General features: G+C 44.3%; 3 long non-coding RNA genes and 1 pseudogene across 3 annotated transcripts; 1 reads left to right on the forward strand and 3 right to left on the reverse strand.

The window, feature by feature from the left end:
- Positions 1 to 12,500: 12,500 nt before the first annotated feature.
- LOC131395281 (uncharacterized) lies at positions 12,501 to 13,094 on the reverse strand. The gene is made up of 3 exons (XR_009216361.1): positions 12,982 to 13,094; positions 12,814 to 12,880; positions 12,501 to 12,654 (listed from the first exon to the last, which is right to left on the reverse strand). It is a non-coding gene; the product is annotated as an uncharacterized LOC131395281 (long non-coding RNA).
- Positions 13,095 to 13,960: 866 nt separating this feature from the next.
- LOC131395282 (uncharacterized) lies at positions 13,961 to 17,256 on the reverse strand. The gene is made up of 3 exons (XR_009216362.1): positions 17,144 to 17,256; positions 14,628 to 14,663; positions 13,961 to 14,257 (listed from the first exon to the last, which is right to left on the reverse strand). It is a non-coding gene; the product is annotated as an uncharacterized LOC131395282 (long non-coding RNA).
- A 5,845-nt stretch (positions 17,257 to 23,101) lies between these two features.
- LOC131395280 (uncharacterized) lies at positions 23,102 to 24,641 on the reverse strand. Its single transcript, XR_009216360.1, has 3 exons — positions 24,474 to 24,641; positions 23,721 to 23,792; positions 23,102 to 23,166 (listed from the first exon to the last, which is right to left on the reverse strand). It is a non-coding gene; the product is annotated as an uncharacterized LOC131395280 (long non-coding RNA).
- A 16,019-nt stretch (positions 24,642 to 40,660) lies between these two features.
- LOC131395476 (actin-like protein 9) lies at positions 40,661 to 58,675 on the forward strand (annotated as a pseudogene).
- Positions 58,676 to 72,089: the final 13,414 nt, after the last annotated feature.

Raw genomic sequence — 72,089 nt, forward strand, 5'->3', positions numbered from 1 at the left:
ATTCAAAACACTCGGGAGAAACGCAAAAACCCAGTCTATGCGCTGGCTTCGCAGAAGACAGAGGGCTCGGCGCACCTTAAACCTCACCTTAAACTTTTTTGATCTTTCATCTTGTTTCAACCTCAAACTAACTCACATGAACTCAGGATTGCATCTCACAATCCATGCTTCTAATTCTAAAACTTAACCAAAAGGAATGAAACACTGGGTTTTCAGATAAAAAAAAAAAAACAGCTTATGACAGGAAGGTGGCCCGGGAAGGTTAGCAAAACTTTAAAGGAACCACCACAGCATTGCTTAAATAAATAAATAGCATTGGCTTTTATGAAAAGAGAGAAAAAGAAATGTTTAACACTTAACACCTTTTCTCCACCGCAAGGAGAACTCCTACAAGTGATATATGACAACCCTTCTGGAACTCTTTAAACCTCTCCAGCCTCAGTTTAAACTTGAAATATTTCTTTTCCAGTGTATACACGTTGACTTTTGAACCCTTGGGCCCAGCTGACTAATCTGAGCTTCAGAGAATGAAGCAGAAAAGGGGAACCTGAGACTGCCAGGCCTTCAGTGGGGGAGGATTATGGAGGAACCGAGAGGGTTGTGATGGCTACACAGAGTCAAGGGGAGGGATGTTCCAAAGTTTCCTAAGAAGGGAAACCTTGCACTGAAGTGGGAATTCGATTTTACATGATGGCAATGTCTGTGCTGGTTTCACCAATTCTGGTGTCCCTGAGGGATGAACTGGTGTGACACCACAGGACAGAAGTTTCAGTCACTTTCAGGACTTAAGGAAGGTGAAACCTTTCAGCTTAGGCCCCTGTGAGCCAGTCAGGGCCCAAGTCTAGAAAGGCTCGGAGCCTGAATCCATCCAATGTGGTTGCGTTCTGTTCCAGCCAAGCTCCTCTGGACCCCAGCTGGGAAAAGGGGACCTCAGATCTAGTCAGATCTAGTCATCGCAGCTTCCATAGGTCGCCATGAGGCAGGTAATAGCCCAGGCGCCGTCACTGGACCTCATAGTTGCCCTCCTTCTTTCGCTGGCAGACAGTGACTTGTGAGGTGAGGAGAGTGCATCAGAATGGTCCAGTCAGTTGCCCAGTATGGGAGACTCCAGGGGAAGGAGATGCCAAAGCCACAGAGACCCGATGCCTCCTGTGTCTCCTTCTTCCTTTTGTCCATTTAATTTTCACCCTCAGTCCTTCTTTTCCTTCCCTTTTCCCTCTTTTGGCTCTCTCTCCCTCTCTTTCCCCTACATGTTCTAGCTTAATTGAGGTATTAATGACATACTGTAAACTGAATACATTTAAAGTGAACAATTTGATACATTTTGATTATAACTTATTCAACCAACACCACAATCAAGAAAAGAAATGCCCATCCTCCCCAAATTTCCTCATGCTCATTTTAATTCCTCCTTCCCTGCCGTCTGCAAACACATTCTCAGTCCCAGGCAACCAGTGATCCGGTATATGTCCCTATAGATTTTCCTGTATTTTCCAAGAACTTTTATAAATGGGATCATATACTATGTACTCATTTTTTACTGGCTTCTTTCACTCAGCATTATTATTCTGAGATTTATGCTTGTCATTGCATGTACTATGAATTCATTCCTATCCCCAACCCTTCCATGGCAGCACTGTGCACACACCCGAGCGCTTCCCAGGTTGGCGTGAGAGCCAATAGTACTGCTGCATCCCCAAAAGTAGGAATGCGCCTTGGTGCAACTCTGGGAGGTGTTGGCAGCAGCCCTGGACCCGCACATGAATGCTTTCCTGGATGGCTGGAAAGCCCACCATGCCACTGGAGTCCCAATGATCGGCCAATGCTCAGACCCGTGAAGAAGCCCCACCCACCAAGCACAGAGGCTGCCATGAGCATGAGAAAAGGCAGCAGCAGATACGCGCACATGCAGATGCTTTCCCAGATGCACACACACCCATAGTAGTGCTGCGCTCTCACAAGTGGGTACGTGCCTCCGTGTGGCGGGAGCTCTGAGCCCAGTGTGAATGCTTTCTCAGCGGGTGGGAACACCCACTGTACCCACACAACTTCCAGCATATGGGGGGGATCAGAAACACAGCTCATGCTTCCCCCACAGCAGTAGCAGGTGGAATCTGTGAGCTGATACTACCACAAATACAGAGGCAAAAGATTAGTTCATCAAACAACATAAGAAACTACAGTAAAAATTCAGAGCAGAAGGAAATGACAAGTCTCCAGAAACCAACCTTGAAGTCACAGAAATTTACAATCTAAATGACAGAGAATTCAAAATAACTGTCATAAAGAAACTCACCAAGTTTCAGGAATATTCAGACAGTTCGATGAACTCAGAAATAAAATTAATGAGGAAAAGGAATACTTCATCAAAGAGACTAAAACTATTAAAAAAAACAGTAATTCTGGATATGAAGAACATAATTAGTGAGATAAAAAAGAATCTAGAATCCTTAAAAAATAGATCTGATATTATGGATGAAAGAATTAGTGATTTAGAGGACAGAAATATAGAAATGCTTGCAGTGGACGAGGAGAGAGAAGTCAGATTTTTAAAAAATGAAGGAATTCTTGGAGAAATATATGACTCAATTATAAAAGCAACATAAGAATTATACTTATTCTGGAGGGAGAAAAGAGGGAGAAAGGAGCAGAGAGCTTGTTCAAAGAAATAATAGCTGAGAACTTCCCAAACCTGGGGAAGAACCAGACTTACAAATACATGAAGCCAACAGAATGCCTAATTACATCAATGCTAAAAGACCTTCTCCAAGGCATATAATAGTAAAATCGGCAAAAGCCAATGACAAAGAAAAAATATGAAGGGAAGCAAGACAGAAGAAAATAACCTACAAAGGAACCCCTATCAGGCTTTCAGCATATTTCTTGGCAGAAACTTTACAGGCAAGGAAAGAATGGAATGATATATTAAAAATACTGAAAGACAAAAACTTTCAGTCTAGAATACTCTATCCAGTGAAACGATCCTTATGATACAATGGAGAAATAAAAGTTTTCCCAGATAAACAAAGTCTGAGGGAGTTCATTGCCATTAGATCTCCCCTACAAGCAATGATGAAGAATGCCCTCATACCTGAAACAAAAAGAAGGCAAATGTCTACAAAGCTTTGAGCAAAGAGATAAATAGACAGACAAAATCAGAAAGGTACAGCTCTGTTTCACAACAGGATAGCAAATACTTAATTATAACTTAAAAGAAGAAGGGAAGGAAAGCATCAAAAGTAACTATAAACACTTCAGCTTAGTCACAAATGCACAACACAAAAATGAATAACTTGTGACAACAATAACTCAGAAAGAGAAGAGGAAGGGGATGGAACCTGCTTAGATTAATGGAGATAAGAGGTTATCAGAAGATGGACTATCTCATCTATGAGATCTTCATACAAACCTCACAGTAACCACCAAACAAAAAATCAGAGCAGAGCCATAGATCATAAAAAAAGAGAAAACCTCCACAGAAAACCCCCAAAATGAAATGGTAGTCAGAAACAGAAGGGAAGAGAAACAATGGAAATATAGATTAGGTGGGATTAAGTCCTCATGTATCAATAATCAGTCTAAATGTAAATCGACTGAATTCTCCAAACAGACACAGAGTGGTGGGGTGGATTAGAAAAGAAGACCCAACAATATGCTGCCACCAGGAAACACAAATCAGCTCTAAAAACAAACAGGCTCAGAATGAAGGGATGGGAGACAATACTCCAAGCAAATGGCAAATAAAAGAAAGTATGTGTTGCCATACTTATATCAGACAAAGCCGACTTCAAGATAAAAAAGACTATGAGATACAAAGAGGGGGGATATATAATGATAAAGGGGACTTTCCACCAAGAGGACATAACACTTATAAAGATATATGCACCTAACACAGCAGCACAAAAGAATATAAAGCAACTATTAATAGACCTAAAGGGAGAAATTAACAGCAACACAATAATAGCAGGGGACCTGAACAATCCACTTACATCCATGGATAAATCATGCAGAGAAAGACAACAAGTAAATAGTGGAATTAAATGAAACATATGATCAGATGAACTTAATCGATATATATAAAGCATACCCTCCCCAAACAGCAGAATACACATTCTTCTTAAGTGCACATGGAACATTCTCAAAGATAGACCATACGTTGTGAAACAAGGCAAGCCTGAATAAATTTAAGATGGAAATCATATCAAGCTTCTTTTCTGACCACAATGCTATGACACTAGAAATCAACTACAAGAACAAAGATGGGGAAGTCACAAATATGTGGAGACTAAAGAACACACGATTGAAGAACCATTGGATCAATGAACAAATCAAAGGAGAAATCAAAAAATACCTGAAGACAAATGAAAATGAAAAGACAACAAAACAACTCTTATGGGATGCAGCAAAAGCAGTTCTAAGAAGGAAATTCATAGCGATACAAGCGCACCTCAACAAACAAGAAAAATACCAAATAAGTAACCTTAAACTACACCTAATAGAACCAGAAAATGAAGAACAAATGAAGCCCAAAGTCAGCAGAATGAGGGAAATAATAAAAATTAGAGCAGAAATAAATGAAATAGCGACTAAAAAAACAGTAGAAAGGATCAATGAAACAAAGAGCTGGTTCTTTGAGAAGATTGAAACAAAATTGACAGACCCTTAGCCAGACTCACTAAGAAAAAAAGAGAGAAGGCTCAAAGACATAAAATTAGAAATGAAAGAGGAGAAATTACAACAGATACCACAGAAATCAAAAGGACAATCAGAGAATACACTGAACAACTTACATGCCACCAATTTCAATAACCTAAAAGAAATAGATAAATTCTTAGATTCATACAACCTCCCAAAACTGAATCAAGAAGAAATAGAGAAAATGAACAGACCAATCACAAGTAAAGAGATCAAAATGGTCATCAAAAACCTCCCAAAAAACAAAAGTCCAGGACCAGATGGCTTCTCTGGAGAATTCTACCAAATATTCAAACAAGATTTAATACCTATGCTTCTCAAACTATTCCAAACAGTTGAAGAAGATGGAACACTTCCTAATTCATTCTATGAGGCCAACATCACCCTGACAGCAAAAGCAGGCAAGGACAGCACAAAGAAGGAATATTACAGGCCAAAATCACTGATGAACACAGATGCAAAAATCCTCAACTAAATATCAGCAAATCGAACACAGCAATATATTAAAGGGATCATATACCATGATCAAGTGGAAATTATACCAGGGATGCCGGGATGGTTCAACATCCACAAATCAATCAATGTGATACACCACATTAAGAAAATGAGGAATAAAAGTCACATGATCCTCTCCACAGATGCAGAGAAAGGATTTGACAAGATCCAACATCCATTTATGATAAAAACTCTCAATAAAATGGGTATAGAAGGAACGTACCTCAACACAGTAAAGACCATATATTACAAACCCACAGCCAACATCATACTTAATGGTGAAAAAATTAAAGCCATTCCTCTGAGAACAGGAAGAAGACAAAGGTGCCCACTCTCGCCACTCGCATTCAACATAGTACTGGAGGTTTTGGCCAGAGCAATTAGGCTGGAAAAAGAAATAAAAGGAATCCAAATTGGAAAGGAAGAAATGAAACTCATGCTGCTTGCAGATGACATAATTGTAAATATAGAAAACCCTAAAGAATCCATCAGAAAACTATTAGAAATAATCAACAACTACAGCAAAGTTGCAGCGTACAAAATCAACTCACCCCAGTCAGTTGCAATTCTATACTCTAATAATGAACTAACAGATAGAGAACTCAAGAATACAGTCCCATTTACAACTGCAACAAAAGGAAAAAAGTGTCTAGGGATAAATTTAACCAAAGAGGTTAAAGACCTATACAGTGAAAACTATAAGACATTATTAAAAGAAATCAATGATGACCTGAAGTAATGGGAAGATATTCCATGCACATGGATTGGAAGAATAAACACAGTTAAAATGTCCATATTACCTAAAGTAATCTACAGATTCAATGCAATCCCAATCAGAATCCCAGTGACATTCTTCATAGAAATAGAACACAGAATCCTAAAATATGTATGGAATAACAAAAGATCTCGAATAGCCAAAGCAATCCTGAGAAGAAAGAACAAAGCTGGAGGCATCACAATCCTAACTTGAAAATATATTACATAGCTATAGTAATCAAAATGGCATGGTACTGGCACACAAGCAGACTCATAGATCAATGGAACAGAACTGAAAGCCCAGAAAGACAACCACACATCTGTGGTCAGTTAATCTCTGCCAAAGGAGCCAAGATCATACAATGGAGAAAGGAAAGTCTCTTCAATAAATGCTGTTGGGAAAACTGGACAGCCACATGCAAAAGAATAAAAGTAGATCATTATCTTCATCCATACGCCAAAATTAAAACGAACTGGATAAAAGACTTGAATCTAACACTTGAAACATAAAACTCCTAGAAGAAAATATACGCAGTACAGGCTTTGACATCGGTCTTAGCAGCAGCTTTTCCAATACCATGTCTACTCTGGCAAGGGAAAGAAAAGAAAAAATATACAAATGGGACTACATGAAACTAAAAGACTTCTGCAAGGCAAAGGAAACGATGAACAAAACGAAAAGATAGGGCCGGCCCAGTGGCTTAGTGATTAAGCGCGCGCGCTCTGCTACTGGCGGCCCAGGTTCGGTTCCCGGACGCGCATAGACGCACCTCTTGTCCAGCCATGCTGAGGCTGCGTCCCACATACAGCAACTAGAAGGATCTGCAACTATGATATACAACCACCAACTGGGACTTTGGGGAAAAGAAAAAGGAGGAGGATTGGCAATAGATGTTAGCTCAGAGCCGGTCTTCCTCAGAAAAAAAGAGGAGGATTAGCACAGATGTTAGCTCAGGGCTGATCTTCCTCACAAAAAAAAAAAAAATGAAAAGACAACCCACCAACTGGGAGAAAATATTTGCAAATCATATAGCTGACAAGGGGTTAATCTCCAAAATATATAAACAACTCAAACAACCCAACAACAAAAAAACAGATAATCCAATCTAAAAATGGGCACAGGATATGAACAGACATTTTTCCAAAGAAGATATACAGAAGGCCAGACACATGAAAAGATGTATAACATCACTAATTATTAGGGATATTCAAATCAAATCTACAATGAGAGATCACCTTACACCTGTCAGAATGGCTATAATTCCCAAGACAAAAAATAACAAATGTTGGAGAGGATAAGGAGAAAAGGGCACCCTCACACACTGCTGGTGGGGATGCAAACTGGTGCAGCCACCAGGGAAAACAGTATGGAGATTTCTCAAAAAATTAAAAATAGAAATACCATACCTTTCAGCTATCCGACTACTGGGTATTTATCCAGAGAAATTGAAATCAACAATTCAAAGAGATTTATGCACCCCTGTGTTCACTGCGGCGTTATTCACAACAGCCAAGACATGGAAGCAACCCAAATGCCCTGCTACAGATGAATGGATAAAGAAGATGTGCTATGTATTATATACAATGGAGTACTACTAAGCCAGAAACAAAAGACAAGATCATTCTGTTTGCAACAACCTGGATGGACCTTGAGGGTATGATGTTAAATGAAATAAGCCAGACAAAGACAAATATGCATGATTTCACTCATATGTAGTAGATAAACATACACAGGGATAAAGAGAACAGATTAGTGGTTACCAGAGGGGATGGGGGCTGGGGGTTGAGTGAAAGAGTTAAAGGGGCACATATGCATGGTGATGGATAAAATTTAGACTACTTGTGGTGAGCACGATGCAGTCTATACAAAAATTCACAAATAATAATGAACACCCGAAATTACACAATGTTAACACGCTTTAGAATTTCAATAAAATAATGAAAAAAAAATAATTCATTCTTTTTTATGGTTGAATAGTATTCTACTGTGGGGATAGACCACACTTTGTGTATCCGTTCACCCGTAGATGGACATTTGGGTTGTTTTCCGTTTTTGTCTACTATAAATTGGTTGTTATCAACATGTGTGTACAAGTCTGTGTATAGACATACGGGTTTATTTCCCTTGGATGGATTCCTAGGGGAGGAATGGCTGGGTAGACGTATGTAATAACTAAAGACACATCCAAGCTATTTTTCACCAGCACTCGATGAGAGTTTCAGTGAATTGACATCTTCAACAACACTTGCTATAGTCAGTCTTTTTAATTTTAGCCATTCTCAAGTATGGTGGAATCTCAGGATGACTGTCACTTACATTTCCCCAATGACTCATGTTGTGAAGGAGAAGGCAAGCCACACACAGACTGGGAGAAAACATCTGCAAAACATATCCCTAGAAAAGGACGTGTATTTATAATATATAAAGAGCTCTTACAACCCAATAGTAAGAAGACAAGCAACACGTCATGCCTTACCAGGAGACAGCAGATGAGGCCTGTGATGAGCACCAGGATTCCCGCCAAGCAGATGAGGATGAGAGCCCAGATGGGGTGGTCTGCGGAGACAAGTGCTGGGATGAGCCACCTCCTGTCATTGCCCCAGGGCTCCTGCTGACCCCACTGTGCCTCAACCATCCTTGACAAGGGTTGGCCAACTTTCCTCATCATCCAAGACCCTGTGCGCATGGTTCTCTTCGATGAGGCACAGCATCAAGATACTCGCCCCCTACCGTGGGCTGGGGCTTCCTGCAGGTTTACCAGGCTTCTCAGTCAAGGTGTCATCTCTGTTGGGAGAATATTCTGGAAGTGAATGAAATGGAGAATGCATGTGAGTGTGTTTCACTCTTTTTAATAAAACTTTTTAGACACAGAAAAATAAAGGGAGAGTCTCATAAACATCCATCATCTAATTTAACCATGTATATTCCATTCAATTAAAACAATATTTCATCAATGTATAAATTATTAACACTTGCCACCCTTGATTCATCCCATGTTTTCAATGAAATATTAAAGTCAAGTAGACATCATCATGTTTCACACCATTTTAGTTTCCATCTCTAAAAAGTGAGCACACTTTGCTACAAAATCCAAGACCATTATCACAGAACAAAAGTTTAATAAATTAAACCAAATTCATACCTCTGGGCACAGAGGACTGAATTTGAGATGGACTTTCTTAGGACGGCTTGGGGGAGAATGTGTCATCACAGTTGGCAAGCCTATGGGATCTCTCTAAATTTGTAAATTCCCACTCAAAAGTGTTCTTCCTTGCCTAGAAACACATTCATCCCCTTCTCCTTTATCTATTTGCTTAATATTCATTTTCTAGGATTAACCTACAATGTAATATCCTGCAGGAAGTCTTCTCTGATTTCCACCTGCAAGTATGAGTTTGTTCACATCAAATAATTGATAATTTTCAATTCTCTATTCTTGTTATTGCCAGCTACAACATAAACTCCAGGAGGGTAGGAAACGCAGCACCCAATGGGCATGGGGGGAAGGGTGCAGGTCCCCCTACTTGTACCTCTACCCAGACAACCTCTTAGAGGAGTGCTGTCTGATATGGAGCAGCAACAAGTCTCTTTTTGAATTAAAATTAATTTTAGTTAAACAAAATAAAAATTCTAACCTCAGTAACATTAAAAATCAGTAACAATAAAGACCAGTCACAATACCATCCTTCAAGCACTCAACAGCCACATGCGGCTATGCACTGGACAGCACAGATAGAGCATTCCACCACTGCAGAAAGTTCTAGCGCATTGGTGCTCATCTAGAGCGGGACTTGGCAAACTATAGCCTGTGGACCAGGAACCACAACCACCCCCAAACCTGTAAGTCTGCTTCACACACAGCTGGAGGCCCTCACTGACCATCTGGCCCAGTGGCTCTCAGTGCAGAGATAAGGAAACAAAAGTCCAGAGAGGGGAGGTGACTAGCTTGAGGTCACAGAGCTGTCTCGGAGAAGGTGAGGGCCTCCCATACTACACTGGTGTCCTTTTCTCTCTCTCAACGGTGGGTAAAGACTGGGGGACTATGCCACCTCCTGCCAGCCTGAGAAAGTTCAATGCTCTCTCAGCCCTAGGCCTCCAGAGTCCCCAGAATGGCCTCACTTCCTTTCCCAATGACCAGGGAGCCTTACCATCCCCAAGGACACTCTTCCTGTCCAGGGTCAAGTTCTGCAGCTGGGTACCATTCTGGGTCAGCCACAGGAATTCCTCATAGATGGCAACTCTGTCCAGTCTCTGTGCCAAGGCGGCAAGGTACACAGTGAGTCCACTCCAGTGTGGTTACTGTGGGGGACAGACCTGGAAGGACCCAAAGGATGATCAAGGGTGTCTGGAATTCTACCCTGATTCTAGATTCCCTGCTTCTGGGTCCTGTCCAAGAGAACTTTCTGCAATAATGTAAACATTTGTCTGCATTACCAAATACACTCATTATTAGCCCCATGTTGTTATCGAGCACTTAAAATGTGGCTAGTGTGTGTGAGTGAGGAACTGAATTTCTCATGTAATTTCATTTCAAGTAATTAATTTATAAATAAATAACTACAGGGAGAACATTTTTCAAACTTTGGAGTAAGGACTTCTGCAAATGCATAAAAACAATGAGAACACTGGTAAAAATGGTCGAAATCATCTTTTCAGAAGTCTAGAAATTAATCAAAGGCTTGTAAGAATCTGAGGAGGGTTTAGTGAAGACACACAGTGGAATCTTGATAAAGGGAGGAAACTTTGTGGCACTATAACTTGCACTATTCCCATCCTGCTCTCACAACATCCTCCATAACTGTGAAAACCGTCAGTCTCAGAACCATGGTGGCTGAGACAACCCGCAGCACAGCAGCCATAATGGGTGTGGAGCTCTGAAAAGACCCCTCCCCACCCAACTGCAACTAGCTGACCTGCCTGGCAGCTCCCCGAAAACGCCCCATGTTCAGGGCTTGTTGTTACTAGACTCAGAGCTTGCCCAAGGTGGAAAGTCTGTCCACAAGGCACTAGCTAAAAACAATCAGCGCTAATTGTTTTCTATTGTAGTTGCCTGAGGGAGTGACACCAGGAGAGGCAGGCAAGAGGTGAGCCGACAACTTAGAAGAAAAATTGGGGGAATGAGATCTCCACAGGGGGCTTTGAAAAGCTCCAGTTTATTTGTAGGCATCTGGAAGGCCACAAGGGCTCAGGGATGTGGCACGCCCAGAAAAGACTTGAAAACGTCTGAATCTCTCACCTCTAGTTGGAGCGGTGGCTTAATATCTGAAAACTAATTATGTAATACACCATATTAATAGAATAACGGCCAATACCACATAATCTCGACCATATACATAGAAAAGAATTTCACAAAATACAACGCCCTTCATGTCTAAAAAAGAAAACACTCAACAAATTAGGAATATAAAAAACTTTCCCAACCTATAAATAGCTTCAATGAAAAACCCACAGCTAACACCATATTCAATGCTGAAAGACTAAAAATTTCCCCCTAAGACCAGGGACAAGACCATGATGTCTTCCCTCATCTGATATGTTAATCACAGGTACTAGAGTTTCTAATGAGGGCAATTAGGCAAGAAAAAGGAATAAAAGAAACCCAGATTGGAACAGAAGAGGTAAAACTATTTGTTTTGCAGAGGAGAAGATATTGTATATAGAAAAACCTAAAAAATACAGCCCCCACACACACACAATATGTGAATCGCATCCCACCAGGTGTATAAAAAATTTCAATTGCCCCATGTGGTTAGCGGCTCCACTAGTGGAGAGCACAGTTAGACTGCTGATATTTGTTGAAAGTCTCCAGAAGAGGAGGAGGAGGATGATGCTGGAGGTTGGTGGCCCCAAATGTTAATGCTTTTCTCAACTCCCGAAAAACCTATGGAAGGAGATGGTAAGATTAGCTGATAGGGATGTGGGGGAGAATGGGCACCATGTCAGTGACTTCCAGATCAAGGATGTGTCACGGGAGCTCAGAGCCATCAGTCACCAGCTCAGCCAATGCTTCCAATCTCCTCAACCTACATCAAGTCGGTGACCAGGCAGGAGTGGAATATGTCTCATAGCTGGCTGCCTCCGTAGAGCTTGGTGACCTAGAACAAACGGGAGGGAGAGTGGGAGAGATGGAGGTCTCCTGGGGATGCGGGGCCCCACTGGAGCCAGTGAAAGATCACAGACCTTGGGGAAAGGGAGACCTGACTTCAAATCCTGGCTCTGCCCCTAACTCATTGTGTGACCTTAGACACAATACTCCCCTTTCTGAGCTTCAGTTTACCCACGTGAGAAATGGGGAAGGCAGCTAGGATATCACCTCTGGAAACTGAGAGAACCCAGACACGCAGGGAATGTGAAGGATTGAAACAACCATGTAACAGATGTAAGTCAGGCAGAGGAATGAGGGTGCCTTCAGGGCAAGGAGAGACGGGACAGGGGAGACCCCACCTGGTCCTGGGTGACTCTCAGCAGGGCGGTATACTCCGAGGATGTGGGCTCCGGGTTGCTGTGGTTCCAGCTGATGCTGCGGAAATGCAGCTGGTATTCTCTCCGCATGCATAAACTCCAGGGTGCAGAGCCTGGAGCCACCGAGAGGAAGAGCAGACAGGTGGAGACTCTCAGCTCCCAGCACAGAGGCATGGTGGCCCACGGGGTCACGGTGGTGGGTGCAGACAGCGTCCACACAGGTGGCTCCCCCATCCTTCACAGGCCTGGGGAGAGAGGTACATGCGGAATCTAGAGAGAGGTCCTGAAACCTCTGGGGTGGGGGCCAGAACAGGAAGGAGGAAATGGGAGGTCAGAGGGGAGACTGAGAGAGGGGTGGTAACAAAAGTGGTCATTAGGGGCAAATACTCAGGGGAGGGTCTCACCTGAGGGAGACCAGTCTGCAACTCAAGGAGAAGAGGCCCAGGCTGCTCTTCTTGAACAAGGATCCAGCTGGGGAGGAAGGAGGAGGAGGAGGAGCAGGAGGGACAGGGATTGGGGGAGGGGCTGGGTGGGATTTAACCCAACAGGAGCTGCTGGGACCAGGGTCTCACCAGGCTCTGCAGGACCCTCTCAGTGGAGTGGAACGTGGCTGAGCCATTGCTCCTGTCTGATGAATACTGGAGGGTGGAGATGGGGAAGGTGACTGTGAGGGTCTTCAGGTTGTGCCCCAGAGCTGCAAGACGAGAGGGAGAGCGATGGCCATCACTGAGAGCTGGCCTGAGACCACACCAGAGTCCTGCACTCATTATCATCTGTCGTCTTCTCTCTCAGGGGCACCACCACCCACCCGTGTGGTCACCCAAGTCAGAACCAGCACATCTGCTCAGCTCCTCCTCCCTCCCAGTAACACCCATTCACCTTGAACACTGGTCCTCACATACACTCCCTCTCCATCCCTGTCCCAGCTCAGGGGACTTAACTTCCTTCACCCGGACCAACACCCCAGCAGGCTCACTGGATGCTCTGTCTAAAGGATGTTCTGCATGGACTACTAGAAGGATCTTTCTGAAATGAATACCTCACTAGGGCCACCACTGCTCTAGTACCACCCGTGGCTCCCTATGGCCTTCAGTGTCTAGTTCAACCTTCTTGACCTGGCACTCAAGGCTCTACTCAATCTGGCTCCTGCTCACCTTTCAGTCTCATTTTATCCATGTACCGCGGGTTAAACTTCATGCTTCACGCAACCCAAATTCGTTTCAATTCTCCGCATATGGCATATTGTTTCTGGCGCAAGCCTTTGCTCATGGAATCCTCTCTGCCAGAAAAACTCTTCATCCTCTACCTGCCTGGGTCCCTCCTGCTCATTCTTAAAGACTCTATTCAGGTGAAACTTTCTCTAGCAAGCTCTTCCTCTGCAAACTATGCCAGTGCCTCTTCCCGAAACCTCCCACACAGTGTTATATTGGTGTGTTAATTTCACGAGGCTAGGGGCTCTCTGAGGGCTGGCCTCAGACTGAACCATTGGTATAATCTTTGTTATGAGCATGATTGCCCTAAAACCAGAATTTCACACCCTGGCTTCCCAGCTCCTGGATCACAACTGGCTGGTGGAGGTGTGGGGCTGGAGAGCTTCTCTTGGGAAGGAAAAGGGGCCCCCAGACACCTGTGGTGGCTTCTGGTGGCACAGTTGATGATCAAGTATGCAGGGACGTGGTGGCCGGCTCGGGAGCTGTGGCGAGGGCTGTCTCAGGGAGGGACAGAGTGGGAGGAGCCCCCAGGCTCATCCGGGCTCCAGCAGTGGCTGTCCCAGGACCACCATTCACAGGTGAAGCATAAATGAGAGTGAGGGGAGGGGTGACTGTGTGAGTAGAGGGATGAGCAAGCCTGTGGATGAGAGGAGCCCAAGAGAGTGAGATAGGTGAACAAGAGAGACTGAACACAGAGGAGAGACACATGGACGGGCAGAACACTGGACACATGGATGGGACACCTGGAAAAGGAGGACCAAGGGCGGGGCTTCAGGAGAATTAAAGTGAAAACCACGTGGGGTCAGAATGTGGTGGAGAACACGTCTGTCACTAAGGCTTTCTCACCCTGGGCTGGAACTCTCCACCAGAACATGGGAGAGAGAGAAGGGATGAGTTAGGGCCCTTCCAGGTCCTTCTCTCACCAAGGACAGTGGGTGCAGGAGAACCACTGCTCCCCAACCCCAAATGGGGATGGAACCCAGGAGATGAGGGCCAGGAATACTCACTGGTAGTAGTCAGGGCCACAGCTCCATAGGTGTCAGCTGTGGAGAGAAGGTGAGAGGAGCTGAGCAAGAGTTGGGGTGAACATAAAGGATTAAGGGAGAGGGAGGATATAGGGAGCTTTGTGGGAAAAGCTTAGGGAAAAGCAGAGGGGAAGAGGGGAGGGGTGTTCAGGGGGGATGAAACGAGATGGAAGGTGGCTGGCCTCAGTCATCACCCCAGAAGACTGCACCCCGACCAGAAGGAGACAGAGATGGATCACAGCTCACTTTAGAGCAATGGAGGCAACACAGAACTATGATAGGGACAGAGAGCACGGCTGTAGCCCAGCCCCTCAACACTGACATAGAGGCTGTCCCCATCCAGGATGAAGGAGCCCAGGTGGGTGACGCCCTGGCTCTCATGGCTCAGCTCCCAGTAGAGTTGCTCTCTGTCCAGCCCAGGACCTGCGGGGGTCAGAGTGGAAGGTACAGACGATGTCCACCCCACTGGCTGCCCACCCTTCTCAAGCCTGAGGGAGGAAGAACATGGGGACGTGGAATATTGAGCAGGGGTCCTTCTGAGGGTGGAAAGCGAGAGAGTGGAGGGGGAGGAGCCTGAGGGAGAGGCTGAAGGGGCTGCTCTGATGCCTGGAGGGGCTCTCCTCGGTGTCTCCCGTCTGAGACAACCCCCTCACAAGTAAGGCCTGACTTCCTTTAAGATGTGGAGGGAGGCCTGTGAGTGGCTAAGTGGGGTGAACACACAGACCTGGGTGAGGGGGCGCCTGCAGGTCTGCACGGACAGCAGCGAGGAGCACAGTCACTACCCTGTGCCATCTGACACATCCAGGCAAGAAAGTACCGTTACCTTCTCGCGGTTCTACACTCCAAGGTCTTCTCTTTCTACTTCTTTCCTACTCCACAGCCATCATCCAGGCCTAGGGAACAATCACCTTATTCGTAACCTTCTTCCCAACACCTCCTATCTGCCTCTTAAGTCTACATTCTTAACCATGAAGTCCATTTTAACCCACATGCTTAGACCAAACGCCAATCACATCACCCATCTGCTCGCACCTCTCCAGTGTCTTCCCACTGGTCTTAGAACAGAGTTCAAAGTCACGCCTGACCTGGTCCAGCCTGTTCCCCTCGCTGGTCTGGCTCACACCCCTCCCCCTGTGTTGACTCGGCTCAGCCATCCCTCTTCTCAGTTCATGGACACACCAGGCTCTCTGCTTCAGGGGTGTCCTCATGCGGGTCCCTCTGCCTGAAACGCTCTCTTGAACACACTCCCACACCCTCACTCCAGTCTAACCCTCCAACCACCTAAATCCAGTCCCAACTCCAGCTCTCAAGCTAAATATCAGTCCTTCTCAAGAGCGCTTCCCTGCCCCCTCCGGTTTAGTCCCCTTGTGCCAAACTCCCACATCACTCTCATCATTAACTGTCTACAATCCAAATTCCCTAACAGAATATAAATCCCATGGAGGTGGGACAAGGTCTGTTTGGTTCTCCAGGTCCCCACGCATCTGGCCCAGGGCCTGGCTCATCAGATGAGGAACCATCCTGGTTTGAACGCTAAATGTCCTGTGTCCTGGAAAACCCCTCTGTTCTGAATAAATGAGGATGGTGGGTCACCATAAATTGTGCACTCAAAGAATATCTACTGCATGACAAGCACACATTCCCTCAAGAACGTCCCAGGAATGCTAGAATGAAAAAGGCACACAGACATACACACACAATTAGGAGAGGCCAACAATTATATATAAAATTACTTAACAAGATTGTCTTCAACCTGAATCACCAGACTGTTATTTCAGAAAGGACTCAAGAAGCAAAGTTAATTCCCTTTAGAATGTGAGGTGGAGAGGACAATCTTTTTGGAGACTAGTGCCCTACCCTTCTATCTAAAAGGTGTTGCTTAATATTCCTCCAAATGATTTGAAATCTCATAAACAACAATATGCTGAAAATAAATCCGGCTGCTGGTCAATTTAACTTTCCATTTCTGTTACTAACATAAAGAAGTTCAAATCATATTTTTCTCCAGGTGTCTGTAAGATTTTGAATCTTTGTGGAGCATTTATAGGTCTTTAGAAGTCAAATTCAATAGGCCTGAGGAATGTTGCTGAGCATCCCTGCTAATATTTAATGAGATGTCTTGTAATACTACATATACATGTAAAACATTTATATATTTATATTTATATATGAAATCCTGACTTTTGAGAATTCGGAATGCAGGTAAGTCTATATTTCTTTACTGTTACACATATTTACACTTATTTACATATATTTGTTTAATGTGTTCTTCTTTGCAAATAACTGTATTTTCTGAATTATTTACACACAGAGCCTCACACACCTTACCATCTTTCCCTTGAATATAATCCATCAAACATAAATAATTTTTCTCATGATACCGTCACTCTCAGTGAGTCCTTGTGCTGACAACCTGAGCCCAGGAAAGCCCACTGGCAGGTCTTCTGCACAGCGGAGGCTGCTGGAACCTGTTGGTACCAGGTCCACAGGGTACTCACCTGGTCACACAGAAATCCACGGATCAGCGAGGACAGGTGGACCCTGAGCCTGGTTTCAACTCAAACTTGAGCCCCCCAGACACTTTTCTTTTCTAACGGAAAAAAAAAACAAAGATTGCTTTTGAGGCCTTTTACAGGGAGTAATACAGGTGATGGAAGGAAAGCCCACCCTACTTACTTTTCTTTTTCGTATTTACTTATTTAACTGTAACTGTTGGCTGAGACTGGATTTTCCCGATTCCTGTCCAGCCACCTGCTCCCCAAGATGGGAGAAGCAGCTCCATGCTGTGTGCACTTGACTCGCTCAACTCACTTTGGTGACTCCGGACCCTTTAAACAAGCTTGTCATTTATGGCCCCTGTAAGTGGCTCGCTGACTGGGAAACAATTCCCACACTTCATTCAGGGCTTGGGAGATTTTCAGGCCCTGGAGCAGGTCTCCCAACCTCCACACCATTGACATCTGGGGCCGGATGATTCTCTGTCGGGCCGTCCTGGGCCCTGGAGGACGCTGAGCAGCATCCCTGCCTCCCCCTCTAGATGCCAGGAGCGCCCCCATTAGTAACAACCCAAACACCGCCTCCAGACGCGGATAAGCCCCCTGGGGACAAAATCACACGGAGGACGGTGACGGGGACTCTGAGGAGGGGCCGGCGGCGCCCGGAGCCGGGAGGAACTGCAGCCTCGGGCGCCCTGAGCGAACAGCCCGGGGAAACGGCGCTCCGGGGGGACGGGGGGACGCCGGGCCGTGAGGGGCTGCCCGCGGCCCAGGCCCCTCCCTGGACCGCGACCGGAGCCGGGACCGCCCGCTGCTCACCGAGCTCCGCCCCTGAGGCCGAACGTCCACGGGAATCCCGTCCGCGCCGAGAAGACTGGACACACCGGGCAGACGCGCCGCTCCATCCACGGCGCCGCCCGCGCTTCCGCTTCCGGTCTCGGGCGGGCGTTCGGGGAGGACGGACGTTTGGGGGCTCCGGGTTGAGGCGGCGGGCGGGGCGGGGCCGCGCACCCCAGCCTCGGGGGAGGTCTCCCGTGTCTAGAGTGAGTGCGAAGCTGGGACGCGGGCTGGGTCAGCACCAGGGACAGGGACGAAATCTAGGGGCGGGAACCAGTTCTAGGGGCGGGCTGTGGGCGGGGACAAGGGTGTGATTGACACCAGGCCCGGGGGTCGGGGGGACAAGGGTGCGGGCGGGGCAATGAGCCGGGACCAGGCTGCGGGCGGAACCAGGCCAGGAGGTTGTCCGCGGAGACCAGTTCCAGGGGCGGGAAGAGGCGGGGGTGGGGCTGGAATAAGTCTGGCCGACTTCACAGTGGGAGGAAATGAGCTCCAGGGGCGGGGCTGGAGGCGATGCTTTCCGTGCACCCTTAGACTGTACAGGTAGCTGGATGTTGAATAGCTTTTCTTCATTCCTTTCCCTAAACCTGGAGTCATTCTATCTCTGGCCTTTTTATAAATTCTTTCACTATTTTTTTGTAAAAAGTGATATCTATGACAACATTCATCAAGTAAATAACAAATGGAATGAAACGTATTTCCTTCTCCATCTTTATAATGCAACAATTGTGCTTTTATTTTTTCTGGCACAAAGAATCATCGTAGTAAATTACTCTGGTCTTTTTTATGGAATATAATAAATATTTTTTAAAAGACACTTTTAGAGTTTTTTCTTTTTAATTTATAGCCAGATGCATTCTAACAACAAACATAATTTGTAAACATGCTCTCTCCTCCAGCCCATTATTATTTCTGTAATATGTTATTTCATGAATTATCTTACTGGACAGAACATTTAGCAATGTAGAGACAACTTTGGTAATAAGTATATATGAATTGTTTGCTGTTTTGTTTGGTAAGACTGGAATATTGTACTTTAAATATGATGGGATTTTTTTTCATTATTTACCTATTCCATCATCATCCATGATCAGTCTTTTATCATCTCATTCCAGTCATATTAGTCATATTCTGAATGTCTGAATATGCCACATGAAAACATTTAAAAAAAACTTTATTGAGGTATGACTGACATACAAAAAGCTGTACATATTTAATGTATACAACTTAATGTGTTCGGAGATAATATACACCTGTGAAACCATCACTACTCAAGTCCTTAACCTATTCATCACCCCCAAATGTTTCCTCCTGTCCTCTTTAATTTTTTTATTTAACTTCCTTTTTTAAAATACTTTTTTTCTTTTGAGGTAGGAATACTTAACATAAATCTACCCTCCTAGTAAATTTTTAAGTCTACAGTACAGTATTGTGAACTATCGGCCCATGTTGGATGGTAGGTCTCCAGAACTTCTTAATCTTGCATAACTTTTGTTGCTCAAACATCTGTTGCCAAGAGGCCCTCTTCATCTTTAACTGAAAAATCCCCCCATATTTTTAAAAGCTCAACTCAAACATAAGCTTTCCATGAAGAATTATCTGATTTATCCAAGTAACACTATCTACTCTTGTTGACTCTGCTAACCTCTAACTACCTTTATTTTGGCACTTTTCAAATTGCCCTGCTATTCTTTTTCACATGTACCTCACTATGATTTCTTGGAAAGCAGAGCCTTTATCTTATCAAGTTTGCATGCTCAGTTCATTGTTTATGTCTTCTACTAGAGTAATAATAATATAATATGTCCATTCATTTATTGAATCTTTAGTTCTGGTTTTTGCACACCTACTATGTGTAAGGCCATAGTGCTCGCCACCTTGGGTGTAAACACATGAATAGGAGGCATGTGCTAAAGACACCCACACTTACTTCCATCATAATTCCATGTGTGTTATTCTGTGATCAAGATGAGTATATGGTGCTACGGAATCTCTAAGTGTTTGCCTAACACATGATGTGGTTTAAGGGTTGTATTCCCTTGAGAAGAGCTGCTTCAGCAGAACCTAACAATTGGAGTATAAGGAAGCCAGATCAAGGTAACTCCCAACATGGAAACGATGTATTGATTTCCTAAATGAATGTATTGAATGAGTGAATGAAATAATAGAAAATAATGAAGAAATGTGATGCTATTGGTTACTCTCAGATCCTTTACATTTTATTTGGAGACAAAGAAGAGGTGAGAGAAAGTGATTGTGTAATTTTGCCAGTTCATACTTGTCTGATTACATATTTCTCTCTCTGGGCACAATACACAGACAAAGCAGCAGGTAGCTCTCTCTTCCTGAGGGATGTTCCTGAATCCTGGCTGACAGAACGTCCTACACCCAGAGTGGGGAGTTTGAAAGAAGAGAATTATTGATGATACTGAACAATACTATATAATTGGATAATATTTTTTTATTTAATAATATTGAATAATTGATAATATTGTTTAAATTATCTCAAAACTTATCTTAGAGATCACCTATAAGATTTGACATGATTGATGCACCCAGGGAAAGCAAAATAAAATCAAGGTCAATCTGCAGAAAAGAGTTCCCAACACGAAAATACGTACTGATTTAAAAAATTTTCCATCTCAATGACTAGGACACTTGTTTGTTTTATGGAATGGGGCATCTGGCAATAACAAATGTGATTCTGAATATGGTATTCCAGGATTACTTTTTTGAACTATAAGCAGATTTTACCTTAATAAAAAATAATATTTTAATTCATACAATGCATTTATATGAGAATTGTTTGATTAGTACAAATTGTAATTATTGAATTTATTTAGTAATGTATTTAATGTCAGGTAGATTATACACCAAAGACACAGGGACAGGCTTGAATGATATAATATAGCATCTTGAGGGATAGCTTACAAGACTGAGTTCTAAAGGGAAATCTGAAGAAGAGGAAGAATGCAGTTCCTTGGGAGCCAAAAGAATCTTTTTTTCTGATGGTGAATTTTTCTACAAGAATGTATAAAGTTGGGATGAAGAGATGGAAATATAAGGAAAATTAATAAAATATTGAAATATTAAAAAAACCCCTCAATGTCAATTCTTTTGATTTTCATTAAAGAGAATAAAATTTGTTTTCTGGAAGAAAAGCGTATGGCAAAAGACAATTTGAATTGTATCTTTAAATCATCAAAAGTCTAGGTCGTCAGCATCTGTTATATCTTCAGGGCACAATGCATGCAGAGCAATAAATTTGCAAGCACGTGAGATTGACACTTTTTCAGCTTAAATGGGAATTCAATCAATTTTTTATCAGCTCATCCTATTAAATTGGTAGCCTCACTGTCCTGCTGTAATGTATAAAGCATTTCAAAATTCCGGAATATCTCTTTAATTACAAGTGTCCTTTCAATATCTCTTGGACAGTAAGAAAAATTATATCAACAAATGAGAATTTTGTTATGAGTTAAATGATTTCACCATTATTTTCATATATGCTCTCTATCTTGTGATGTAGATGATTAATCCAAGATTGACTTGTCTGCAACCTTTTTGAATCGCATGGCCCAGTCTATCAGCTCCTCATGTATGATGAAACCTTGACCACGTGGTTCCTGGGGAACAAACTCCCTTACTTTCACCTGAAGTCCAAGACCTTTAGGAAAATCATATAGTTCAGAATTACATGCTGTGACACAGAGTTTCTTTTCTCATCCAGTGACACGTGAGCTCCAGTGCTTTTTTTAAATTGGGTGTTTCTTAGGAATGGGTGGAGCTAAAAGGGAGACATAATTGGGAAATGAAATGAGCATGGAAATTGAAGGCATAAAACCCAGATTCGAACTGGTGGGGATACTGAGTTGCCCAGCAATTAGATTTTTTCCCCTCTATATTAGTCATCCTCTGAATAAGTTCAATTTGGGGAGTGTTTACTATTCTGCACGCTTAAGGAAGCAGGCATTCTTGTCTGCCCTCAGAGAGCACATGGTGAGTTTTAAACCATTCCTGAAGATTCCACGTCCAGGGAGTGCTGTGGGGCTAAACCTGAGCTGCACCTTGAGCAATGAGGTTTGCTTTAGGGGTGCTAGGGAGTTTCCTCGAGCTCAAGAAGAGACAAAGAAAGACAGCCTGCTTCTTCCTACCTTTGAACAAAATATTTTATTAAATGAGAGAGAAGAGATGAAACCTCCTAGTACAGAATCTTCACGCATTAATTGATATAATTTCTATATAAATGTACAACTGATATTTGTATAATACATAACTATATATATGGTTGTATATATACATGAACAAATATATATTCACAACAAATGTGTGTATTTAGATCTGACATGACATTCACTTCCTCATACCTGAAAGCAAGAGTTTCATGACACATTATTCATAGGTTTTGGATTTATAAAAGTCTAGGTTCATGTACAAATTCATCTAAATAGAATTGATAAGGACTTGGGGAATTAAAATATATTTCATAGTATTGGGGTTCTGATCTGTAAAAAGGGGATCAAACTCCTTGCTTCCAAAAGTCATTTTAAATTTCAATGGGGAAATATTTATTTAGCTATCAGTAGCCTTTCTAGCAAAATGCAGGAAGTTCAAATAAATTGTCCTTTCCCCAGAAGCATTTAAGATATCAAGGGATAGGGCCAGGACTAGATTTTGGAAATCCCTGAATTTTTTAATTCCCTGGGATGAATTGTCATTTTTTTCTCTTGAACACTTACCTCTCACAGTGAAAGTTTTTAATCAATTATTTCTAGTTAAAAGAGTTGACACTGTTGCTAATTAGACCCTACAATCATTAGAGGTTTACTTGCAACCTGTAAGAAAGAACAGTAATTCATTATGCACAAGTCACTGCTGACCTGTGACAATGTGACAATCACAATTCGATACCCAAATAAAATAACTCTCGGATCCTAAAAGAACAATAATGAGAATCCTATTTAAGGGAGAATTTTACCTGCTAAGGGAAAAACATGAGCTGGCCTGCATCCATTATGGACCCCTGTTCTGCTTTTATAAAAAGTATTTCATGGAGGGCTCAGGCCACCACATCCACAGCATCATAGATGTAGTAGCTGGATCCAGACAGAGTCGTGTTTAATGTTTCCTTTGGCAGAGACTCCAGGGAGGCATTGAATGGACACTCCAAAAATTTCCACATTCAGTTCCTGCAAATGAGCAGTTGAAATGTTCAAGGCATCATTTGGTAAAGAAAAAGTCTTCTTGGTATTTAGAGGGGCTAACTGTCCATAGAGAGTGTTTAAATCCAGATATGTCAAAGTTCTGGTGTGCAAAGGAAAGACTCCCATGGTAGGTATCAAAAAAGTGGTGACGTGGAATAAAAGAAGCATCCCACTGTGGTGTAGTGATCCACACCTTCTGAGTGGTTAAATAATGGTTTCCTGCAATGCTCACATTTATTAATCTACTTGTGTCACCATAAATGATAAACACGTTGGCTGATGAGTCTGTGCTTCTGGCTATGCATGTCCAATCTTTTGAAGTGTACGTCCTCTTGCTCACCGGTATCTTAGTCACAGGCAGGCACCGTTCATAGTCATCTCTCTTCTAAGTTCCCAGAGGAATTGCTCACCTTTTGTACCAACTGATACTAAGATTCCTACCCAGGTCCAGCCAAAATGTGTCAACAATGAGACCATTCTGAAGACTAGAGATGTGTCCTTGTGAGCTATCTGATAGAGAGCGGAAAACTAGTCCTTACCTTTCAGTACAGGATCAAAATCTCCATAGGTTGTCTGAATCAAAAGAGAAAAAGTGTTCCATATTGAGTTCTCTGGAAGAAAAATAAACAGAATTTCAACAAAATTCATATGATCAGTTAGCTAAACTTACATTCTTGGTGCTAACACTGTGAGTATGAAGCAATATTATCTGATGGTAGAAGTGATTGAGGGGAAGCTTGGCTTTGAAGCCAGACTGCCTGGGTTCAAATCCTGACTCTAATGTGACTAGCTTAACGCACTTGAGAAGGTTAAATAACCTCTATCCATCTTAGTTTCTATATCTCTAAAAAGTCCCATAATAACGTTACCTATTCATTGACTTATATTAGGATTAAATTTGTGACTATTTGTAAAGAATTTGAAGAGTGTAAAGTGGTTTTAAGTACATGTTTACATATAAAATTTTATTAACTATTCGATAAGTAACTAGGGTATGATTATTTCAGAATATCTAGCTTCCACTCCTTTGAGAGAATTTGGGCAACCACACTTCCAGAAGCTCCTGTGGTCTGCTTTAGACAGTGATGCTAGCCTCTGGCTACTTCATCCCTCTCTCAGATTCACACACCAAAATAATGAATCCACCATATCAAGAACTATCTGTGGTAGGTTTTTTCCTATTAGGGAGACATGCAAAACCACTTTCTTCTTTTCCACATGAGTGGCCACAGAATTTCACCAAGGAGGAAAACGTCAGTCCCTCCAGATCCATCCCTCCACCATGCTCATACCTGTGGTATTTTGTAGAGCTCCAACAGTGTCCCAATGTGGGCAGAGAATGCTGGTGTGGTTCCTGCAGTGACAGCCACATTCTTGTTCTGTGCCTGGCAGGTGTAATTAGGGATCATCTGACCCCATCCCGATAACCACCTCAGGGTGCTCACCAAGGTGCTGACATCACTGTTGAAGGAATTGTAGACATGGAAAACCAGACACAGTTTGGGCAGCCGCTGGGGGCTCCTGTTGATCTCCTCGATGGCAAAAACAAAGACCAGGACATAACGATAGTTTTTGAAGTTCAACCTGTACCAAGGCCATAGTATTAAAAATAAAGATCAAGTCATGCACTTCAGGCATAACTCAAGTGGGGAAAAAAAAGAGTAAAGGGTGGCATTTTGACTTAAGCAACTTGTTCATTCCAGAGCAATGGCTGTCTCTTCATGACTTTGGAACCTGGAGCACACGCACAAGATGTTCCCAAAGCCTTGGAAGATCAAGCCCTACAACTCTAGACTCAAAAGAGATAGATCAATATCCTAAAATGAATTAGTGGAAAGAAGAGGCACAAAGGATGCTTAAGGGGAAAGAATCCATTTGCATATTTGTTTACAAGTCAAACACTATTTCACACAGTGGCACCAACATGAGGTTGGTCATGGGCATGTGCAGGTATAGTGAGATGAAGCAAAAGTTTATAATCCATTAAAGAAACTAGGTAGGACAGGGAAGTGCATAAGAAAAACTTGAAGGAAGGGCAAGTGGAATATAGAATGGTATCATCAAAACTTTTGCAATATACCTTTCTAAAACTGCCTGCCTCACGGACTTAGGAAACACATACTACCAGAAGCAGGGAAATTGCACCATAATAAATAAGGAGATAGTCTTAGGGAGAAAATAAAGAGGAAGAAGCAATTTATGACTCTATGTTTTTCTAAAAGAGTAAAAACAATTCAGAGTCCGAGGAGCAGTGTAAACTTGCAGCTTTTCATCTATTTCTTTACAGATTAGAAAACCATCATAAGCAGTGAGCTTTACAGCTTATCTTTGGGTTGATTCCTCTCTTACACATCTAAGTTCAGTCCAACGTTAATTTTCAAACAATTTAATTGACGAGGTACAACATGCAATTCCAGAAGATTGCACAGCAGAACATAGGCTTTTGGTGCTCTAACATTAAAATATTATTTTCATTGGTGAATACAGCTTTAAAAACCAAAATGTTGGGATGCTGTAATTCTGAGTCACACAGAAACACTCAGATTGGATTACAAATAGGATTTGTATCCATTTCCTATTGCTACTCTGAGAAACTACCACAGATTTAGAGGCCTAAAATAACACAAAATTTATTATCTTATACTTTGGGAGGAGAGAAATCTAAAATGAGTCTCACTGGCTAAAATAAAGGTGTCAGCAGGAATGCATTCCTTCTGGAGGCTCTAGAGAAGAGTCCATTTCCTTGCATTTTCTAGCTTCTAGAGGCTGCTCACATTCCTAGGTAACAGCCTCATATCACTTCAATCTCTGTTTCCATTGTCATAACTCCTTCTCTGACTCTGACTCTTGACTTATTCTTTCACTTGTAAGGACCCTTGTGATTATATTGGACACATCCAGATAATTCAGGATTATCTCCTCATCTCAAGATCCTTGACTTCTTCACACTTGCAAAGTCTCCTTTCTATGTGAGGTAACATATTCATAGATTCGAAGGATTAGGAATTGGTCACCTTTGGGGGCACGTTCCACCTACCACAGGACCCAACTACATGCTTTCCAATACTTGAAGCAAAATACAGAAGAGGTTAAAATAGGTAGAAATGATATTCCATTTAAATATGAACCAAAAGAAAGCATGGGTATCCTTGTTAATATCTGATAAAATCCGAGTTCAAAGCAAAAAGCATGTGAAATATCAAAGGAGCTGAACATATGTCATATGTGACATATGTGGTGACCATATGTGGTGAAAGGAAGAGAAGATTGAGTACTAACAGTCATTATATCTATCCCCCAAAGTGAAAAAAAGCTATTATTTATAGACCCATGTGCATAAGTGCATATATGAACAACCAGATTTGGAGATTTAACATATCCTCTTAGAAATGGTCAAATTAAAGACAAAAAAAATATGCAAAGTTATGGAAGACTTAAGCTTAACAGATATTTACATATAAATGTAAATAAGGCTGGTATATTATGAACCCCAAAGAATATACATACATTGGATCATACACTGGGCCATCAAGTAAGCCTTTGAACATTGAAATTATACACAATGCATTCTCTGACCACAGTATCATTAGGCTAGCAATTAATAAAAAGATCTAGAAAATTCCATTTTATATATATATATATGTATGTATATGTTAAACACTTGATCTTTGATCCAGTACTAGGGATCAAATGTACAACACGACTATAGTTAACACCGCTGTATGATACATATGAATGTTAAGATACTAAGTCCTGAGTTCTCATCAAGAGGAAAAAATATTCTTTTCTTTTTTTGCTTTTTCTGTTTTATTATATTTATATGAGATGATAGATGCTAACTAAATTTATTGTGGTAATCATTGTACCAAATATATAAGTCAAACCATTATGCAGTACACCTTAAATTTATACAGTGATGAACGTCAATAATATCTCAATAAAACTGGAACAAAAACACATCTTTTTCAGAGAATACACCAAATTATTTTAGACCATAAAGGATACTGAGTAAATGCATTTTGAAGAAAAATAAATATCATCTCAATAAGTAGTTCGTTTTTGAATAATCTATACATTATGATGAGACTTTCTCTTAGTACTAACTTCTAGCCAAGGTATGGTTTGCCCAAAGATTCCCTCCCCTCCCACAATATGGGTCAGGAGCAGGGTGGCTTGTGGATCACTGCAGTAGGATCTTGGTGTTTTTTCCCTACAATTTGCATCCTTTAGGCTTTCAGAAAATAATCACTAATGGAGATTATTCCAAGGCAGGGGAAAATAAAAGATGCTTATTTCTGTCTTCTGTTTGGAAGGAAAATATTCCAGAAGGGAAAAAGAAAGGAAGCCACAAATAATTATTGAAGGAAAAGAAAGGAGCCGATGATTCATAGTTTACGGGAGAATCTCAACACAGTTTTTATATTCAACTTTCATAACTGTCAGAGGGATTCACACACACACAGGAACTTACACGCAAAATGTGACATCTTTGCTTGGACAAGTCACAAAGAAATTTCCATTGCATTTCTGAATCCTGGGTCAACGTATAGAAGGGGGAAAACCCACTGACCACTAAGTTCCCTTCCTTGTAGACACTGGGCCTTATGTAATCAAAGCCGCTCGAATAACTCATCAGGCACATGGAATGTGGAAATTTCCCAAGGAGGGGCAGAAGAAGCAGAAAGAACATCTCAGCTGACTTAACAGTTTGAGGCAAGGCCTCTAGTCAGTGGTGATTGAGGGAGCAGAGATGGAAAGAGACCTGCAGTGTAGCCTTCTGCAGGGAAATTTTACTCCTGTGCATGGTACACGTGTCTAAAAGTGCTCTGCCATTCAACACCATGGAAAGAAGATTTGTTATTAATCAGAACTAGGGCATTTTCAAGAGCAATATATACTGGCTCAGATTTTCCCTCAATGTCACTGTGGTTCAGAGTTGCTTCCGGTACCCTCTTTCTGTCACTCCCCCAGTCCAGGCCTAACTGCTCACTGCTCTCAGTAAGGAGCTCTGGGGTCCTCCCTGCCCTGGGGCTCTGCACCTGGGCATGCTGTGCCCTGGTAAAGACAAAGGTGAAAAATACGTTTGGGCAACATCTTCCACTGAAGGTGCCAGAGATTTCATCAGGGATGGGGGTCAGCAAGGCTCTGGGAACTACCCCATCCTGAGATTGGATTTTTTCTTTTCTAGGCAAACATTCTGTTTCTTGCAATTGACTGAGTGGTGTTGCATCCATCAAAACACAACATCAGAAAGGGCTGGTATTGCAATCGGCAAAAACAGCCCAGCATGATTCCTGTGAGACCCAAGGATGAGGTCATTGACCATGCCTTGGGTAAGCCTCAATGGTACTTTACAGCCTATATCGCCAACCTCACCCTTAGGTCTATTTGACCAATGTCTGAAGAACTGGTCTCATGCACAGTTCAGGAAATGGATATCCATTATCCAGTTCATATCAGTTTCCCATGAAATGAAGTCTAAATTCACATATATTTACACCTAACCTCTTCCTTAGACCTATGTCCTGTGCTAGGACTCCAGCACTTAGTTACTACATATTCCAGTACATTCCATTTAAAGTCTGTCTCTCCTAAACCCAAAGTCTCTCTCAACAACTCTTTTGCCATTTCTCTGCTAATCTTCAAGGCAAACATTTGCAAGGGTTGTTAGTATTCAAATATTCCTCTTCCTCAATTCCCATCCTTTTCAACCCACTTCAGTCAGGTCTGTCCAAGTACGTCACTCAATCTGTTCTCGTCAAGAACATCGGCAGTTTCTACGAGGCCCAATCCAGTGGTCATTCTTTACTCTTTTTTTACTTCAGCACGCAGCATCATTTGACCCGGCTGACTGCTCTATCCTTAGGACACTACTTTCTCATGAACTCAAGCTAATTTTGTTTTTGAATATAGTATTACATTCAGATTATTTTCTCGAACTTATCTTGTGATAGAGGTGTACTGAAGTCTTCTACTACGGTTATAGAGAAACAGATTCTTATTTGTTATTCTGTCATTTTTTCGTTATATATTTGGGTGTAATGTAAATAAGTACATACAGGATTAGGTCTTTTCTTGTGAATTGTTCCTTTTCATGAAGGGGTCTTATTTTTTCATAGCGAAGTATTTCACTACATTAATAAATGATCAAACATTTCTTCTGATAGACCAGGCACTTTTCTAAACGCCTTATGAATATTAACTTACAGAGTACTAAATATAAACTTAAGAAGTGTGCAGTAGTATCATTCCCACTTCAGATGTGAGAAAACTGGCATGTTACTTGCCTGAGCTCTTTGGCTAGAAAATGGTAGAGCCTGAATTTGAGCCCAGACAGTAGACACTCTTAACCACCAGCATATTCCTTGAGTACATTCTATATGCCAAGCACTTTTGGAGACACTGGTGTCTGTAGCAATGAATGAAACTCCACTTTTGCTATTGAAGCACTTAGGTTCTAATAGGGGAAGGACAGACTATAGAAAAATCAAGAAAACATGTTATTATAAGTGTCATGTAGAAAATGTAGAAAGCATTTTAAGACAGTTGAGAGGGATTGAGATCTTGCTAATTTACATAGAATAGAAAGGGATAAACTCTTAGTTAAGGAGCACTTGAACAGATAGCATAACAAGTTGGGACAGTGAGTCATACGAATTTGTGTGACTAAAGCAATATACTCATGCAAAGGTCTGGAAGACAGAGGCTAGTGTGACTGGAGTAGATCAAGTTGGGGACACTGAGGGAGTGGTAGAAGGTGATGTGGTCAGAGACTTGGTCGGTCCTGATGTTGTTGGGTGTTATGGTTCACTATTAGGTCTTTTCCTTATGCTATCAATGAGTTGGCATATCAGTTGGAGTCTCAGCAGGAAACAGAGGACACACTGAGACTAGGATGATTCAAGTAGAGTTTTCATAAAGGGGCTTCTCGGAGTTGTGGACAGCATGTAAGAACACCACAAAAGGTGGTTGGTACCCAGTGAGATGGTAAGTGCAGGGCTCTACTAACATCCCTAAGTCTGAAGGAGTAAGGATAGTGAAAAATTATCGAATTCTAGAAACAAGAGATGAGGGAAATGCATTCCAGGAGCTGAAAGGAGGTCAGGGGTAGCATCCAGCCCCAGGTTCTCCTGCAAGAAATTGCCAGGACTGACTAGAAATTGCCAGAGTGACTAGATGTCACTCTCTTTCATCCTTCTGATTTCATGTCTAGGCTCCCCATTGACCAAACCCAGCCAAAAGCCAAAAGGCAAGAAAGCCCGCTGACGTAGTTCATCTTCACTAATCTTCCTGGGTGAAGCAAGATAGAGAAGGTGGATCTACTGGGGCAAATGGAAGATATTCTGAACTGTGCAGCCCTTTTTTGCCTGAGAATGTACTCTTGTCAATCACCTGGGTGGAAAGTTCATATCCCTGCCCAGGAATCCCATCAGCTACTGTCCTGTCCTAGATGCAATCCAAGCATTGATACTCCCATGTGTAGTCAAAAATAGTTGCCATTGCAGGTGTTCTTCATGTAAGATGGGTTATGAGGTTCTTGGGAAGAATTGCAAACAATAATTAACCAACAGATCCTGGTTCCCAGAGGTGGACACTTCTACCAGGAGACAAAGTCAGAGTCCCATTGAACTTTACTACTGCTTATGAGGCAAACAGAATGAAAGAAGTCACTATGGCCTCTGGCACAAGTAACTCATCCCGAGGACAAGGGGCTTCTGTTATACAGTGAGGGCAAAGAAGACATTTGGCCTTCAAGTAATCCATTGGGCTGTCTTTTGATATTCTTTCCCCCATAATTAAGTGTAGCAGCTGTATCCTGTGAAGGGTGTGGTGATCAGGTGTTCAGATGACTCAGGGATGAGGAACTGGATCCTCTCTCCAGGTAAGCCACCCAGACCACCAGAAGTGCTTGTCAAGGGTGAGGGGAATCTAAATGGGACAGTAGGAGAAGTGGGATTGTAAGTATCAATTGTAGCATGAATAAAAGGTGCAGTCAAGAGCTGTCTGTAATTTGTCCCACTGATCTTCCTGTTCTAAGTTTCCCCAGTCAAGAAGACCAACCAGAATCCTAGTGCACTGACTGTAAGAAGCAAGTGCATCTGAGTGGCATAAGTGGTGGACCATAATGGAGACAGTGGTATATTTTCTAGGTTCTTATTTCAGGACTAAGTCACTCGCTCTTGTAGCTGCAGAAATTCTTCTAAGGGCTCATACTGCCAACCTCTCTGGGAATTTCCTTGGGCCAAAGGAAAGTGCCACACCTAAGATTGTGACCACTCCCAATAGCAGCCCACTTCCAATCACCGGTTCATGGGGGGAGGGAGGCGGATACAAAGGCCCAATTCCTTTGCCTCAATTTGAGAGACCCCAGAAGGGCCACTTCAGCTCCAGTGCTCCCATTGGGATCAACTGTGGTCTCCGTTTCTAACTTATCACAGTTCAATGTCTTCTGCCTAATCTCAGTTCTCTTCTTTAGAGATGGTTACCTCAAGCAAGTAACAAACTTTTTATGCCAAAGTTTCTTCATCTGTATAATGAGAACAATGAGATTGACTACTTCACAGACTTGTATTAAGGATTCAATCAGCTGACATATGTAAAACATTTATGAGACTCCCAGTATACAGGAAACATTATATGTTTCATCTTTTATTGTGAATTAATTAAAATCCATTACAGGATTATACTGAGCAAAATGAGCCACACACAAAAAAGAGTAAATATTGTGTGATTCTATTTGTATGAATTCCAAGAACAGTCAAAAAATAGTCTGTGGTAGGAAAAATAATCAGAACAGTGGTTGCATCTAACCTCAGATTGTGGAGAAGGGGTGAGGCAGGAGCAAGGATTGACTGAGAAGGGACATGGAGGAACTTTATGGGATGAGGAGAACGTTCTATATCTTGAAAGGAGTATAGGTTACATAGATGTATGCATTTGTCAAAATGCATTCAGTTCTACACCTAAGATCTATGCATTGTGCTATGTGTAACATATGCCTCCATTAAAATCAGATTCATTTTCCTAAGTGAAAGAAGCCAGAGATGAAAAGCCATTTATTGTAGATTCCATTGTACTCCATTTGGGGAAAGGCAAAACTGTCAGGAAGGACAAGAAATCAATGGTTTCCGGGGCAAAGAGTAAGAGAGGGGGATGACTACAAAGGGACAGCACAAAGGAATTTGGGAGTGATGGAATTGTCCTATCAAGACTGTTCATGTGTGTATCATGTTAGATCATGACTGTGTTGATGGATACACAACTCTATGCATTTGCCAAGACCCACAGAACAGTACATCCCAGAGTGGATATTACTGTAGGTTAAAAAAATTAATCCACCAGGTAGTGAAGGGAACATAAAATGGAAAACAAGCTATAACAAATGAATCTAAATGTATTGCAAATGAATAACATAGCCACAATGAAGGCTATGAAAAGGAAACCAAAATTATTTTGGAAACCTATGTTTTACCAGATCCTGTAAGCCTGGATCAAAAGAACTGATCAGAAATCCTGTAGTCTAGTTCATAAAAAATGTTTCTCAGAAGGGTATCGGTTAGCAATTCTGAAACTAATTTATGCATACACTAGACATGAACAACTAAGTAAATATATTGTAGATGATGAGAGCCAGTGTATCACAGTCAAAGAAAAATGTTATAAACAGGGAAAGAGAGAAGGCTGGCTCTTATTCCAATCCAACTGAGGCGTTGGATTGGAATAAGAGCTACCATTATCAATTCATGCTTTTCACGGATGGATGGGTAGATAGATAGATAGATACATAGATAGATAGTAGATAGATAGATACATAGATAGATAGTAGATAGATAGATAGATACATAGATAGATAGAGAGATAGATAGTTAGTGTGTGTATGTAGAGGACAGTATAGATTCATATCTTTTCAAGGCCTGACTGCTCAGAAGGCCTAGAAGAACGACACACCAGTAATAATGAGAATACCTATCAACCACCCAGAAATTGGTTACTAAGATACTATTCTAAAGAAAAAGGAAGGAACCAGGGCTCTCTTGAGGAATACTGGATTCCAGGGCTATGGTAGAGGAAATACAACCTGACCATGAAATATCTCTGAAGGATATTCTAGTGTAAAATAAAGATTCACAAAAGGAAACCCCCAAAATCTGACTAAAAATCCCCCTTCAGGTCCTTGAATAACACCTAACTTGTGCACATGCAGGGAACGAATCTAGGAGACTTAGAAGAGAAAAGCTACTGAAAACTGAATATTGTGCAGAAATTTCGGAGATCACACATGCCAGGAGTGGGAGGTTGGCTTTTGGATTCATCTGGCGTGGAATGACCTTGATAAAAGAAAAACAAGTCCTAGCTTTCAATTATGACCCTAGAAATGTCACAGCCTGAGAGTCAGTGCCACACACTAAGAGTAAGGATTACATCTTGGGAGTCAGTGTAAAACTGAAATATATATGTCCTTTTAGGGTCTAAAACCTAGCCTTCAGAGGCTCAGGGTGATCCATTCGTACTACAAACCTAATCTTTAGAGGAAGGCAACATGATTAAGACCTTACGAGGTATTGTTCACAAGATCCAGCACACAATAAAAGATTAATAGACATGCAGAGCAGCAGGAAAATGCTCTCAATTATGAATATATAAATCAGTAGAAGCAGACCCAGAGACAATCCAGATACCGGAATTAGCAGACAAGGACTTCAAAATAACTATGAATAAAAGGAAAGAAACCTGGACAATTGTAGAAAATGAAAGACAAACTAGAAATCTTTAGAGCAACCAAAGAAAAAGGACACGTTTCTTTCAAAAGAGCAATAGTAATTCTGGAAACTTTTCAAAAGAAACTTTGGAAGCAGAAGACATGAATGACATCTGACAGATAAGGGTTGAATGGGAGGGGAGAAAAAGCTGCCAATTTAAATTTCTCTGACTTAAGAAAAATATTCTTCAAAAATGCAGACAAATTAAAGATATTTTTCAAATGGGGTTTAAAAAAACAAGCTAGAACAATTAAACAGCAGCAGAACTGAAATTCAAGAAACTCTATAAAGAGAATTTTCAGGGTGAAGGAAAAGAATTCCACACAAAGACACATAATGTTAGGAATGATCATCAGCAGGAAAGAAAATGTATGTAAATATAATGAATATTGACTGAATAAAATAACCCTGTATACTTTTACAACTTTTATGTAAGTTTAAACATTTTCAAAATATAATGCTTTTAAAAACATGTTGAACTGATACCCGAAAAATAGCGATGATGGAAGCACCTTCAAGAAAATCTTCACTCCACCCCGCAAGACTCGAGATTATGGAGCCCCAGCAAATGGTGCTCACAATCTGCCTCCAACAGCAGATGTGACAGAAGCCCTAGAGAGACATCACCAGTTCCTTCCAAAACTAGAGGCAACCAGACCTCAGATAACAACTGTCATCCACAAACACAAATGCTGGGGTCTGAGCATCAAGACCTCCATTCCCCCAGAACTAGAAATTATGGGACTCCAGCAAGCACCCCCTAGTCACTTCCAATTCTAGAAATGACAGCAGTCCCATAAGTAACACCCTTAGCTGCTCCTCAACACTAGACAATGGGAAGGCCCAGCCCAGTGACCCACCCAGTCTATGCCAACAATACAGACAAGGGCAGACCCAGAAAGTGAGACTTCCGATCTCCCCCAACACTAGAAAAAAGGAGCTCTATAAAGACCCCTCCAGAGCCCCCTGACTAAAGACACATGGAATCTCACGCAATTAACCCAATCCTCTCCCTGAATTAGAGACAATGGCCCTCCATGAAGTGACCCCTTCCTGTCACCCCAACACTTGAAAGGTGGGATCCCCGTACAAGCAGTGGTCCTCCAGTCTCCAAGCACCAGATACAACAGGAAACTCAGTCTCATGCCTCCTAGTTATCCCCAAAATAATGAGGGCTCCATCAAATGATGGAAGCTTCAGCAAGTGCTCCCCCATATTCCTGCAAGATTAGAGATGTTGGAAACCCCAAAAACCAACTTACAACCCCCTATACACCAAGAAGAAAGGAGCCCCAACCAATAGCACACCATTTTCACCCAACACAAAGCCCAGCTCGCCTCTTGACTACTTGGACTAGATATGAGTATACCCAGCAATGAGTAACCCAGTCTCCCCCCCAGAAAAGCAATGACCAGAGTCTCACTAGGCAACACGCCAGGTTCTCCAGTGTAAGTGTCAAACAGATCCTCAGAAAACTCCCTCTCTTCCCATTATCAAAAAATAAGAGTCTATAGAAGCATCACCAAGCAGTACTCAACACAAATGAGAGGAGACCACAATGCAAGTCCCTCAAGTCCCTCCCAACAGGAGACGACTGCCCCTGTGGGGAATCCTCCCTAATCCCAAACACAAGGAACATTCTGAGCCCCAGCTGGCAACTCGTCAGCTTCCTCTTGCTGTGTAGATGTCTCTGTCCCCAACGGTAGTGGATAGATAGAGCCCCATTCAACCTAAAATCCCCTGCCCTGGGGAATGTTGAGGACCCAGTCTCAGAATAAGGAACACAGCAGTTGTCCTGACAAGCCACCAAACACCCCCAAGCTCCCCTTCTACAGAAGGTGACAGGAGCCCAGGACGCAAACTTCCCCTCAACATTTCCTGCTCTACCAAACCCCTCTTATCTGTTGCACATCCTGCTGACCTTCAGAATAACCTCTACTGCTAAAAGAGTCACTAGGAGCCAAGAAAGGCTGGAGCTGGGGGAGAGGCTGAGAAGGATAGAGAGGGGAGAGGAGTAAGAGTAAAGGGAAAGATGAGACCTTCCATGTTGTCCCAAACACAGCCATGAATTCCAGAGGCCCCAAACAGCTCCAATCAAACCAGGTTCTCAGGGGTGAGCAGGAACAGAAGAAAAGGAATTCTGGGCTTATGAGGAGAGGCGGCCTGGAGGAAAGGGGGGTGTGTAGGCTAGCAGCCAAGATAGCCACCAATGGTACCTTCCACCTGTGTTTATGCCCTGTGCAGCCCCCTCCTACATTCGATTAGCTGTGAATTGCCATGAACCCAAGTGGTCAATACAGTGCTGCAGAAATGACAGTGTCTGACACCTGAGGCTACATCATAAACCACACTGAAGCTGCCTCCTTGGTCTCTTAGATTGCTCCCTCTCTAGGGGAAGCCATCCACCATGCCATGAGGATGCTCCAGTAGCCCTGTGGAGAGGTCCACGTGGAGAGGAACCAACTTGCCAGCACCAAGTGCTCACCATTCAGTGAGCCACCTGGGAAGATCTTCCAGCCTCAGTCAAATTTTGAACTTTAATGACTACGTATGCTAACATGTTTAGGAGTGAAGTCTACTGTTGTTTGCATCGTACTTCAAAACGCATTAAACGGAGATGGATTCTTGGGTGATAAACGGATGGAGGTGACAAAGTAAACATAGTAAATTGTAACTGATGGAATCTAGGTGGTGGACTGTCTTCATTAGGGCTGCCGTAGTAAAGTACCACAGACGGAGTGGCTTAAACAGCAGAAATTTACTTTCTCATAATTCTGGAGGCTGGAAGTCCAAGATCAAGGTGCCTGCAGGATTGGTTTCCCCTGAGTCCTCTCTCCTTGGCTTCCAGATGACCATCGTCTAGCTGCCTCTTCACGTTGTCATCCCTCTGTGCATGCGTGCCCCTGGCGTCTCTTGGTCTGTGTGTCCTAATCTCATCTTATAAGGACACTGATCAAATTGGATTAGGGTCCACCCTAATGGCCCTATTTTATCTCAGTTACTTTCTTTTAAGTCACAAACTCCAAATAAAGTTACAATAAGAGGTACTAGGGATTTGGGCTTCAACACGTGACTGTTGAGGGGACAGAATTCTGTCCATAACGTGACTGTTCACTGCAAAACTCTTTCAAATTATCTCCCTGCCTGAACATTTTTCCTAATAAAGTGGGTGCAGGTGGTGTGCTAAGGCAGGAAAGAAAAAACGAATTGTTAACAAAAAAATCATGTTGGAACCCCCAGTTGTTCTGTGGAATAGGGATTATCATAGATTTAACGGTACAGATTAAAGCTATGAAAGTCCTATAAAAAACCAAAGGATAAGTATTTTATATATAATCTCAGAGAAGAGATGGTCTTTTAAAACTATAACAAAACAAGAACTGAAATTAACACGTTTGATTTCCTTTCAAAAAATCTGCATGGCAGCAACAACTAGAGGCAAAGACAAAAACAGGAAAAGAGGAGGATGTTGGCAACTCATCACAAAAAGCTAATTTTTTAATATTAAGGAACTCTTACCAACCAAAAAAGACAAAGAATCCGTTGGAGAAATGGACAAATGGCGAAGAACAGTTCACAGAAAATAGAGAATGCTCTCAGTATAAGAGATGATTCTCAACTTCGCCCACCAAAGGAAAGATAAGTAAAACACCAAAATTCTTGTTTTTATTTATCAGATTAGGAACACTTACTGTTTGTTTAATATGTTGATCTATTAGGATGTAGAGAAAGTGACACTCCGACAGCACAGTGAAGAGGGGGTGAACTTGAACAACCAGCGAAGCCCGGGACTTGGCGGGGAGAGACGGAAAGAGCCGAACTGTGGCAGTGAAATCGGAGAAAGCCGAAACCAGACGGAGAGAGACGAACCCGAACCACTGAGCCGAGGAGCGGCGGGGACAGGCGGAGGGAGCCGAACAGGCGGAGAGAGACGAAGATAAACGGAAAGAGCCGAAGATGTGACGACACAGCGGAGGCCAGGCGGAAGGGCCCGACGCCTGGTTAGAGGAGCCGAGCCCAGCCGAAAAGCGGCGAGAGGCGGTGGAGAGAGCCGAGCCCCGGGGCCGCGGGGAAGGGCTGAAAGGTCGTGGGCGGTGAAGCGAGAACAGGCGGTTGGCGCCTCAGAAGGAAGCGGAGGCGAGGACGGCGACGATGAAGGGGACCGCGCTGCATGGGGCCCTGGATGTAAAGTCCGGAGCCTTCCACGCGCCCGAGCCGCCCCGAGCGCCCCCCCCCCCCCGGAGGGTCGTGGACCCGGTCCCCGCTGCCCTCCTCCCCGCTCCCCCGGCCCCGCCGCTGCCCACAGCGCGGGGCGCTCTGGCCGGACAGCGGCGTGTCCTCCGCCCACGACGAGGACGCGCGTGTCCCCGCGGCTGCATCCTCCGGACGTGATGGCCGCGTGGAGTCTGGCGCAGGTGTCCGCGCGGGGACTGACCCCGGGGGTGCAGCCTCTGACCCGCGCTGAGCCCGCGGACCCAGCCCGTGGGGAAGCCGCTGGGGGGCAGTGACCACGCGGGCTGACCGGGGGTCTGGGAAGAGGCCCCCATCCTAGACAGAGGCTGGAATGCGAACTGTGGGCCCCTCCTGACCGTCTCCGCACTTCCAACACCAGCGCCAGGCTCTCACTCAGGGCTCTTGATTGTGTGAAACAGGATTGTTAGAGGGATTGCTCACGGAGCCTCTGGGAGGACCTGGACGGGCTGGAGCCCCGCTGAGGCCGCTTCTATTAGCTGCTGTCCAAATCCATCGTCATCAGAGCGTAGGTCCCTCTCCTGGGTCAGAGTCTGCGTGGGTGCGTCTGATCCACAGAACTGTGCCCTGGCTACAGTGGGGAGGCGGGAAATGGACGTGTCTGGCATTTTCTGCTGTTAAATCTGGAAGCTGGTGTTATCTCCCCCCAGGATCATAAAGTGAGGGAAGCCCTCAAACATAGGATAGGGGTTCAGTGGCTGAGAAACCAAGAAGGATGACAAATTCTACTAGGAGGCCCTACTTTAAGTTTTTTAAGAGGAACCCCTGGAGACCACTTATGTCAGCAACCTTGGGAATTTCCGCTCTAATTATTTATGAAGGAGAAATGGCGGGGAAAGCCATTGCCCTCTTCAGCAAAGCAACAGAGACGCCACAGGAGAATGAACCAGGGTGGAACATCCCATACAACATCTCCAAGAAAGAGTCCTTCATTCGTGAAAAATCACATTGATCTCCCTCCACCGCCCAGCCCCGCCAAAATGTCGTGTCAGTTGATGTAAGAGATTAATGATCTGTAAACTTTCTCGCCCCTCTCCGAATCTCTGAGGGGCCTCACATCTCATGTATTTGATAGGATTTTGTTAACCTCTCCAAATCTCTGAGGGGCCTCACATCTCATGTATTTGATAGGATTTTGTTAACCATTACCGCAGGGTAGGGATGGGGAGGCTGGGACCCCAATGAACAACCTTTTATTGAGAAGCCAGTGCTCTGCAGCCAGACAAGCTGGGGCTCTAATTCCAGCTCTGTAACCACGTCAAGTTGCTCGCCTACAAAAAGGGAGGGCAGACTCTACCTCATAGGGTCATGGTGAGAATTAACTGAGATTATATATGCAAAGCATATGGCACAGCTCCCACTGAGTGTTTCCTTTTATTCTTGTTAGTTAGGTATTATCTGGAGAATAAAGGAGCAGTGGCTTGGAGGACTGGTGAGGACATGAAGGAAAAGAGTTGAATCAAGAAGAAATATTTACCAGATGCCTACTGTGTGCCAGGCACCGTTCTAGGCTCTAGAAATGTCGCAGTGAATGAAATACACATAAGCCTCTGCCCTTGTGGGAACTGTAAATGTGTAACCAAGTGGTAAATCCATCTGTTCACTCCTGGAAGCCCAGGCGTAAATCCACAATTAATTACCAAAGCCACAAGGAAAAGAGGAACAGTGAACCGCACGTACACAAATGCATACACACAAACAACCACAAAGCCTGGCGTAGGTCTGACAACTTGTCTTGGATTTTCTTAACAAGAACCTAAACCAATTGCCATCCTTCCTTCATTGAGCGCTCACTGTACACCAGGCATACGGGGGCATCAAGACATTGCGTAATTGGCAGAGGCGCTCAGCAAACCTGGTTTTCAACTCCTGAGCCTGTGTATGCTTTCTCCCACACCTCACTCACCATCAGGGAACTCAAGGAGTCTCTTCCTTTCCTCCCCAACCCCTTCCTCATCATGACTGATTTCCTTTTATGCAGAAATCTGAAGTAACCCAACAGATATTTTTAAAGCACAGCCTCAGACACCACGGTGGGAATCTCCAGCCGTCTTCTCTTAAACGATTCTTCAGTCCTTGTCCCACAACCAGAAAGGCCTGCTGTCAAGCCGCAGAAGCATGCTGGGGTTGGGGTTGGCCTCTGTCTGCTGCCACACAGGGACACGCAGGAGGGAGGCCCTCGGGGTTAGGGCGCATGAGAGGCTCATCCAAGGTTAGAGACCTCCCAAGTCTGATGGTAAAAGACCGCTTCATGACGGGCGGAGCTGGCGGGGGGAGGTTAGCAGGGAGCCTCGGCAGCAGTCCAGAGCTTGGGTGGGCACCACACGGAGAGGTTCCAGCCCTCCCTCTGGCACTGACTTGGGGCAGTAAGTTATGCGTCCTCTCTGAGCCTCAGTTTACTCCTTTATGAAATGGGCGAACAACAGCGTCAGCCTTTAGGGGCCACTCTGAGGGTCCAGAGAGATAGGATGGCGCAGCCCGTGGCATTCGGTGACACCCACTATAATAATCATGATAAAAACGTCCACTCCTTCTGCTACTATAACTGTGCTGTTCCCAAGGCGCCGGAGTTTGCCTCCGGACATGTGGAAACAGAATCCCAAAGTGTAAACATGCACCTGAAGTCCGGGGTAGCCACGGGCCTCGATCCCAGGAAGGGGATGGAGGGATTCTACAGTTCCCCGCCCCGGGCAGCGTCACCTAGCAGCAGCGACCCCAAGGGACCCCCCGGTCTGTCACCCTCGACTCCGGCTCCTTACCGTGTGCGCCCCGCGCATTTGGCTGTCCGTGGCCTCCCGGACCCAGGGACCCCACTTCTCGGAGGCGACCCAGAGAGGACGTGTGTCCCCTCTCCGGAGCGACTTGGGGTCGGAGAGAGCCAGGCACGGGTCCGAGGCGCGCTCCGGAGAGGCGCCCGCGGCAGAGCAGGCACTGGCGCAAGGTTGCTCCAGCCCGGGGCCGGCACGCGGGGCGCGGAGCCATGAGCCCAGGCGGGCAAAGACCAAGGTCAGCGGCTTCCCGCCCCCAGGGGAACCTGAGTGACCGCCCCGGCCACCCGCCTCCCCACCCGGGAGGGCTCTTGGTCCACAGCTGGGGCTCCATTTTGGCGAGGGATCGCCTCCCCACCGCGCGACTCCCCGCCCACTCCCGGACCCCAGACTCACCCTCTCCGGGGTGCAGGTGGCCCGCGGCGCCCAACAGCAGCGCGGCCACGGCCACCAGCAGCGGCGCGGCGCCGCCCCCCGCCGGCCCCCGGCGCCCATGGCTGGGGTCCCGACGGATCAGAGCGCGTGGCGCCGGCCCGCGAGGGTCGTGCTCCGAGGTGGCCGCCCGAGGGGCGCTGGGGGCGCGTCCTTTTCTTCCACGCCCGCGGCCCTCGGGTCGCAGCCCCCGCCCGGGAGGCTCCTTGAATCAGCCGCCGGAGGGGCGCGCGGCCGAGCAGCCGCCGGAGGGGCGCGCGGCCTCGGCCGCTACAAATCCGGCGGCGCGGCTCGGCGGAGGCGGCCCCGACCCCGGGCTACTGATGCCGTAGAACCAACTGCTTCCTGCTGCCTGGAAGTGGGTTTTAGTGAGGCTGGCTGTGCGGTTCACCCTAATGAAGAACTTTCTAACAGTGAGATCCAAACAAAAACGGAATGGGCTGCCTTATTGGCAGCATTTTCCAAAGTCAGTCCATGATGTAAGGAAGTAAGATAAGTTAGTTCTGTGATTATAGAATTCAGAGTTCGAGAGGGAAAACAAGCATTGTTCACATAGTTTCAGAATAGTCTAATCAGAAATGTAATAGAGACACATGCATGATGCTTTGGGTACCCAGAGAATCAAACTCTGCCTGGGGTGGGGACAGGGAAGCCTTCATAGAGGAGGAGGCACTGGAACTGAGTTTTGAAGATCAAGTAGGAATTTTCCAGGCAGCTAGGGGAGGGAAAGTTGTTCCAAGCAGAAGAAATAGATCACATGAGCTGTATGGATTGGTGGTTAGGAGAGTGTACCCAGGAGCTTGGATCCCAGCTCAAATACTTTGTAGCAACATGACCTTGAGCAGCTACTCAACCTCAGTTTTTTCATCCATAAAATGGATGGTGATAATTTGGGTCACAGGCATTGTTGTAAAGATTATATCAAAGCATGAATGTTAAGAGCTTAGTACCTGCCACACAGCAAGTGCTCAATAAATTGTAAATACTACTAATTCTCTGGAAGGGGAAAGCATTAAAGAGTTCTGGCTGGATGATCTGCACTTAGCACAGTGCCAGGCACATAGGACATTCTTGTCAATGTCGACTCCTGTTATTATTATTCAACATCATGACCCCTTCCATGGTCAAGCCTGACCTTGTCCAGTTCATCCTCATGAGTGCTGCTCTGTGATGCCCTTGTCCTTACTGGGTAGAAACCCACCTGCTCCTTCTCTGGCTTCTGAGATCCCTTAGCAGAGTCTTTAAAAATCCACTCATTCCCAACCCCACTGGCTTACAACAGGGTTTTTCCACCTTGGCATTATTTGTAGACAGATAACTCTCTGTTGTGGGGAGCTGTCCTGTGCACTGTATGAAGTTTAGCAGCACCCCTGGCCTCAACCTACTTGATGCCAGCAGCACTTCCCTCCCACCATCTAGTCAGGAAAACCAAAAATGGCTCCACACATGGCCAAATGTCCCCAGGAAGTAGAATGAGCCTGCTCACACCTTTCAGTCAACTTACAGCCAATCAATCCCCCCAGTCGCCAGTACCCCAGCTGGTAAAGAGCTTCTACTGCAGACTCCTGTCCAGGGCTATTTAAGTGTCCAAATGAACCTGGTCTTGCTCTGTGCACTCACACGTCCTCACCCCGAAAGGAGCTGACACCGACTGAGTGCTGACTGTGTAGCAGTCATCTGGCTGTTTTATGTGCTTAATGCTTTAATCCTCCAGTCCTGGAGATGGATGGTGGAGATGGTTGCACAACAATGCGAATACACTTAATGCCATGGACAGTGCACTCAGAAGTGGTTAAAATGGTAAATTGTGTTATGTATGTTTTATCACAATAAAAGAAAACAGTGCCTGTATGCATTGTTATTTATATGTGGTGTTTTTTTTTTTTTTGGATAAGATAGAGGTTGAGAGAAGCATAGAGACTTGTCCAGTATCACCCAGCAAGGAAGTAATAGAGCCAAGATTTGAACAAATAGGGATTTGATTTCAAAGTCCCTATTTTTATCTTGGCATTCTACACCCCGCCTCCAAAAAAAAAAAAAACACTGTAATATATATTTCAGGAGTTTTTACACACTCACACGCACACACTCTGTCCTGTGAGTCCTCAAACTCACCTTTCCTTCCAAGGTGCCCAGAGGGTCCCACTGTTCTTGATGCATCTTTTAAAAAATGCAAAGCCCTGGATATTTGGAATCTCTAACCAGCAGTTCCTCAGAGGCTAGCAATTCTGGTTGTGGTCCCCTAGTGTCATGAGCTTCTGTCAAACTCTTTCCCCCCCAAGACCTCTTTTGGAAAATATGTTTCCACCCACCCAACCTCCCCAACCCCTGCCCTGCCAGTCACACAGCCAGAGCTGGCAGAGTTAGCCATGACTCACTTGAATCCGGGCTGGCTTATCACACTGTGACTCCTAAATCAATACTTCTCATTTGGGTTGAAGAGAAGCCCCTTCAGCAACTTTCCAAGTGTGGTTTTACCTCTTTCTTTCCCCATTTTCATTAAGGATGCCAAAATTTGGGTCTGAGGACCCCTTTGTTGACACTGAGTGACCAGGGTGAAGACACCAGCATTATTTCCCTTCTTGTTGCCAGTAAAACTCTCACATCTCTCCAGGATGGCCAGGCATGAAATGGACCCTTGATCATCTTAATAATCAAATGACATTTTGCAGGACACTGTCATTTATATTATTTATTTAAGCCTCACAATCCATTAGCACAGCTTAAGAATCCACAGCAGAGCTCACTCAATAAACAGTTGTTGAATGAAGATATTCTGCAAGGGAAACACTATTTTGGTTGGAACTAATTTTAATGACAAATTGGCTGAGAGAGTAGATGTGACTTACCTAAAGTCACACAGCTACTAAGAGGGCAGACTAGGATTTGAATTCCTATTTGTCTGATTCCAAATCATAAGTTCTCTCAACACGGGATGTTGCTTCTTTCCTGGAGTTAATGCTCAGCTCTTCTGCCCAGGAGGCCAGAACTGAGAACTCCCCTAGGGGATCACAGTTGTGGATAGCCAGTCCTCAGAAGGTGAGCTGAAGGTGCCCCCAACCCATGATATAAAGTTTGTTCTGGTACCAGCCTCATGACCAAGGTCACGTGCCCATGCCTGGCTGCTTCCAACAGCTTTTATGGAAGGTCAGCATGGGTTGACCTTCAAGATGGATTGAACATCAACATAGATGACTTCCTGCTGTCTAGAGGCCTGGCCTTCTTGGGTTCACAGCGATGAAGACAGACAGGGAAAGAACAAGCACAACTCAGACTCAACTCAGCACGTTTGTGGGAAACAACATGAGCAGTTCTTTGGATTCATCCTGCCATGAATGTCTAGTCTCTCAATCATGCCTAGACGCCCAAGGTCTCCACAAGGCTGGGTTCCAAGGTGTTTCCCCCACTTACCATGGTCTGTGTGTGGAGTGAGGGACCTTTCTCAACACCCCATGAGCATGTCAACCCCCTCATTCCAAGACAGTCTCAGATAAAACCTCCCTGGATTCCAGCATCCTGGGCTTAACCAGTGCTGCCTCTGTCTGTGCAGAGATAGTTGTCATCGCCTGGGTATGGAAGCTCCAGGGAGAGCTGTTGCATCAGAAACCCCTCTGGGTCTACCTTTCTGCTGGAGAGAAAATTGGTTGCAATGGGAGCCTAGAGCCCTTTATGTTTGGATTGTCGCTGGAGGATCATGGAATAACATTTACTCATCTCACAACCACAGAAGGATGAGCAGCACTGATGTGGATAATTGAATGCGACAAACATCCAAGTCTTTTCGTTTAGATCCAATTAGGAAGAGGAGATGAGGGAATCCATTATTGCAAATGGACCCATGCTCTAAAACAAAACCAATTCTGATGTCCAGGAGACCTCTTCTGAGTTAAATAATGAGACAGTGATGGTGGTGGAACAGCTAGGAGGCAGCTTCACTGGCTTGAGACATTTCTTCCTCTTCCATTCTTGAGGAGCCTGCAAGTCTCAGGAGATGCAATGGTCAAGAGATAGATGACTCTAGTGCCCATGAACTTATTATGTGTCTACAACCAGAGCCAAGGGAAAGGGCAGAGACCAGAGAGCCAGGCTATCCTCAACAAAGTTGCCCTCTGCAGAAAGTCACAGGCAAGGCCAAAGCAGAGTGATTTACCCAGAGCTCTGCTCAAACCAAAGCTGAGTCAGACAGGTGGCAACAAGGTGTAACCAAGACAGAAGCAGGAACAAGTGACATATGCTAAGGACTTTATTTATAGTAGTAACTATTAGCAAATTCCTTGTACCATGCCACCACTCTCTACTCCCAAGTGCATGGCAGATGTTAGTCATTGATCTCATTGTTTTCTACCTCTGACCTTAGATGGAGCTTCCCAACCTAGCACACCATACAGCCAGAGCTTACAAATTGGATTTGACATTCATAATGAAATCTTCTTTCCAAGCAGATTCTAGACCAGGACTCAAAGAAGTTGGGATAGTCTGCATGGAGATAAAGAGCTTGTACCAGAAAGTTATTCCACACACTGCTTCCTTTGTTGAGAAAGTCTTGTTCTGGAAGAAATGTCAGTTGAACTAAAGGTTAGTGATGCTGTTGATTGACAGTCCATCCCAAAGTCATTTCCCCCTCAAGGGCCAATAAGAGCTCATGGACCACACTTTGCATAGCACTGCCATAGACCATGAGATCCTGGACAGGAAGTATCCTGCTATTATTCATTTCTGTGTAACTGCTACCCAAGGTACATGGACACTTCAATGTTTGTTGAACAGACAGGGATGGAACAGACAGGAGTTTGGAAAGAGAAATCAGGATATGGAGAATTGGGCAGGGGATCTTGGATCCTCAACACCTAGCATGCTGACTTGCATCAAAGATGGATGGATGGGTGGATGGGCAGGTGGGTGGATGGAAGGGTGTAGGAATGGAAAGAACAAGCCATGATTCAAGTTATTTGTGGCTGAGTCATGTTGTTCTAAGGAACAGATGAAGAAAAATAAAGATGAAAAAGAAATTGTTAGTAGTCTTGGTGTGTGCCTCAAATATTTGTCCTTGCATACCACCTTCATAATTTTGCCATTTCCATGTTCCATCCACACTAACGTTTTCTCAATACAGGTATCTCCTGCTTAATGTCAGTTGTCCACTCCTGAAAAGCAGATGCACACAAAACTGTCTATTGGAACCCTATATTCCATTATTTAAATGGGAAAAGTTGTATTTTACATCAACCCCAAACTCTCAACCAATCTCCTGAAATATAGCTAAAACCAGTGAAACGCTTACGTATCAGTAACAAGCTATCATGCTGGGATATGACATACTTAAAACATTGCTTCCTGTTGACTGAGAAATGAACAGAGCTATTAACAGTGTGAAGTCATATTTCTTTTCCATTGCTTCCTTTTCCAAGATTTTCTTCACTCTCTCAACTTTTGGGGAAATCATTGGACAACACTAACCTTTGCTTTTGTCAAAATGTAGACGGTCCTTGAGGAAACAAGTTCATGACAAGCACATAACAGCAGAGAATGACTCACATTGAGTGTGATGTTGTCATAACCTCTCGGCACCAGTAATACCTGAGACGCACACTCTCCTTTGTTACCACTTGGGACACTTTTTCTATACACTGTTTTGTTTAAAGTCTTGTACTTAGCTTGGTGTCAATGTCAACTTTTCCTCTGTAACTATGGGCCAGAAAACATTATATTGAGAGACAGACACATTTTATGAAGTTTGGGCATTAACAAGACATTTTTGCATTCTACTAGGAAAAGTTTAAACAGGGAGATAGTCTGTGTAATAGACCTGTGTTTTTCTTTAATCACTCACTTTTAGTTGTTTTTTTAGAATTTACTTAATTTCCTCTTTTATGCTGACAAGTCATCACCATTAGCCTTTGGAAAAGATAAGCGTAAAATGATGGAAATGGCTGAAAAAAATAACACCAAGTCTTTTCTCAGGGTTTCTAACTTTTTACATGAAAATTTTTAAACCTACAGAAAAGTGGAAGGAACAACCATGTACCCTTAACTAATTGTTACTCTTTTGCCACATGGCTTTCTCGCTTTACATACATATAAACACACGACCACACTCACTTTCACATAACATCAAATTCACAAATTCATGTGACGCGAAATACACCTAACATAAAATTAACCATTTTAAAGTGTATAATTCCATGGTATTTAGTATATTCACAAGGTTGTGCAATCATAACCTTTATCTAGTTCCCAAAATTTTCCATCACCCCAAAGAAGACTCTATATTTATTAAGTAGCTAACTCCCATTATCAATCCCCCGGCATCTGGCAGCCACCTATCTGCCGTCTGTACCCACAGATTTACCTATGGTGGATATTTCATATAAATAGAATCATACAGTATGTGACCTCTTTTGTCTGAATTCTTTTACTTATTATAATGTTTTAGAGGTTCATCCATGTTGTAGCATTGTTGTAGGCTGAGTTATATCTCTTCAAAATTCATATGTTGAAATTTTAACCCCACAGGAGCAGAGAACCCAGCTGTATTTACAGATAGAGTCATTAAAGAGGTAATTATGTGAAAATGAGGTCATTTGGATGGGATCTAATCCAATATGACTCATGACCTTATATGAAGAGAGCAGGGATAATGTAAGCAAAATGGTGGAATGGGAAGCCCCAGACTTCTTTCCCCAGCATGGACATACTGATTTAACAATACATAGATTATTTCCCTTTGTGAAATCCAGAGACCAGTTGAAAGGCTCCTGTACCTCAACTGAGCATGAGATCAGCTGCATTGAAGCCAGTAGGAAAATACACGACACCATCTCACCATAATTCCTCCCCCATCATAGCACCACACAATCCAGGAGGAAACCCCCAGCTCCCAGATTCTCCCTGAGAAAGGAAGGAAAGTGCTGTACCACACATCCCATATTCTAGCATTTTCAGGGGCTGCCTGAAGGACTGGTTTCTGTCTTGCCTGAGTCTGAGCACTGATGGGAAAGTGGCCCAGGTTGGGAGCCACTGAGAACAAAGGTGATGGTTTAGACTAGTGTGCACTCCCTGGCCATAGACCTTTCCCCATGTCAGCACAAGGCAAGTGAGCTAAAAACCCCCAGTCCTGGCTTCTCCTTGAGGAGGGAAAGAATTGGAGAATTTGTCCAACATTCCAGCCTTTCAGGGGGTTACCCAATGAACTCACATCTATATAAGAGATTCTTCTCTGAGAATCAACCAGTCCCAAAAAGAAAGAAAAAGCTACCACTACGGAATCCCCAAGGAAACAGCCCAGCCAGGTCACCCTAAATAGAAAACCAAGTAAACAGGCTAACACACGTGCATAGAGCTTCCCATCAACTCTTTTACCCAATTAACCAAAAACATGTCATACAAGGGACAGAGACCGAAACAGTCATTCTGAAAATAAAGGCACTTTGGAGGAAACAGACTTTGAGGGAAGAAGAAATTAAAAAGAAATTCTTAGTAATATTAGAAATATAACTGAATAGAACTCAGAGATATAACTACAAAGATAATAACCATGAAACAAAGGATTTTATCTTTACTTTAAATAACAAAAAAAATCTTTTAGAATGTTTTTAATGATAGGAGACATGAAAAACTCAATAGAAGTGTTGAAATATAAAATTTAGGAAGACATCACAAAAGAACAAAGAGAAAAATAGTAGAAAAATGATGAATAAGTCAAAGAATCATCACAGATGGCCCAACAAAGAAACAATAGGCATTTCAGATGTATGGAAATATGAGAAGAAAAAAACAGAAAAATTCAAAGAAATAATGCAAGAAAATTTTCCAGAATGGAAGTTGTGAATTTCAAGATTGAAAATTGCTCAGCAGAATAGACAAAAATAATATATCCTACAAGCTTCCAGAGAGATAAAACACGTTTCCTACAAAACTCAAAAATAAGAATGCCCTGGAACTTTTCAACAGGAACACAAAATACTAGAAGGCAATGGAGTGATCTCTTCAAAATGCTCAAGGAAAATTAATTCCAACCCAGGATTCTATAGCTGGTCAAATAACCATTTAAGTGTGAGAATAGAATAAAGACATCTTTTGGGCCGGCCCCATGGCTTAGTGGTTAAGTGCATGTGCTCCGCTACTGGCGGCCCAGGTTCGGATCTTGGACGTGCACCAACGCACTGCTTCTCCGGCCATGCTGAGGCCACGTCCCACATACAGCAACTAGAAGGATGTGCAACTATGACGTACAACTATCTTCTGGGGCTTTGGGGAAAAAAAAAGGGAGGAGGATTGACAACAGATGTTAGCTCAGAGCCGGTCTTCCTCAGCAAAAAGAGGAGGATTAGCATGGATGTTAGCTCAAGGCTGATCTTCCTCACACACACACAAAAAAGAATAAAGACATCTTTAGACCTGATGGTATTTTCAAAAAGTGTGTCTCCATTGACTCTTTCTCAGGGAGCACGTGTGCCACCTCAATGGGGCATAAACCTAAAGAGAAAATACAGACTACAGGAAACAGAGGATTCAACTCAAAATGGCATCTCTAGGGTAATGGTGAAGGGGCGTCCTAGGATGGCAGCTGTCAGCTCGTTCAGCCTGAAGCAGTTCAGGAGGCTCCAGCAGAGGTTTCTTCAAGAAAACTAAACTGATAGAAAACTTCGTGTGTTTGAAAGTTTCGAGAGGAGATTTACATAAATGCAGAGAGTTTTGGGTTCCAAAACAAAAAGAAGACGACTCAGTCTCTCACCACCACTCCTGCCCGAAACTCACCTGCGGATACCAGCAGCACCTGCAGACACATTTGTGCGAGGACACTCACAGGGGTGGCACTGCTTCCATCATATCTGGAGAGCCTGCCTCAGCAAACACACACACTGCCGTGGACTTAAAGTAGAAAGATGATGTCAAATATCCACATACTTGGTCTACAGGCTGGAAAAACAGACCCTAGATTTGTACAGTGCTATGCATCCTGTTTGCACAAGACAAAGGCGAGAGACACATATCTTCTGTAGGTCCTTTCCCTACCTTGCTCTTAAGTCTGTGGATCCAGGGCCGTGAGCAGACCCAGTGAGAGATGCCCATCAGCTCTCCCCATCTCACAATGACTCCTGAGGACACCTCCCTGGGATGTGTCACGCCCTGGTTAGCCCACCAGCACCTTCACCCGAGCAGTGACGAGCTAATTGTCAAGGGATGGAGGTCCCAGGGGAAGCCTCTTCTGGCTTCCTCTTTCAACTGCAGAGAATATTAACAGCAGTGGGAGTCAGGTGCCCTACATCTAACGTTTGCCCCAGCAGAGCATGAGAAAACAATTATGTTCAGCTCTTAAGTGACCACAGGAATGGAGGAGGGAGTATTTGCATGGATGACTGAAAAGTGCCAGGCCATCGAATACCCTGGAGAGTTCTGAGTGAGAAGAATGGGAGAAGGAGTCTGTTTTATTTTATTTATTTTTAAGTGGTTATTTTTTTTATTTTATATTATTTTATTTTATGTTTTTGTTGAGGAAGATTCACCTTTAGCTAACAACTGTGCCAGTTTTCCTCTATTCTGTATGTGCGTCGCTGCCACAGCATGGCTGATGAGTGGTGTAGCTCCACACCCTGCAACTGAGACTCAACTGCTGAAGCAGAGCATGCTGAACTTAACCAGTAGGCTACAGGGCCAGCTCCCAAGGCATCTGTTTTAAAATGTAGGTTTATTATTATTCAGGTATGGTGAGGCCAACAGGTCAGGAGATGATTGCCATTGAAAAGACACCCTGTTTCTTACGGTTCCCAAGAGGAGGTGGCACACCATGCCATGGGGGTCACATGGGGAGGCACCAGGGTCAGTCAGGAGGCAGAGGGAGAGAGGGGAAAACGTGGGCAACAGCCTTTATTCTGGTTTCCATGGAAAAAATGGGTGAGGCAGGGTTAGCCGGCTTAGGATTGTCTAGTCTGAATAATTTTGGTGGGCTCTGGGGCACAGGGATGTCCCTAGTTGTCTGGCGCCTGGTCCCGGAGTGATCTAGTAAGTGGACAGTGGCCCTGAGTATAAGAGCTCCATGAAGGAGAGGGTTGGGGTGTGGGCTCTGCATTGGTTGGTTTGCACATGACAGGTGCACTCACAGGTGGTTGTTTGCTGTCTCTAGGAATTAGCTAGTCCTGGGAGGAGCAGTCTCTCCCCAAGCAAGTCCCCAAGATGTCAAAGCATCAAAAATACAGAATAAAAAGACACGATTAATGCAACATTCCTGTGTGTTCTCCAGGGTTTGTGGCAAGACTGCTCGAGTAATCAGTGGTTCTCAGCACGGAATACACAGTAGAGTGAGCTGGAAGTTTTTAAAAATGTGATGCTCAGGCCACACCCCAGGTCAAGTGAATCAGCATCGTTGGGGAATGGGGACCTCCAGACTAAAGAATGGATGGAGCTGCTCATTTCAGCAGAGCCAGAAGGAGGTGCAGTGTCCTGGAAAAACTGTGATTTCCCCATGTAAAAACACCCCAAATTCAGCAGCACGATCCTCTCAGGGGAGGATCCACAGAGGGCTTCCCATGTGTCCATCGTGTTATTGTTGCTTGTGTTGGGTGGTGGATACACACAGGCACTTGAGATTCTGTGTGTGTGTGTGTGTGTGTGTGTGTGTGTGTGTGTGTGTGTACAGTTGATCGTCATTACTAACAAAGACTATATCTGAGAATTCACCTACTTGCTAAAATTTATTTGCAATCCCCAAATCAATACTGGTGGGATCTCCTAGGCCATTCGCAGACATGCACAGAGCAGTGAAAAATTTGAGTCATCTGCACGCTCCTTCCCAGCTGATGTCAAGCAAGGCAAGGCTCTCCCTTCTAGTTTCAGCTCTCAGACCACAAACATGTCATCGTCATGGTCTATCTAGTGCCACGTGTGTCACGTTTTTGTGCTTTTGTGCCTTCACTGTTTACATTGGCCCCCAGGCATAGTGCTGAGGTGCTGCTGTCTAGTGTTCTTAAGTGCAAGGGGGCTGTGACGTGACTTACAGAGAACATGCGTGTGTTAGATAAGTTTCGTTCAGGTATGAGTTGTAGCACTGTTGGCCGTGGGTTCAATGTTAATGGATCATTAATACAAATTAAATGGGGTGTTTTTAAACAGAAACACACACAACACAAAGCTATGTATGGATTAGTTGATCAAAATGCTGTAACTAGAGACTTGCAGGATCCTAATCCAGTGATTCCCAGTTTGGCCACATGCCCAGTTGGGTGAGCAGTGTGGGATAGGTTGCACAGAGACTGAAGAAAAGACCCAAAGATGGTGAGTGAGACACATGGGTTTATTGGGAATTACTTACAGGGAATGTCCAGCAGTGGCCGGCTGGACGGAAGTGTGCACCTGCCCCTGCCCCCGAGAGAAGCTTGCTTAAGCAGGCAGAGGAACAAAGGCTGCGTGCTTGCCGAGGAGGACTGTCCATGTATGACCTGCATTCCAAGGACGAGAGCTCTCCCCAGAGGGCCTCCATGTTCCCTCAGACCATGACGGCCTTTGAGCTAACTGTCCCATGAGAAACAGCTGGGTCGGCCAAGCCCAGGATTGTGATCATCATGAGTGCTGGCATGTAGCCCAGACAAGGGGCCCCAAGGACGCATGGCTCATAAAGGGAACAATAGTTCCCCTACATTCCCCTAGAAGCAATAGTTCAGCGTTCATCGTGACTTTATAGAACACAACTACTGCAATAAATTAAGAGAATCAGCCATTGATCACTTAAGCATTCTTGCCTTAACCCCTGGAGAACAAACAGGGATGCTGTATTAATCTTGGCTTTTTAGTCTGCATTTTTTCCAGCTTTACTGAGATATAATTGACATAATATATGTGTAAGGTTAAGGTGTACAATGAGTTGATTTGATACACTTATATACAGCAAAGTGATTACCACCATCATGCAGCTAACAGCTCCTTCACATCACACATTTCTTTTTTGTGATGAGAATATTGAAGATCTACTCTCTTAGCAACTTCCAAATACACAATACAGTATTTTTGACTATAATCAGGATGCTGTGCTGAGATCCCCAGAACTCATTCATCTTCTAACTGGAAGTTTGTACCCCTTGACGAACATCTCCCCATTTCCCCCACCCCCCAGCCCCTGGTAACCACCATTCTACTCTCTGTTTCTGAGTTCAGCTATTTTAGATTCCACGTGTAAGTGAGGTCACACATGATTTGTCTTTGTCTGACTTATTTCATTAGTATAATGCCCTCAATGTTCATCCATGTTGTTGCAAATGGCAAGAGTTTCTTCCTTTTCATAGTAGAGTAATATTCCACTGCATATATATATATCACATCATCTTTACCCATTCATCCATTGACGGACACTTGGGTTGTTTCTGCACCTTGGCTATCCTGATTTATTCTGTATTTTTGATGCTTTGACTGTGTGTATGTGTGTAAGTTTTGTAAGCCTGAAATATTTTGTAATTTCAAATTTTGAAATCAAAAATGTATTTAGAAATAAAATAATGAAACCTTGTAGTTCCAGCTTTATTGTGAGTTTTCCTTTCATCTCCCAGATGAAACAAAACTACAAGGCTACAAATTTTTCAAAGTGGAGCAACAACAGCATCAGCCTCACCTGGAAGCTTGTTAGAAATGCAGATTCTCAGGCCCCACCCTGGACCTGCTGAATCAGAATCTTTGGACAGGACCAGAACTCTGTGTTTTAACAAGCCCTCCTGCAGATTCTCATACACCTTTAAGCAAGAGGACCCGCTGGTCTGAGAGAACTGCCTCACAAGCCAGACTCACTGTCCACGTTTCAGATGATCAGGGGGAATGAAGAATTTAAGAATTTTGAAGACCCAGATCTGTAGATCTCCAATTGCCGCACATTAAGTTCTTCTGGGAGCTTTTAAAAATCACTGATGCTTGCTCTCCATCTGCAGAGATTCCGATTCAATCGGTCTGGGGTGCAGCCAGGATCTGGGGATTTGTTTAAGTTCCCCTGGTGATTCTAATTTGCAACCAAGGGTGAGAACTCCTGACCAAGAGAACAAAGTGGCAGCAGGGGAAAGGAAGAGAAGCTGGTGGTCTTGGGCTCCCCCTGCCGGCGGGAAGCTGTACATGTCGGCTCCCAGCACCCTCAGGCGGGCGGATAGAAATGCCGGCCCACGTGGGCTTTGTAGGAGTTCGCTGCACATATCTGAAGTCTGGTTGATATGTGTCCACGAAATGCCCTTTCAATGGAAATGCCTATTTAAATCCATTTAATCCTATATAATTCCATTTCAAAGCTGTTGTTTGAATGTTTCCAGTTGTCATTTGCTCACACACACCCACATACAGAATACATTACCTGTAATTTACGTAACAAACCCTCATATAGCACTTACTATGTGCCATTCACGGACCTTAACCCTGCACAAATAACTCGTCCCTCCCCATACCTGCCCTTTGACGTCAGTACTATTATTACGTACAATTTGCTAATGGGAAGATGAGGCACAGAGAGAATAGTAGTTTGTCTCAGCCATGAAGTGGAGGGGCTGGGGTTTAAACCCAGCAGCTGGCTCCAGATCTGTGGTCTTAACAATATCACGGCATTGTTGCCTCTAATCATGACGGTCTCTGCCCTGTTTGCTGTGGTATCCCAGGATCTAGCATCTGTTATGTGCCAGACACAATATCCCCTCAGCGAGTCCCAACCTCCACTTCCACTGTTTGGGATGGATCTGAGACCTCACAGTTTCCTGGACCCAGTCACTGCAGTATCTCAGAGATCTGGGTTCAAACCCTGCTCCTGCACTGTTCCAGCTGTGTGACTTTGGGCAAGTCACTTCACCTCTCTGAGCCTCTATTTCCCCATCAGAAAAAGTGGCCATAGTACCCATTTTTAAGTCATCACAATGCCCCATTCCAAGCTGTCATCTAACACCCCTTTCACTTGCCATGAGGATTCTTTAAAGGGAAAAAAAACGTTTATTATTGTCTTAAGTGGCTGTAATGTAAATTCACCACAATACTCTTTCATGGGGTCAAGGGTCCATCCTGCAGATGTGCCGAACAAGGTGGAGAAATGGGAGACACCTCCCCGTCCACACACAGCTGTATCACTATCGGCACTAAAGGCTGGGCCCTCAACAGAGTCTGTTCAATTCTTAATGGAATAATCCATCTGAACTAAATGTGTCCTTTTAATGTGCTGATGCTCAAAGCTCTATTATAACCCCACACTCATTAGGATAGCTGTAACTTTTTTAAAAACCAGAAAATAACAAGTGTTGACAAGGATGTGGAGTCAGTGAAATCCTCTACAGGGCTAGTGGGAATGTAAAATGGTGTTGCAGCTATGAAAATAGTATGATGGTCCCCCCAAAATTAGAAACAGAACTACTATATGATCCAGCATTCCCACTTCTGTGTGTATACCCAAGAGAACTGAAAGCAAGATCCCAAAGAGATATCTGTACACCCATGATCACAGCAGCATCACTCACAATAGCCCAGAGGTGGAGGCAACTCTAGTTTCCAGTGATGGAAGGACGGAGCAACACAATGTGGTATATACTTATAATGGAATAGTAATCAGCCTTAAAAAGGAAGGACATTCTGACACACGCTGCAACATGGATCAACCTTGAGGACATTATGCTCAGTGAAATAAGCCAGTCACAAAAAGACAAGTAAAGTGTGACTCACTTATAGGAGGTCCGTAGAGGAGTCAGACTCACAGAGACAGAAAGTAGGATGGTGGGGGCCAGGGGCTGAAGGAGCTGTTCTTTAATAGGTTTAGAGTTTCAGTTTTGTGAGATGAAAAGTTTTGGAGATTGGATGCACAACAATGTGAATGTACTTAACACCACTGGACTGTACACTTAAAATGGGTAAGATGGTAAATTTTATGTTATGTTTATTTTACCACAATTAGACTTTTCTTTAAAATTTTGTTAAAAGTTGTGATTTCAATAAACCCTCCAAAGGATAAAGAAAAAAAATCTGATTACATCATCACTATGGCTCTTTTTAAAAACATGAGGGGGACATCCTTCCAGCCAAAATGCTTATTCTTATTCTTTAACCAAAAACATTTGAAAACAGAACGGCTGCGCACCAAAGCGTTAATCAGGTCAGCTCTGAGCAGGGGCATTGGAAGGTCAGAGGCAGAATCCTACTTTTTTTTTTTTTTTGAGAGGAAGATTAGCCATGAGCTAACATCCAATGCCACTCTTCCTCTTTCTGCTGAGGAAGATTGGCCCTGGGCTAACATCCGTGCCCAGCTTTCTCTATTTTATATGAGACGCGGCCACACCATGTCTTGACAAGTGGTGCATCAGTGCACACCTAGGATTGGCACCTGTGAACCCTGGGACCCCAAAACAGAGAGCCTGCACTTAACCACTACACCTCTGGGCCAGACCCTATTTTTTTTCCCTTACATAAGTTTTAAGTGGTGAGATTATGGGTGACTTCATTTTCTCATGCTGTGTTTTTCAGCCTGTTTTGAATTAAAAAGTAAAAATGACAACCAAGTTTGAATGTGATGGATAAGGCGCTGTTATTTAGTATATTTCTAAAGCCACACTAGCTGATCACCTTCTGATGAATATTCTAAGGATTAATATTTTAATATTCTAAGGAGGCATGTGGCCAGCTCTCCCATAGGACACTGTAAATAACTTCAAGACAAGGCACCAAGAGAAAGATTCCTGGGTCTTACTGGGTTCTGGATCAGGGAGCTGGGTCAGACATGCCTCCTCAGGAACTCTCTATCCTCCTCCTTCTCCAAATTTGGCACTTTCAGGGGAATCCAGACTAGATGAGTGTCCTGGGAGCTTTCTGGGACAGGGAGGGGCCCTATCCCCACCCCTTCATTGTGACGTCTTCTAAAGGGGGCAGAGGGCAGGGTGATGTCACAGACCACTGGCCGGCCCCTCTCCCTCTCTGCCTGTGCCTGCCGCAGGCCCGGCCTCACCTTTACCCCCCACACCTCTGCACCCCAGAGGAAAGGGGTCAGCTTTGCCAAGCAGGCCACCCGGCCACCTGCAGCCATAGTTGCAAATCACTCCACCCCATTGGAGCCCCAGTCCTCCCCAGAGACCCCCAGGTCTGGCCTGACACCCTGCTCAACGCCGGGAAACAAGGCCTGCAGCAGGACACCAGCCCCCAGCACGGTGGGCGACAGGTTGCCACCAAAGACCGGAGCGGTGGTCATCGACACGGGCACAGGCACCTGTCGGTGGGCTTGGTGGGGCAGGCGAGGCCCACTACACCGTGGCCACCATCGTGGGCTGCCAGCCGCAGAGGCCGGCCCCCACCGGGCAGCAGGCGCTGGAGACGTTCATCGGTGAGGCGGCGCACGCGCCTCGAGCTGACGCTGGTGCAGCCGGTGCGGAGCGGCATCGTGGTGGACTGGAGCGCGGCCCAGCTCATCTGGCGCCACCTGCTGGAGCACGACCTCCGCGTGGCCACCCAGGACCACCCGCTGCCCTTCTCAGACCCGCCCTTCAGCCCCACCACCAACCGCGAGAAGCTGGTGGAGGTGGCCTTCGAGTCGCTGCGCTCCCCCGCCATGTACGTGGCTTCCCAGTCTGTGCTGTCCGTCTACGCGCACGGGCGGGTCAGCGGGCTGGTGGTGGACACGGGCCACGGGGTCACCTCCACGGTGCGGGTCTTCCAGGGCTACAAGCTGCCCCACGCCACGGAGCGCCTGGACCTGGCGGGCACCCCCACCTGACGGCCTTCCTGGCGGAGATGCTGCTCGGCTCCGGCGTGCAGCTGGGCTAGCAGGACCTGGACACGGTGGAGGACATTAAGCATCGCTACTGCTACGTGGCGGCCCATTTGCTCCAGGAGCAGGCCCGGCCCGAGCAGGAAGACCGGCAGAGGCTGGAGCTGCCGGACGGGCGGACGTCACGCTGGGCAAGGAGCTGATCCAGTGCCCGGAGCTGCTCTTCAGCCCGCCCGCGATCCCAGGGCTGTCGCCCGTGGGCCTCCCCACCATGGCCACACGGAGTCTTCTCAAGGTGCCCCTGGAGGTGCGGGCGGACGTGGCCCAGAACGTGCTGCTCTGCGGGGGCTCCTCGCTCTTCGCGGGGTTCGAGGGCCGCTTCCGCGCGGAGCTACCGCGCGGTCTGCCCTGCGAGGCCCGCGCGGTGGTGACGGCCCGGCCCAGCAGGAGCCTCTCGGTGTGGATCAGGGGCTCCGTCCTGGCCTCGCTGCGCGCCTTCCAGTCCTGCTTGGTCCTGCGGGAGGAGTACGAGGAGCAGGGCCCCCACATCGTGTACCGAAAGTGCTACTGACGCGGGGCAGGGGTGGGGAGTGTTGTGGGCAGTAAAGCTTCCGCTACCCAGCGGGCTCTGTCCTCCCTTCCCTCAGGGCCCGGCCGCGTCCACTCCTGGACCCACCCAGACTCGCCTTGCTCTGACCCCACACGCCCACCCCACCGAGATCTGCCTCCAAAGACATCCTTGGTTCTGCCCTCTCCTAACTCACCTCCCATGGTCCATCCCGTGAGAGACCCCAGTTCTGATTCCCTGAACCCACCTCCCCCAGGATCAAGGCCCGACACACCACCATGTCCTCACCCTGTCAAACCCGTCTCCATGATCTGTGTCCCCCAGGGCACTCTCAGGTTGGGGCCCCACCCAAGCCCAACCCCAAGACATCCCCAGATTCTAACCCCTAATCTCCCCTCCATCATCTATTTCTTTTGATATATAGTGCCCCAAGATTCCTCTGGGCTCTAAGCTCCCCAATTCACCCCCTTGCCATGTCCGTCAAGGATCCTCAACCACCCCCATACCCTGTTCCTGCCCAAGGAACTGCACTGGGCACTCCAAACCCCCTCCCAGAATCTTTCCATGAGTGTTGCAATCCCTAGGTGCACCCTCATAGTCTGCCCCCAATTTCTAATCCCCCCAAACATAGTCCCGAGATCTATTTCCCAAGACATCCCCGGTTCTAAGCACCTCAAATCCACCCCCTCATTGGTTTTCTCTTGTCTATTTAACCAAAGTGCTCCTATACTCTGATAGTATGAGCACCCCCAAAATTCTCCCCACAAGTGCTGAAACCCCACATTCACCAGAAAAATCCAAGTTCTGACCATCAGGGGTCTCCCCTATAATGGCCCACTAAAGGATCCCTCGTCCAAATCCCATGCCCCAAGTGCCCCTCCCCCAAACTCTGCCCTCCCCTCACAGTTTGCTCCCCTAGACTCTTTCCATCCAGGTGCTCCCACAACCGATCCCCCATTTGTACCCCCAAAGAACACCATGTTCTGAAACCCCAAACCCCCAGGATGATGCCACTGCTCTCAGCCCAGCCCCTTGTTCTGCATCCCTCCGAAAATACCCCTGCATGGTCTGTCTCTCAGTGTACATCCTGACCCCAGTCCTCAGCCCTGGAATCCTCCCAGGAAGGCTTTGGCCCCCAGGACCATCCCATGATGACCCCACTAATGCCCTAGGTCCCTCCCCTGTGTTCTGACCTCCCAACTCCCTCCCCAAATACAGTCTCCCACGGTCAACTCATGATGAACCCCCAGAACACCCCACCCTGGGGTTTTCAGACTCCCAGAAAAAAAAAAAAAAAAGGATGTCAGAAGATATATGAAAAACCCAAAACAAGAACCCCCAAGAGGTTAGAAAGTGATGAGGAGGAACTGCTTTTTCTTCTCACCAGGGGGCAGCGCGTCCAAGCTCAAGGGGCTGAGGGCTGCACCAAATTTAGAACCATGACGACTGCATCCCAGAGCTCAAAGGAGACCCACCCCGTACCACGGGGTCAGGGCGCTGCCAGCCACACACACACAGAAGGGATGTGGGACAAGCTGAGTCCCATATGCAACTGGAAGTGAGGAGGATGCACAAACCCCCACCACTCTTGGGCTGCTGACAAACCCAAAGGGCTCTCATTTAGACCAGACTAAGGTTTCCCCAGCCCCAAACCTTCCCTGGGACAGAAATTTCCCCTAGAACTCTCCAGAAATGTGCCCCACCCATTTGCACACTCTCAGGGGTGGGGAGCTCACTACCTCAAGTCTGTTGTTAGAAATCCCACCTCCTTCCAGGAGTTGTAGGTAAACCTCTGTGCTCTCTGCTTGCCACTCCCCTACCCGGGGCACTGAGAGCACCAGAGAGGTCCCCCCACCCGCATTCACACACACCCCTGGAGTCTACTCTCTCCCAAGCCCACCGTCCCCAATTTCTTCCACTTCTGGTTTTAAGTCATTCACATATTCATTCCACAAACATGCACTGACCACCCACTATGTGCCCAGCTCTGGGCTGAAATCTAAGGAAACCACAGTGCATCACTTGGGATGTACCATGGAGGACAGGACATGCGAAAGATGTCTAATGTCACTGTCTTACTCTCAGACGACATTTGAGGGACAGCGATTGTGTCTCCTTTATTCACTGAGTTTACTAAGTGGGGAGCAGGTGTCTGGATAGGAATCGGGAAAATCCAGTCTCAGCCAACAGTTACAGTTAAATCAGTAAATCCAAAAAAGAAAAGTGAATGGGGTGGCTTTCCATCCATCAGCTGTATTACTCCCTATAAAGGGTCTCAAAAGCAATCTCTGTGCTTTTTTCCCCCCTCAGCCAAGAAAAGCATCCATGGAGCTCAAGTTTGAGGTGAAACCAGGCTCAGGGTCCACCTGTCCTCGTTGATCCGCGGATTTCTGTGTGAGGAGGTGAGTACTGTGTGGACCTGGTACCGACAGGTTCCATCAGCCTCCGCTGTGCAGAAGACCTGCCAGTGGGCTTTCCTGGGCTTGGGTTGTCACCACAAGGAGTCAGGAAGACTTTCGGGTTAAAAATGAAATTACTCAATTTTTCATAAAATACTCAAATGTTTAAAATCTAATTAGAATTCTTCTTTGCATTTGGTCCAAAACTAAGGTGATATAAAAAGATATACCTTACAAAGTCTTGCCCTCACCTTCTTTTCTTTCCATCCCATTCTCCTTCCTCTAGCCACCTATAGGTAATTACTTTTATTGGTTTATCATGCATTCTTAGCGTTCTGGATTTTCTTTAAGTAAATGCAAGCAAATATATTTTCATTTCCCCTTTTACTTATACAAAACATTGTAGTACTCTATGCATTTTACTCTGCCTTTTTTCCTTTAACATATACTGGAGATTTTTCTATTATTAGTGCATAGAGTACTTTGGTCTTTTTAGTGGTAAATAGTCTTAAAAACCAAGAGCTGGACACTAGGTATGCTCAGTGCCTCTGGAGTATCATTGCTTCTATGACCTTTCAGTGGATATAGTAGTGTCAACTTAAAAAGCAAATTTGCCTGTTATTTCATCTGAAATTGAATTTATTTGGGAATAGCCAAAAGAACTGCAATTCAGGATATACATGCTATGGCAAACCACAGGCAAATCCAGAAAAGAAAGGAGGGGAGCTGCTTTTATAGAGAAGAGCAGGAGTAAGGAGGGGCTGTTCTAAAGGAAAATCCATTGGGAGAAAGTAAAGGTCAAGGCAGCAAAGGCTTCTCACTGGCTGAGCTGCGGCGTTTCTCGATGGCTGAGCTGCCACGTTTCTGGTTGGCTGAGCTGCGGCGTTTCTCGATGGCTGAGCTGCGACGTGTTTCGTTGGTTGAGCTGTGATGTTTCTCATTGGCTAGGATGTTGTCAGGTGGAAAAAAAAATCTTGCTTCAGTAATAAAGCAGTTTTACTTCGTGTCCAAGACACAAGTCTCTGTCACTTCCTGTTTGGTGTAATTGACAATATGTGAGAGGGTGTGAGAGCTCCCACTACAGGCCTTCCTGATTCCAATTTAGTTAAGGTTTCTTTTATCAATTTCTGCAGTAGAGAATACGTAATTTTTAAATCATGAGTTTAACATATTTCTAATTCGATTTAACTTTATAGTGGTTTTTTGCTTAATTTTCTTTGATTTTATATTAATCTCTTATATGTTATACTAAAAATATTGCCTCTGAATAGCATTAATTTATTTACTTAATGATATTCTCCTCCAGTGTATATAAAAAATTACACCCAGAAGAGTCGCTGTCTTTATGTAGCAATCCCGCTTCTGGAAATATACTCTGAATGTAAACCTCCCAAAATACAAGACCACATCTACACACGATGGTTATTCACAGAAGCATTATTTCCAACAGCAAAAGAAGAGAAACAACTCAAATGTCCTTCAGTAGGAAACCAGCTGAATTAGCACTATACTTAGTTTTAAAGTCCCGTGAAAGCATTCTTTTCCAAACTCTGTTGTAGTCATGTTTCCAATTTATATGCAAATTCGGTTCATTGAGTTATTTGTTTTCCATTTTGAGGATTGTGGTTGTATTTTTAAAATATGGTTCCAAAGTCAAAACTGTATAATGAGCCATATTTAGGGAATTCTAAATTCAATTCCTGTCTCCTCTTCTCAATTATTGTCCTACCCTTCTTGGTTACTGTTTGTATTCATTTGTTTTATCTTTTCAGCGTTTCTTTTGCAAATATAAGAAAATAGGTGTGTGTATATGTAAAAATATACATATGCAAAATATATGTGTGTATATATGTACATATATTTATATATATGTATTATATAAAATACATTTGTATTTTACATACAATTACATACAATACATATACATACAAAATGCAAATGTATATACGTTTATATGTATACATATACATATGTATATATCCCCGCCTTTCCCTTCTTTTAAAAAGGAATCATTCCATACACTTTTGTACCTTGATGTTTTTCTCTTTATATTTATTGGGGATAATTATCTCTATAACTACCTAGAGATCTTATCACTTTTTAATGGCTGCATGATTCTTCACTAGGTGAATATCCCATAGTTTATTCAACCAGTTCCCTATTGATGGTCATTTGTGTTGTTTCTACTTCTTTGTTGTTATAAATAATGTCACAGTGAATAGTCTTAGAGGAATATTTTAGTATTTCTGTATCTTTGAGATGGATTCCTAGTAGTGGGAATGATGGAGAAAGGATAAATATTTTTGCAGTTTTGCTTGATTATGGTAAATTTTCTTCTGTAGGAGTTGTACCCCAACAGTGTATGAAAGTGCCTTTCCAGACAGACTTTTCAACAAAGGATTTTTATTGATCTGAAAGATAAGAAATAGTATCAGTATTTACCACCTACATCTCTGTTCTGTGACTAAGATCATTGATGATTCTACCAAGAGTGTTGTCCTTGAAATGGAAGTGGTGAAAACCAGAGTGTCCTGTGTTGGGAACATGAGGAAATGAGACAGAGAATGCAAACACTTTGGCAGTGATGAGGGAGAGAGACTGGGAAGTAACTGGAAAAAAAACTATGCTCTTAGGATAGGTTTATTTCCCCGCTACAAATACTGCATAGGGTTGAAATGGTGGGAGGAAGAGTCCAGTAGAGTGGGAGAGCTGGAAGGGGAAGGGTAGATAAGAGATCATCGATAGGCTTCAGATCCTAAAAAGGCAGGCGGGATGGAGCAAAGAACAGAGCTGCAGAGCACGGCCTTACAGAGAAGGGGAGACGGCTCCTGGTTTGTAACAGGAGAGGGAGGAAACCGTGGTGTAGGTTGTGATTTTGGTGACAAGACAGGAAAATGGACTCCTTAGGATGATTGCTTTGAGAAGTAAGAGGCAAGACCATCTGCTGAAAGTCAGAGTGTATTCATCGATACCTATTGCTGCATAGCAAATTATCCCAAACCTTAGTGACTTAAAACAACAATAACCATGTGTCATCTCACAGTTTTTGTGGTTCTGGAATTCAGAAGCAGCTTAGCTGGAAGGTTCTGTCTCAGGGACTTTCATGAGTTCACATCAAGATATCAGCTGGGGCTGCAGTCACCTGAAGGATTGACTTCCAAGGTGGTTCACTCACATGCTGGCACGGTGGTGCTGGCTGTTGGAGGCCTCAGTTCCTCTCCACGTAGGTCTCCCAACCAGGATGCTTGAGTGTCTTTGCAACATGGCAGTTGGCTTCCCTTAGAGCCAGCAGTCCAAGAGAACAAGGCGGAAGCTACAGTGCTTTCTAAGACCTAGCCTCAGAAGTCACCTCCACAATATTCTGTTGGTCACACAGGTCAGCCCTAATTCAATATGAGTGTGACAACCAGGAGGCTCGAATCATTGAGGGCTATTTAGGAAGCTGGTTACCATAGGGGAAAAGGTGAGCATGTGAGAGATTTAGAGACATTAGAGAAGGTATGATGAGTAGGAAGCTTCAGAGACTTGTGGGATTGTCCTACAGGGTCAAGAGCTCTTTGCGTGGTGGAGACCATGTTTTTCTGGAGGTGGCAACGTGACATCTCTTGTGCAGGCTGGCCTGCCCAGATGTTGCCACGGAGCAGTCAGATTATTGGAATCATGCTTGGTTGGAGTTCTGCTGTGCCAGAGTGAAGATAGGGGGTAGGGATAAGGAAATATGTTGAAATGAGAGACAGTGAAATACAAGTTGGGTAAGTATGAAGTGAGGAGAGAAGGTAGTAGATGGACAACAATAAAGTAGGAGAGTGGGTAGACTGGAGCCATGTGTGGTAGAACACATGTCCTGAGAGGAGGAAATGAGTCAGCAGGGTAGATGTTTGGGAATTTGGGTTCAGAGAGAGAAGTTTCTGAACTAGTGTTCTAGATGGTAGAGCAGTGTTAGGTGATGACAAAGCCTGGGGTGGTGCCCATGGAAATGTGTGGCCAAGATGGATGGGGACAAACTCCTAATACTGTGAGAGTCATCCTCATGGACGCTGACATCATCCAAGTGAGGTGGGACTGGAGGTTGAAATAACAATGGGACTCAGGTGCCAAAGTCTCCGTGAACAGGGGTTGTAGCTGGGACTGTGATTGTGACAACCACGCGGATGGGAAGAATGTGCCCTGAGACTCAGGGAAGCCAAGGACTTAAAATGGGGGGAGCAGTAATGTATTGGTCATACCATTGGGGCAGAAGAAGACAAGTTTTGCCATCACATGGCCCTGAGTTCATCACCTGCTAAGCAAAATAAAGGCCCAGTATCAAATATATTATGTCTGAAGGAGAACATGACGGACGAGCTAAGACAGATTCGTCCTCAGTAACCTAGAGAGGGAGAGAGGCTGTGAATACTTTGTATTTTCCCATTTATTCCAGGGCCCTGTCCTGAGTGCTCTGTGGGGATAAGAGGAGGAGCATCCTGGTTCTCCACTGCCCTGTTGTTCACGAACATTTACTGAATCACAGGATGGCGGCCATGGTTCTGTCCCCAACTTGTGGTAAGTTCTTGGGTCCTTACAGCCCTCAGAGTCCAGGCACTAAAGGCCCCTGCACCACAGGGGAGGGGGCTGAGCAGGGGAGGTGGGAGTGGAGCCCCAGGATCCCTGAGGTCACTGATATCTGATTATGTGGTTCTTGGGATTTGGGACTTCAGTGGTTTGAGTGTCTGTGGAGATGTCACCTGTGTGGTGAGTGTGTGGGATTTTATGAATTTTACCTCTAATTCCTTCTATAAACTTGATGAAGTAACAATGATGTCCCTCCGAACCTCAATTTCTTTATCTGTGAAATGGGAATAATCTGTGAACAGAGGGCATCCCTGGATTCTTGTGACTCCTTCCTTCTTCTCCAGCTCAGTCTCCCCTGTACCCAGCCTCTCCTCGGAGAAGATGCACAGAGGAGGAAGGTCTTGTTCATGGCTTCCTGGCAAGCTGGTTACTGGTAAGTCAGATACTCCTTTCTCCAGATAATTATTCTTTTGACCAGAAATTGGACTTATCTTTTGTGGCCTGGAGCCTCACAGGCAAACCAGGTCCTCAGGCATCCCAGGATCTCTGAGCATCTGATGGAGGGTGAGGGGCTGCCCAGAAAATGTCAGCCTATGTCAACATTTTTTACATTTTCAAAGCTTCCTGCGGGGTCACCGTCTATATTGTGTTCTGCTGAGACTTTTAAAGGAAAGACATGACCGTGTCCTGTACTCAAGTAATTTATGACGGCTACTAGTGAGTATTTCTCTGTTTTCTGCAGTGTCCCAGCCTGTCAACCTTGGAGATTGAGAGAAATAAGATTACAGAGCCCACAGTCTTACTGGAAAAAGACAACCGTGTATGTGGTGGACATGCATCTAACCTTGGGAGTGGCTGGAAGTAAGTAGACTGGAGACGAGCATTGAGGGCTGAGCCTGGAAGCAAAGGAGAGCAGAGCTCAGCACCTGCCTGGACATCGTGTGCTTTGGGTTCCTCTTCCCTAGTTCTGTCATCCTCGGCCCTTTTCCTGTCAACATTGGTGAGGGTGGTCCTTGGCTAAGCCATGATGTTTGTGATGGTTTAAGACTTGGTGACCTTCGAGGATGTAGCTGTGGAGTTCACCCTGGAAGAGTGGGCATTGCTGGATGCTTCTCAGAGAACACTGTACAGGGATGTGATGCTGGAAAACTGCAGGAACCTCGCATCTCTTGGTAAGCCTGACATCATTCCTGCATTTATTTATTGACTCAGGTAACAAGGCTTTTTTTACTTCATGTGACATTCACAAAACAGAAAGACTGACCATTTTAACTATTTTAAATATACAGTTCAGTGGCTTTTAATAATGTCACAGTCTTGTGCAACCATCACCACTCTATAAGTCCGGAACCATTTTATCATACCCATGATCATTAAGTAGTTACTCCCCAGTCCTGCCTACCCCCAGCCACTGGCTACCACTAATTTACTTTCTGTCTCTGTGGATTTACCTATTCTGGACATTGTATATAAATGAATCATACAATATACGGCCTTTGGTGTCTGGCTTCTTTTGTTCAGCGTAATGTTTTTAAGATTCATCCATGTTGTAGTGTGTATCAGGCTTCGTTCCTTTTTATGGCTGAATGTATACCATTGTGCATATATACCACTTGTTGTGTATCCACTCATCTGTTGATGGACATTTTAGCTATTGTGAATAGTGCTGCTACGAACATTCATGTACAAATTTTTCCTTGAACAGTTGTTTTCAGTTCTTTCAGGTATAAACTTAGGAACGGAATTACTGAGTCATGTAGTCATTCTATGTTTTAACTTTTTGAGGAATCTCTAAACTGTTTGGCAGAGTACCTGTGCACCATTTACATTCCCTCCCACAATATGTGAGGGTTCCAATTTCTCCTCATTCTTAACCACACTTGTTTATTTTCCTTTTTTTTTTTTTATGAAAGCCGTCCTTATAGATGTGAAGTGGTATATATCTCAATGTGGCTTTTATTTGCATTTCCTTAAAGAATAATGAGATAAGAATCATCTTCTCTTATGCTTGTTGGCCATTTCTATATCTTCTTTAGTAAAATGTGTATTCAAGTCTTTTGCTCATTTTAGGGGGAACAGGGTTGTTTGTCTTTTTGTTGTTGAGTTGTAAGAGTTCTTTATATCTTCTGGATGCTAGACATTTATCAAATATATGATTTGCAAATATTTCCTCCCATTCTATGGATTTCCTTTTCACTTTCTTGAAGGAGACTTTTGCTGCATATAGAATTTGTGGGTGACAGTTTGTTTTCTTTCAGAACTTTGTTTATTTATTTTTTTGTGTGTGAGGAAAACCAGCCCTGAGCTAACATCTGCTAATCCTCCTCTTTTTTGCTGAGGAAGACTGGCTCTGGGAAAACATGCGTGCCCATCTTCCTCTACTTTATATGGGACGCTGCCACAGCATGGCTTGACAAGCAGTGTGTCGGTGTGCGCCCGGGATCCGAACTTGTGAACCCTGGGCAACCAAAATGGAGCACGCGCACTTAACTGCTACACCACCGGGCAAGCCCCAATAATATCTATCTTTTTGATGGTCTCTATTTGGTAAGAGTTCCATTTCCTTTAGTTCTTTGTACGTGGCTTCCTTTATCTCTTTGAGCATACTTAAAATAGTTGATTTGAAGTCTTTGTCTGGAAAGTCCCTTCTTTGGGGACAATTTCTGTTAATTTCCTTTTCCTGTAATGGGCCAAGCACTTTTGTTTCTTTGCATGACTCATTTTTTTTGTTGTTGAAAACTGGACGTTTGGCATTATAGTCTGGCAATTCTGTAAATCAGATTTCCCCCCATCCCTAATTTTTTTTGTTGTTGCTTGTTGTAGCTGGTGTTGTTTGTTTGGTGACATTTCTGAACTAACTTTGCAATGTCTGTATTAGTCATGTGTGGCCACTGAAGTCTCTGTTTTGTTAGCTTAATGGCCAGCTAGTGATTTGTCAGAGATTTCCTTAAATACCTAGAACCCAAAAACGCACAGTCTTTGCAGATGGTCTCTGTGTATATTTTAGAGCGTGCTTTCAAAACTCAATCAGGCGATTGCCAACTCTGTCTTAGCCTTCACTTCCTGCTTGTGCAGAGCAGGAAGGTCAATCAAAGGTGAGGGCTTAGTGCCTTCTCAGGTCTTTTCAGAGCATGCACCCAGCCCTGGGTATGTGCCTGGTCTTACGGATACCTAGGAATATGTGGGAGCTTTTCGAAGCCTTTTTTGTCCAAAACATCTTATTCCCTGCTTTCCTCTTAGACTTTTTGGTTAGTCTTTTGTTTGGTTCAATGGTTTTCCCTTGCCCCAGGCAGCAGTGGCTAATACATTTAAATGTGTTTGGCACATGTCCCAGCCCTCCACCCTTCATAGCCACCTCAGCACTGAGAGAGTTTGGAGTTAGACAAAATAAAAGCAAGCCCTTTGAGCCAGTCATTCAGGGAGCCACCAGACAGGTCAAAACAAGCAACCACAGCTCTTTGAGAAGAAAATCCGTTCTGCTCCCTCCAGTAGTAGGAACACAGGCTGCTGTCTTCAAGGTGACTGCCATGTTGGGGAACAGGTGATGGGCCAGGGTCAGTTAAATTGTCACAGAGCTCTCTTACCAAATTCACTTCTTTGTTTTGATTAAGCATTATTCTGGTTGCTGTAAACCTTTTATAACTCTCCAATGTTCCAATCAAGTTGATTCCGACAGTTTTTACCAGTTTATTTGCTGGTGTTTTGTAGAGTGTTGGACTTTGAGAGTTACCTACTCCACCATTGTCACTGACATCACTTCTCACAAGTCTTTCTTAAGCACCTTTATGTTCCTGGGTCTGTGCTAGGAATCAGGAATATGGTGGTGAATGAGGTTTGTGCTAGGAATTAGGAATTAGGGAATTAGGTCCCTACCATCCTGGAGCTTGTGGTCTAATGCCTTCCCTATCAACTGAAGATCTACTCCTTGCCCTGACTTCATGTTCTCCATGGATAAAAGCTTTGGGGCTTTTAAGTCTGTATTTGAAACTGGGCATCAACTTCTGGGACCAGTTATCCCCCGTCACCCTGGATATTGACTGAGGATGCTTGCATTTTTTTTTTTCTTGGTGAAAGATAGTTTTACTATATTTGTTAGAATTTAGGGATAATTGTACCTCTGCTCCTAAAGTCACACCTGCTCATCTATAGAAGTGTGGGCCTCAGTTCCATGGTGAGGCTTCTTGTCTCGTGCAGAGTCCCCTACATCATATGTCTTTTCTCCCTGTATAGGGAATCAAGTTGATAAACCTAGTCTGCTCTCCGAATTGGAGCAAGAAGATAAAGCGAGGACAGAGGAAAGAGGAATTCTCCCAGGCACCTCTCCAGGTGAGCACTAGGTATATATGAGTCTTTGTCAGGAACCTCTCTGGCCTGTGGCTTGACAGTTTGGAGTATTACATTAGGAAATGTCCATCAGACACATTTGTAAAATGCCCTTTTTTCCCGACAAAACCAAAAACGTTTAGTATGAGCCTCCTCGTGGACCTCCTTTTCTTTTTCTTTAACTTTCTGTTCATTATCTCATACTTTACTTTGGCCTCAGAGGGGGAAAAAGATCTCTCTCTTCCTTTTTAAATTTAAGTCTCATATGAGCTCTTTGTCTAGTTCCTTCTCACTTTACATTCCGGACAATTCCTTCTTTCCATCAGCATCAGTTTCAATATTTCTAGAGTCTTCTTTAATACAAACCTAAAATTTTTACACTCGTGTCCCTTTCATTGTAAACCTCCTGAAAATCTCTAACCCCTTCAGGTCTACCTTCACTAATGTGTGCATTTTACCTTTTCTTTCCTTCATCAACTTAAATTTCTTTTCAATTTGTTTCGGATTTGGAGACTCTACTTAAAGTCCAAGGGTTAACTTCTAAGCAGCATGTTTTTAGAGAAGAACAATCTAAAGGTTTAAAAATGGTAAGATTTCTGATTTTCCACAGTAGGAAAATACCATAAATTAGAAAAGCCACAAAGTTACCAAGAGATTCATTTTCCCAAGAAAAAGTTGTTCCTCTGGAGAGATACCCTGAAACTCTTGTGAATTTGGAGAGAAGAATAAGTTATCCCCCAAATTTTTTCTTCCCTGAGTGTTCACAAAAGTAAATGTTTCCATAAATGTGACTCAGATATTGAGTGTTTCAAACATAAATTTGTCTTAAACTTCTCAGAAGATGCTCTGTGAATCTGATAAGGACTTATGGCAAAGCATCCATCTTTTTTAACTTCTGAGAACTCAAACCAGCAGAAATCATATACAGGCACTCAAAGTGGCAAAAACACCAATTATAATGATGCTATACATAGCAGAATTCCTGGAAGAAAAATTCCTATGATAGCATTGAATATTAAAAATATTATAAATTATAGTCAGCATTCATTTCTTAATCAACAGGAGAGAAGTCACCTTGGAGTGAAACTCAACGAGTGTAATCAGTGTTTTAAAGTCTTCAGCACAAAAGCTAATCTTATTCAGCACAAGAGAATTCACACTGGAGAAAAACCCTATGATTGCAATCAATGTGGCAAATCCTTCAGCAGCAGTTCTTACCTCACTGTTCATAAGAGAATACATAATGGGGAGAAACCCTATGAATGCAGTGACTGTGGGAAAGCCTTCAGTAATCCCTCATCCCTTAGACTGCATGTGAGAACTCACACTGCAGAAAAGCCCTATGAATGTAACCAGTGTTTTCACGTCTTCCGCACTAGATGTATCCTCAAAAGGCACAGGAGAGTTCATACTGGGGAGAATCGTTACGAATGTAATCACTGTGGAAATGCTTCAGCACAAGCTCCTCCCTTACTGTCCACAATAGAATGCATACAGGGGAGAAACCTTATGAATGTCATGATTGTTGTAGACCATTTAGGAAGAGCTCACATCTGACACAGCATGTGAGAACTCATACTGGAGAAAAACTCTGTGAGTCTAATGAGCGTGGGAAATCCTTCAGCAGCAGTTTTTCTCTTACTGTGCACAAGAGAATACATTACGGAGAGAAAGCCTACGAGTGCAGTGACTGTGGGAAAGCTTTAAATAATCTCTCATCTGTTAAGAAACATGTGAGAACTCACACTGGAGAAAAACCCTATGAATGCAATCATTTTGGGAAATCTTTCACCACTAACTCTTACCTTTCTGTGCATAAGAGAATTTATAATAGGTAGATATGAATATAGTAACTGTGGGAAAGCATTCATTGATCTGCCATCTCTCGGGCATCTTCGGGACTCACATTGGATGTAAAAATTATTTGTTGTGTAATAAATTATCCCTAAAATTTAGTGGTTCAAAACAACAAGCATTTATTATCTCACAATTTCTGTAGGTCAAGAGTTCAGGAATGGATTAGCTATGTAGTTCTAGCTCAGGATCTCTCATGAGAAACAAGATGTCAACCAGAAATGCAGTCATCTAAAGTCTTTGGGACTGAAGGGTCCACTTCCAAGGTAGCTTACTCACATCCCTGGCAAATTAGTGCCAGTTGTTGGCAGG

Source organism: Diceros bicornis, chromosome 31 (genome assembly GCF_020826845.1).
Source record: "Diceros bicornis minor isolate mBicDic1 chromosome 31, mDicBic1.mat.cur, whole genome shotgun sequence".
In the NCBI taxonomy this organism is placed as follows: domain Eukaryota; kingdom Metazoa; phylum Chordata; class Mammalia; order Perissodactyla; family Rhinocerotidae; genus Diceros; species Diceros bicornis.